The sequence below is a fragment of the Trichogramma pretiosum genome, unplaced genomic scaffold (genome assembly GCF_000599845.2).
Source record: "Trichogramma pretiosum strain Unisexual culture from Peru unplaced genomic scaffold, Tpre_2.0 scaffold17, whole genome shotgun sequence".
Taxonomy (NCBI): domain Eukaryota; kingdom Metazoa; phylum Arthropoda; class Insecta; order Hymenoptera; family Trichogrammatidae; genus Trichogramma; species Trichogramma pretiosum.
In genome coordinates this window covers 1,853,274-1,923,264 of record NW_019641225.1, presented here as the reverse complement: position 1 = coordinate 1,923,264, position 69,991 = coordinate 1,853,274, and the positions used below count along the sequence as shown (strand labels likewise).

At 39.5% G+C, this 69,991-nt stretch overlaps 9 protein-coding genes across 10 annotated transcripts in view; all 9 read right to left on the bottom strand.

Annotated features, from left to right (window-relative positions):
• Positions 1–2,070, bottom strand: part of LOC106649094 (homeobox protein slou) — a 14,238-nt gene extending 12,168 nt beyond the window's left edge. Inside the window, exon 1 of the mRNA XM_023458136.1 lies at positions 831–2,070. Coding sequence (XP_023313904.1) covers positions 831–2,070 — 1,240 coding nt within the window. The remainder of the gene's footprint in view (positions 1–830) is intronic.
• Positions 2,071–16,300: 14,230 nt separating this feature from the next.
• LOC106649093 (chymotrypsin-C-like) lies at positions 16,301–17,134 on the bottom strand. Its single transcript, XM_023458138.1, has 3 exons — positions 17,062–17,134; positions 16,640–16,974; positions 16,301–16,527 (listed from the first exon to the last, which is right to left on the bottom strand). Exons 1-3 carry the CDS (start codon positions 17,126–17,128, stop codon positions 16,465–16,467), a joined length of 465 nt encoding a protein of 154 aa, XP_023313906.1. The 5' UTR covers positions 17,129–17,134; the 3' UTR covers positions 16,301–16,464.
• Positions 17,135–17,881: 747 nt separating this feature from the next.
• On the bottom strand, positions 17,882–19,000 carry LOC106649092 (chymotrypsinogen A-like). The gene is made up of 4 exons (XM_014366364.1): positions 18,937–19,000; positions 18,533–18,870; positions 18,174–18,467; positions 17,882–18,112 (listed from the first exon to the last, which is right to left on the bottom strand). The coding sequence occupies exons 1-4, from the start codon at positions 18,998–19,000 to the stop codon at positions 17,882–17,884; spliced, it is 927 nt and encodes a 308-aa protein (XP_014221850.1).
• Positions 19,001–19,537: 537 nt separating this feature from the next.
• Positions 19,538–20,772, bottom strand: LOC111693486 (chymotrypsin-C-like). Its single transcript, XM_023458165.1, has 4 exons — positions 20,700–20,772; positions 20,281–20,600; positions 19,920–20,210; positions 19,538–19,854 (listed from the first exon to the last, which is right to left on the bottom strand). Exons 1-4 carry the CDS (start codon positions 20,770–20,772, stop codon positions 19,618–19,620), a joined length of 921 nt encoding a protein of 306 aa, XP_023313933.1. The 3' UTR covers positions 19,538–19,617.
• Positions 20,773–23,339: 2,567 nt separating this feature from the next.
• LOC111693485 (chymotrypsin-C-like) lies at positions 23,340–24,531 on the bottom strand. The gene is made up of 4 exons (XM_023458164.1): positions 24,459–24,531; positions 24,053–24,381; positions 23,689–23,982; positions 23,340–23,623 (listed from the first exon to the last, which is right to left on the bottom strand). The coding sequence occupies exons 1-4, from the start codon at positions 24,529–24,531 to the stop codon at positions 23,390–23,392; spliced, it is 930 nt and encodes a 309-aa protein (XP_023313932.1). The 3' UTR covers positions 23,340–23,389.
• Positions 24,532–29,273: 4,742 nt separating this feature from the next.
• Positions 29,274–30,960, bottom strand: LOC106649091. Its single transcript, XM_014366363.2, has 5 exons — positions 30,787–30,960; positions 30,061–30,353; positions 29,765–29,962; positions 29,566–29,659; positions 29,274–29,444 (listed from the first exon to the last, which is right to left on the bottom strand). Exons 1-5 carry the CDS (start codon positions 30,958–30,960, stop codon positions 29,274–29,276), a joined length of 930 nt encoding a protein of 309 aa, XP_014221849.2.
• A 285-nt stretch (positions 30,961–31,245) lies between these two features.
• LOC106649090 lies at positions 31,246–41,215 on the bottom strand. Its single transcript, XM_023458163.1, has 10 exons — positions 41,209–41,215; positions 39,699–39,794; positions 36,771–36,844; positions 33,760–34,167; positions 33,400–33,687; positions 33,084–33,317; positions 32,375–32,441; positions 31,966–32,291; positions 31,622–31,906; positions 31,246–31,549 (listed from the first exon to the last, which is right to left on the bottom strand). The coding sequence occupies exons 1-10, from the start codon at positions 41,213–41,215 to the stop codon at positions 31,286–31,288; spliced, it is 2,049 nt and encodes a 682-aa protein (XP_023313931.1). The 3' UTR covers positions 31,246–31,285.
• Positions 41,216–47,496: 6,281 nt separating this feature from the next.
• LOC106649222 (zinc finger protein 883-like) lies at positions 47,497–49,284 on the bottom strand. 2 transcript variants are annotated; one of them, XM_023458137.1, is made up of 2 exons: positions 48,880–49,284; positions 47,497–48,792 (listed from the first exon to the last, which is right to left on the bottom strand). In XM_023458137.1, the coding sequence occupies exons 1-2, from the start codon at positions 49,163–49,165 to the stop codon at positions 47,660–47,662; spliced, it is 1,419 nt and encodes a 472-aa protein (XP_023313905.1). In that variant the 5' UTR covers positions 49,166–49,284; the 3' UTR covers positions 47,497–47,659. The 2 variants fall into 2 exon arrangements, with proteins under 2 accessions (XP_023313905.1, XP_014222005.2); XM_014366519.2 differs by having other exon boundaries at positions 47,497–49,284.
• A 1,119-nt stretch (positions 49,285–50,403) lies between these two features.
• LOC106649186 (zinc finger protein 271-like) lies at positions 50,404–53,787 on the bottom strand. Its single transcript, XM_023458162.1, has 2 exons — positions 52,396–53,787; positions 50,404–51,647 (listed from the first exon to the last, which is right to left on the bottom strand). The coding sequence occupies exons 1-2, from the start codon at positions 53,656–53,658 to the stop codon at positions 50,472–50,474; spliced, it is 2,439 nt and encodes an 812-aa protein (XP_023313930.1). The 5' UTR covers positions 53,659–53,787; the 3' UTR covers positions 50,404–50,471.
• Between the last annotated feature and the right edge of the window lie 16,204 nt (positions 53,788–69,991).

The following is a 69,991-nucleotide window of genomic DNA, read 5'->3' as shown; positions in this document are numbered from 1 at the left end:
GCGCGGGCGCGAGAGCTTTTAGATATGTGCCGCCGAGCGATCAATTAAGGCCCTCATTTTCGGCCGAAAAAGATGGCATATTTTACGCTTGGCTCAAACACAGCACATGTTTGTTGTTTCCCTTATTATTTTACGTACATCCACTCTCTCGGAAGCTCGTGCTGCAAGCTCCAAAAAGACTCGAGAGCGACGCGCGCCGAGATCATCGATGCGAAACGACCGTTCGTATTTAAGCTGTTTAGAATGGTATATAATAAGCGGCTCGTTTCGAGCTCGATTTTTTTGCGGAATCGGTCACAAATTATTCAAACGAGTAGTCTACGAGCGGAATTATTACGAGTGAAAAAAACGTCGCGCGCTATGATATGTCCTTTTTGGCCCTGTGGCTGTACGGGCGGCTATTTTTAGAAACGAGGAAATGCGCCTGACAAAATCGCCGAGCGGTTTTTTGATGTGTATTTCAGCGCGTAAATAGGGAGCGAGAGAGAAGCGATGCGCGTGAAATACGAATGAAAAAGTCGACGCGAAGGAATTCATATACCGTGTGTAAGCTCTTCTTCGCCTTCTTCTTCTTCTTTTTTCTCGCTCTACAAACGCGTTAGCTAATTTTTTGCGAGTCGCTCTCGTGCTGTACATATAATATCCGCGATGAATGAGGCTTGTTTGTTTTCAATTCTTCTTCTCTCTGACTTTCAAAACGACCGACACTCGGATTGCACGCTTATATGTGATATGTGAACCCAAATGATATACAGATTTATCAAGTGTTTAATTAAATACGTACAAATTATACCGCCCTACCCTCGATGCACTAGAATGAAATAATTTACCTTCGTGAATGCTGCCGCTGCGCTTGCGTCTGCGATGATGCGACGGCCTGCCGCCACTGGCGTGCAACGACAGCCTGCCGCCGGTGAACTTGGTCGGGTCGAGGATGTTCTCCACGGAGAAGGCCAGGCACCTCTTCTGCTGCTGAGTCGTCGTCGTCTGACCAGTCTGAGCTGTTTGTTGTTGCTGCTGCTGTTGCTGCTGAGTCGACGTGGTCATCGTCGTGGTGCAGGTCGTGCTTTTGCCGGCGATCGAGGAGACTTGTTGTTGTTGTTCTTGTGGCTGATGGGGTGCGGTCGTGGCGGCCGCTGCTGCCGCCAAATGATAGACCGTCGGGAAGCCAAGCGGGTGCCCGTGATGATGATGATGATGATGATGCGGGTGGTGGTGGTGAGGGTGATGGGGATGATGATGGGGGTGTTGATGATGATGATGATTGTTGTTGACGAGGGGCGAGTGTCCCGGTACTATGGTGCCGGGCATGCCGTTGGCCAGACACGTGAACGCGTGCAGACCGGCGCGACTCGCCAAAGGATGCACGAATTGGGAAGCCGGGGCCAGCTGCTGATGCTGCGGCTGATCCTGGCTGCTGCTGCTCCTCGCCGTTAGATCGACGGGACTGCTGGGATTGCTCTCGGCGGCGCTGACGGCAGTGGGAGCCGCCGAAGCGTCGACTTCGACGTTTTCGTCGTCGTCGTCGTCGTCGCGGCACACGTCGACCTCGACATCGTCCGTTTCCACGTCGACGTCCCGTTGCTGCTGCTCACCCGCACTCTGCACATCGTTCCGATTAATGTTTCTTTTATTATCCACTTCGCGATCCACGTCATCCACTTCGTCTTGCTCGTCCTCGAGCCTCGCGAGCTTCGTCGTCGTCTTGGCTTCCTCGTCCTCGCTGAGCTCATCGTCCTCTGTGGTCTCGGCGGCGGCTCTGACGGAGTCTGCCTCGTCGAGTTTGCTGCTGCTCCGAGTCGAGTCCGACGACGACAAAGAGAGCAAACGACTCTGCAGATGCTCGTTGTAACGCGAGCCAACGACGAACGACGACGCGTTGTCCGTCATAGACCGTACCTGCAGCAGCTGCTGCATATGACGCTGCCTATCGCCGGGTCGCACGGGCCTGAGGGCCGATCCGTTATTATTCTCGACGTGGACCTCGTCGATTTGCTGCTGCTGCACGGGAGGCCCCAGGGGTGACATCGTCTCTGTGCTCGACACTCGAGACTCTTGCATTCTCCACATGACACCACTCGAGAGCACCTACGCACTCGCGCACACCCACGCACGCACGCAAGCACGCACACACACACAGGAGCGCACGTGACAGCGCCGAGGAGCAGCCCCTTAATGCCTTCCAGGCCGCTCCGTTGTTTTCGCAAGGAGCAGCAGCGAGTCCGACAACCACGTGACAATCGCTGTTGTTGGCCTCATCTTTGCTTCGTTTTTGTTGGGCGCCAACGTCTCGCTTTTTCACACGATGATTATATTTTCTCGTATCATTCTCGAAATGCTCAATGATGCATGCGTAGTCGTTACGTCGATCGATGGTAATAGAAAACTGTTACTATGGCATACTTGCAATTTCACTCGCAGATACACTTGTCCATCTGTCAAATCATATCACTCGCAAAATATTTTTCCCTTGCTTTCGGGGCACTCGCGCACGATGTTTCGTTCACCAGCTTTTTACACGGAAAATCAAATCGAAGTACTATGTTGTAACAAAGAAAACTTCGTTGCAGTCGACATCGACTGCAAGACAGTCTAGCAGTAGACAGTTGACTACCGCTGCGTGACGCGCGTGTGCGTGCTTTCGCTCGTCCGACGAAACAATGTCGGTGGTAGTGGCCGCGTGAGAGCTCAAGGGTGGTTCCCGGGAGCCGACGACGATACACGCAAAAACAGAAAAAGAGACAGAGAGAGAGAAACGGAGACAGAGATAGATAGACGGATAGATAGGTAGATAGAGAGCTTTGCGGACGCGCAACTAAAGATATCACTGCTGCTTCTCGCCGGCGGTCCGAAATCGCACTCGCAAAGAGCCTCGAAAAGCGAGAGATCTTGTCTGCAGCTGCTCCACGGATTGGGGCGGCCGGCATTGAATCAGTAGCAGTAGAAAATCTTCTCTCTTGCTCGCTCGCCTCACAGCAGCATCGTCGTACGTATGTACCAGCGCTCACAGAGAGAGAAGTAATGTAGAGGGGGATGTGTCGAGGCTAGCGCACCGCGCGCGAGCCAACGGGGAGCCGACGTCGACGCCTCGCTGCCGCTGCAGGGCGTGTCCGCAAGCTCGCGAGCGAAAGCTCCAATGGCGCGCCGCCCCACTACTACTAATTCGCAGCAGCAGCAGCTACCCTCGGCGGCAGCGGAGGAGGAGTGGGGGCGGACGTGGCAAGGATATAGCAGCGTAATATCCAAGCCGAGAAATTCGCGCGTTGTGCGACCCCTCCGCCTGCCTCGCGCCGTTATAATATAATACGCGCGCGGACTGCTATACTGCACACACATAGAGAGAGAGAGAGACGACCATGGTCGTGTGTGTATATGATGTAGCTCGAGAGTGAGCAGCAGCAGCGGCAGCTCGAGTCGTTATCGCTCTGGTCGCAACGGAGCGCGGAGAGCTTGATCTTGACGACGTGTATTAACCCGTGTCTATACTCGGCAGCGGGGGAGGTACTACCTACTACCTACCTACTACTACTAGTGCTGGGTACTTGAGATCGCTTAAATTTTGCTTGCCTGGATTAGAGTGGCCACCGCCTCGGTTACCAGCTATATATAGTATAGCTGGTACTGTGAGCTGCTGCTTCCGCCAACGCCGAAAGTTAAACGAGTTAAACGAGACGCGGCACTTTATGCTCCTGAAAATTTTAGAGGGTGTATATAGCACGACGTCGACGACGATGTAGCTTTGCGACTCACGCCGAGGAAAGCTCGAGCTGCGGAGCTGAGAAAAGAGGGAGATTGCCGCGCTCGCTGTATTATATACTCGCGCTAGCGAGCTCGATGAATTAACTTTGCGAGCGCGGCAGCGGCCGTGTATATAATACGATATGCATAAAGGAATGGGTACGCGAAAGAGAGATGGAGGATGAGAGAAGCTGCAAGACGAGGGAAGGGGAAATAATATTTCGTGGTACGATTGTTGCGTTTTCTAATCGTAACCCGATGCTCGCGCGCGATCTGATTTTGTAAATTTTATGAATTTTGTATAAGTTTTAAAAATAAATAAATTCGCGGATAATGAACATCGCAGTCGAACTTTTTTTTGAAATAAATCAGCATTGTATTGTTTATTTTTCGTACTTTTTCTGGTGCTATTACGTTACAAATGTCAAGCATGCTTTTAAAAGACCTTACCACTAGATGGCGAGTACTCATTGTGTGTTAATCCGCAAGTGGCAAAGTTAAAATAATTGGATAAGTTACACTGAACACCTTACACTTCAGTCGGTTAATTGTCACTCTGTTGTCAAGATTGTCTGTATTTTTCATGAATAAAATCAGCTCTATTCTTCTCGAATCGCTTAAAATCCATACTTCCTCGAGTTAACACTTTCATTTCTCACGTATCCTTTATTCTCTCGAGCTTGACAACGATGTCTCTCGGCATCGATATAAAGGCACCAGCACATGCACACGCAAACACTGCAGGCTCGCTCTTACGATACGTGATACATATTCACTCGTGCATCGAGGACACGTAAACGAGCGCGCAGCCCAAAGTGGTTTGTCTTTAATTTAGCTCGAGCTTGTAACGTCTTGAGCGCTGCGCGGACTATAGGTCTAGAGGGAGAGAGAGAGAGAGAGTCATTGTTACTGGCACGCACACGCGGGCCTATAAACAGACTGCGGCGAGCAGCGGAGCTTTATCTTGCTGCGAGCGACGTTCTCAAGTATGCTCAACGCCAGGCATATACATAGGAATTTGATGATGTTGACGCTTGACCCAGCCGTAGAGGCGAGTCTCTCGCTCGTAGCTCGATCGGCGCTTAAGTGCGTATGTAAGCACACAGGCTCGGGAGATAGCGAAGATGCGACGACGACGGCGATCGGGACTTGGACAACGACAGCCAAATCTGCAGCTTTAAAGCTCACGTGTACGCAAGCCGATAACAGGAATAGGTATTTTCTAAAATTTTGGTTGCGAGCAAAACAATCAAGTGGTACACCTATTTAACCGCTAGATGGCGCATGCCCAAAATCTCGACAGTCGCAAGAGAAAAAGCGAAGTTTCAGGATCAAGTAAGTCTGTATATAGTAGTACACAAATCATTGATGTAGTATTCGAATTTTGAAGATAGTAGTAGAAAAAAATATCTACTCGTCAAATACATACGCTCGCAGAGCAAAATCAACAATCTCTCCGCGATGGGTATATGTAATAAACCAGCAGCGGCCAATCGTTAAAATAATATCGTCATCATTATATTATCATCCCGCTAACCAATCGCATTAAGATCCATCCAGCGTGTACATAAAGCCCCGAATTTCCCTTCGCTTTATACTACCAGCAGCAGCGAGTATACACGTATAATAATCGTACCGACACATTAGCAGACAATTTTGGAATTTACAGTCTCTCTACGGCTTCGTGAGAGTGAGTGAGTGAGTGAGGTAGAGGAGGGAATATAAATGGCATCGAGTCGAGTGGAGCGAAGTAGTGGTGGTGGTGGCTGGCTGGCTGACTGGTGCTGATGGTGGTAGTAGTGGAATTGAAAGGGGTGGAAGCCGCTCACCGTGATATTGACGAGAGAGAGAGAGAGAGAGGCCCGAGCCGAAGCGAGAAAGAGGCAGCAAGAGAGATATATATACGTACGAGGCGTACTGCACTGTTTGCGAGTTCGTCAGTATGTATAGTGGAAGCCACACACACATACACACACACTTTGTTCGCGTATTATATATACGCTCTTAACTCTCGGTACTCGGGTGCGTTTGTGTGTGTGTGAGTGCGTGTCTGCATGTATGCGCTGCGCTTCGAATATTGTTTACCCGACCATTAAGGTAATTGCCGCCGCGGGTTACGATATAGTACACACTCACACACACATACACATATACACACGATATGTATACGCGCGTCGAGCTTTCTCTCTGTGTCTCGCGTCATGGACCACGCGCCGATCGAACGATCAGCATCCGGAACCGCGCGAATTCAATATAATGTCGGCTTTGCGCCTCTTTGTCTCTCTCCTAGCTATACGTATGCAGTATTTATATACACGTATAAAGTGTAACGCGCGCAGCGCGCAACTTTTTTGCCGCGGTTTTTGGCTTCGATGCGGCTGTCGAGTTACGGTTCGGTCCCGTAATATAGTTGATTAGGTATTGGGAGCATATCTCTTTTTTTATGACATTTCAAAGGTTAGAGCCCGCGATTAGAACTCTGAAATTATAAGATTATTTTTACTTTGGCACTTGTAGATTTACTGATGTTAAGATACTCGCCATCTGGTGGTAGAGATTCAAAGTGATTGTTATTTTTCGGTTATTCAAACACGTTTAATATTTTCAATATAACTGTATCCAAAAAATCGTCAGAAAATAGTTAGTTAATATTACTATTATTTAAAACATTTAAAATTGTCACGTTCAAAAATTTTCATCGGGGATCCAAAGAAAAAACTTTTGAATTGTACTCAGCTTTCGATTTAATACGCAATTCAAATGCCAAAAATGTATTTAAAAATCCGCCCTTTCTCCCACAACAATTTTTCTCCCTCGCCATAGCAATAATAGACTTTTCCTCGCGCGCATTCGCTTACAAAGCACAATGTGCAAGCTCGACGTCGCGCCGTCGGGTGGTACAGCAGCAGCAGCTTTACGCGCATCGTCGACGCGCATCGTGTATGCGCGGGGGTGGGTGGGTTCAACATTAGATACAGTCTAGGCGGCGTAATTGCGGTCACTGTCGCGAAGCCGCTAATGGGGTAATTATGATAACTGTATAATTCGCCCAAGAGAGAGAGACAGACAGACAGACTGACTGAGTAGACAGAGATGTAAACCTGTGCCGAGCGTGGCCCCTCCGGAAATATATATATATGTAGGTATACGAGTGCTGTGTCGCTGGGCTTTTGTCTTTTATGCCGTAGAAATATATATAATAACGTACGCATACGATTCTCGTTAAAACCCGAGCCGAGTTTACTCGAGTATTCGTTTTACCGCAATTAGCGATTTTACGTAATTAAAACTCAAATTGTTAAGGGCGTACTCGCGCGTATATACACGAAATGTAACGTAATATAGAATATAGACGTGTGCAGCTGCGCGCGAGCTTCGGAATATGATTCATTATTAAATGGACTCGCTTTGTAATACCAATATATGTGCGCGAGATTCATACAATGCATCAATTTTCGGACCGATGTTACACGCGTTTCGCGTAATATAATAATGTACAGCTCGGTGAACGATTTTATTGTATTGCGTATGTAGCACTCACGGTGGAGATCACGTGAATTCGAACTCGCATGATTCGAATTATCGCATTATTCGAGGTGATCGACTGGTCCCAGCCGAGTCACGATTAAAACGATATTTAAAAAAAGTCACGCAATTCAAAGGAAATGTCGCACAAGTCGTATTTGTGTATTAATTTTCCAAATTATGTGATCAGAAAACTTTCAGAAAGAAGGCCAGAAAGACTCCTCTGAGACATTAGTAAACCTTATCCATAACGAGCAGAACATTAAATGGTAGCTATTTTACCGCAAGGTGGCGCATGCCCGAATCCTCGGAAGTCACTAGAGAAAAGGCAAAGTAATAGGATTAAGTAAGTATCGTAACTATTCGAGTTACTTGACTGCTAAATAATTGGGAGTTCTAATTAAGTAAGTACACATTTTGCATGTTTATACAATAATAATGCTTGCTTTCTTCTGCTCGTATTTTTTTGAAGCCTTATTGATAGTCTTGTTGTATATCATGCGATAGATGCTCAACTTTCACAACGATCCGACATCAAAAAAGTACTTAAAAATGACAATGTTTTAAACTGCTTCAAATAGAATATTGGCTCTTTAAAGACTTTACCACTAGATGGCGAGTACGCGAATTCCGTAAACCCACGAGTGTAAAAGTAAAACTAATTTTATAAAACCCTGTTTCGGAAAAATTTCATGTGAGTCTTGCCTCTGAGAAGTTTCTCTTGACTCCGAAAAAACTTTTGTCCTTGCGGCTAAAAACAAGCCATGAAGTATCGATAATTTCTATCAGGAAATTGATCGACGATACCTGTACTCGCGCGGCCAATTCGATGATACCTATATAGTACAGCGACTGCGGGTGAGGAAATCATCGAGTTACGCACACGCATTTGCATATTTATATCTATACATCGCACACACACATACACGCGCGCAGATGAGAGAGAGAAAAGGAGAGGGGCAATATACAGGGAGTATAGTATACGTACTATATAGTACGGAGGGTGAGTTCGGGAGTTCTCTCTCTCTCTCTCTCTCTCTCTCTCTCTCTCTCGGGCGCGTCAATACAGATTTGCGCGATTGGTCGAATCAATCAATCGCGCGCGTCTGGCATGAGCTCTGCGGCTGCGTATCCAATTACACCGATTACTCAATGTTTACCTGGGCGCGCGCGCGAGCGGCGCTCTCGGCAGCTAGCTCTGTCTTTGTGTCTCTCTCTCTGTATACATGTACGTACATACACGCGAGTACGTCTGCGTGTACCGCGAGCTAGAGAGAGAATCGATATTTCGTCGGTTAAACAATCGCCCCTGTGAATCCGATTCAGCCGCTATTTATCTGCTTAATTTATTATAAAGCTTAACCACCACCGCCGACCGAATGCAGAGAGACATTATATCGATATAATTATTTATCATCGCGACTCGACTCTTTGAATCTTCTAAAAAGCTGTCGATGAAATTAAAAAAAAGAAAAAAGCTGCGCCCGCCGCACTCGATATCTCGACGCCGATATATACGCAGCTATATAGCTAGCTAGAGCCACTTGCCGTAGTCAATTATCCACCTGCCTAGTCACCAGCCTCTGGGGCTAATAGTTTGCCGCGCGCCGTAGTACACGTAGGCCCGTGTAAGCCTGGGCACTGAAAACCTAGTTATAGTACGTGCCGCGCGTCGCTGTGTCCGAAGAGAGATCGGAGCAGACCAGCCGTGACCAATTTGCGCCCTCGACGCCCAGCTAGCCTAGTCGTCGTCGTGCATCTCTACCCCTAGCCTATTATTCACGTATAGGGTCGTGCGTATAGATTTGAATTCGATGATGCCGAATTGCGTTTAGGTAACGCGTTTATAACGAGATACGTTCGTATATATACGTACGCAGTTCCATTTATTAATCACGTACATTGTCTCGTTTTCCTCGAGAAAGTCACGAGAAAGTTTTCCCTCTCTCGCAAATATCATCGTAAGGCATCGTGCGCTACATAACCGTTATATATAATATATATATAACCCTCTCACTCTCCACCAACGTTAATGTCATTACAAAAGCCTCGGCATACAAAGCCAACGGCATTAACACGTATTCAAAAGTTTTGGCCTCGGTTATACCGGCGCAGCTTGCTGCGACAAGTGTACGCGACTTCATTTTCTCTCCGCTCTCCTCTTGCAAAAGCGAGCGAGTCGAACGCGCACACCCCTTTATCGCTCTCCATTACACGCTCTACTTCATGGCTCTACTCGGCGGCGGCGGCATCGCTTATATATACTTCGCGATCGCAAAAGATAAAGACTCGGAGAGAGAACTTTTCCGAGCGCGCGAGTGGGTGGATGCGGATCACACACACAGCTCAGGCAGTTGGGAAAATAGGCAGAGAGCGTTTGTCATGATAGCTGACTGTGCGGTGCTCGCGCGGCGTTATTATAATTCGTTTTACGAGCGCGCGGTATATAGACGATGGTGTCGTAGCGTTGGCAAAAGAGTATTACAAAAAGTAAGGTACAGATCCGTATCACTATGAAAATATGCTGAGGCATTTGGATGGTATATATACCCGTGAAAAATAGTCTTGCCACTTGCGACTTTACGATACTCCATCTGTTGATGGGGTCGGAAAGCTCATGGTCAAATGTGCTTGATCAAATGATGGACTAATGAAAAAGAAGTAGAATTTTGTGCAGATTTGATGTTAAATTATGCGTTAAAATTAAAGAAACAAAAATACTTGATTTCATATCCCTGGTAAAAATATACTTCGACATTGATAATGTCCCGATAATCAAAAATTGACTTTTAAAATGTTACGTAATACATTTTCATTAATCGGCTTATTTTCCGTCTTAACAATTAATGCCACAAATATTAAGCGCTCTCTTCGTGGCCTGAAAACGATACATTAATCGTTTCAAAATAATTAGGCCATTTTTTGACCACTTTAAAAAACGACAATAGTCTTCACCACTAGATGGCGAATACTTATATCTACAAATCTGCAAGTAGTTAAGTAAAAATAATTGTATAAGTTATTGCTTATTATGTAGTTTGAACATAAGATCATTTAAAATATACATGTGCCCGAACATATGACTTTTCATTGGCCAAAACAATAGCCATAATATGTTGAGCATTTTTACAAAGGTTAAGGTACTCGTGTATTGACTGTTTTTTATGTGAAACACACTATAAATGCCTGAAAATACAATCACATACATTATTTTCGATGAAAAAATGAACAAACAAGATTTAATTACATTAAATTAAATTAATTTTACACTGATATTGGAATATTTTTATTGCAAATTGATTTCTTCATTATTGATTTACTTTCTGCGTCGATTGACAAAAATTCAATGATAATTAATGCCAGCCTTTACCACTAGATGTCGGGTACCCATTATTTGCCAATCTGCAAGTGACAAAGTTAAAATAATTGTATAAATCAAGGAGCAGTTTTGATAGTTCTTACCTACAGTGACTGTCTCGTCTTAATTACCCTTTGAGACAACTACGAACGCTCCCGTGATACGAAAACCCATATAAGATAATCGCGCTCGCTCCTTCAGTTTTTACCGCGACTACCCGCGTAACCAACGCGTTCGAAAAAGTTTCACTTCCGTACGAAACAAGACGAGGATAAAAAAAAGAGACGTAGAACAGGAAAAAAAGTGGCCTGGAAAATCGAGGGTACGATTACCCCATTGCCTCGCTTGCGCGAGCTCGAATTATGACGCACCTAGCGTAACGAAACGATCTGCGAGCCTCGGCACTTTATATTATACAATGCCGCTCGGCCTCGCTCGCTCGTTTTATATACGTACATAATATGGGAGCTCGTTTTCTGGTCAAACGCCTGGACCTAAGCTCCTGCCTCATACATTATAGAGTATATTATATACGAGGCAGTATCAGCTCTTTGTCCACCTTCGTCGTCGTCGTCCACTCCCGTTTTTTTTCAGTTTCGCTATTATACATTCGTGCGTGCTTGCAAGCTCAGCCTATCCGTTATACATAACCGATCGTACTCAATCGAGCGTTCGTACCTCGCGCAGCTCTCTAATACGCGGAATCGCTTATTGCGCGATGAAGATCTCTTCCCCTCCTTCTCCTCCGAGGAAAGAAAAAAAAGATTTTCTCCATATATTATAGGTGCTTTCCGCACGACTTGCTCTCGGATATATCGCCCATCGTCGTTTTGTACATAAATAAACGCGCGAAAACATCAAAAAGACGAGTACAGGGAGAGAGTAAGAGAAAAGAGAAAGAGAGACGATGCACCACACCGCAAAAAAGAAAACTCGAAGGAAGAAAGGGTCGGAGAATCGAGGGTTGAGGGAGAAAGAGATATCCAAAGGCATTATAAGCGTAACGACGCACGCGTATTTATTGAGCAGCCCGCGCGCTCGTACTCTGCTCCGTACTTTGGCTTTTGTATATCTCAGCGCGTTATGTATCGATGCCCGAGTATATGGGATATAATAATAATCGAACCGAGCTCACAGTGTCTCTCTAACGGCGTAGTTGTTGTATACGGACGAGCAGCAGCAGCAACAATAACAATGACAAGAGAACGACAACGATCACGACGAGGCCAAACGAGAGAGAGTTGCTGCTGGCGCGTTTTGTCACTCGGTGAGCCGAGACACCCCAAACTCGTTCACGCCTATCTAGAGCGAGCGAGCGAGCGGTATGCCAGCGGCAGCAATCCACGATAATTGGCCAATTAAAAGCGCCGTATAGCAGCCGAGTGAGAGAGAGAGAAGCGCGAACTATACAGCGCGTTATATACACCCGCGTAACGTCTCTCGGGTTACCTGCGCCACCGAGAACGGCGATACACACGTACGCGCCTACCCACGAAGCATCCGATAATTATTGCCGGATAGTGGCCACCGACGGGGTGTGAGCATGTATGTGGGGTATATGTGCGAACCCACCACCAAGTCGTATAGTTCGTATTTCGGATTATCGAGCACGTGTATGATCTTGAGTTTTTTTTCAGTGAATTTAGTAGAAAAAAATTGATATTTTGACACGTAGATAATATGGATTGAAACGACTTGAATGCAAAAGCATATACCTTAATTTTTAAATCGATAAGTGGCTATGTAAAAATTGTTGTTGAAGTACTAGCATATTATTACATTTAGTTAAAGTTGATTCTATTTGAATGATGCGATTCAATTATATCGTTTCTGTGGTGTTTTGAATATCTGGAGTATCCACAGGCACGGGACGGAAAACTTTCAAGTCATTTGAGTTTTTTAATTTGACTATAGGCTCCAATATTTGGAGGGATTTCGTAGGAACTTTACATCCGATAGCTGTTCTGACACAGCTGCTTATTATAATTGATATAAATTAGTTATATTTTCATAGGATAAGTGAGAGGTTAATACTTCAAAATTCGTTTTGTACGTAAACAAAATTAATCGTTATTGAAGGTGTCGTATATTTCGATGGCGAGCTTTTCGATTGCACCAACAGATGGAGTATTGAAAAGTCGCAAGCGGTAAAAACATTTCTGATTCGTATAAGTACGGCAACGGGGACTAAACTTTTCATTCAAATTCTTTCAAATTCATTCAAATTCTGTGCTGACTGGGAAATCAATCAATTAATTTCATTTCATTTCAGTGATAATATTTATACGATGATGTTATATCACACCGCGACAAAGAGTGCAATAACGGCAATTTAATTCACAAATTAAATTATTTCCTTTAAATTTCTACATATCCCTCGGACACACTTGATTTCCGTATTTCTCTCTCTCTTCACGGGCATCAAAGAAAACTTAGCGTCAATTTCGTACGCTATTACATACCTCACAGTTTGCGCGTGGGCGGGCGTGTGCATGCGAGCTCTGGCGTCGTCGTCGGCGATCTATTTCGCGCGTGTCGCCTACCCATATATACAACGACACAGAGAGCGAGAAAGAGAGAGAGAGAGAGAGAGAGGTATAAAGCAATTTGTCTCGCTAATGAGATGTCAAGAGAGTCGACCCCCGTATACGATACATACCGATTTCTCTCCTCGCCTCGCATAACACGTAGTGGTAGTAGTCGCAGTAGTGCACCCGAGAGCGCCTCTTCTCTTTATGTTTTTTTTTCTGGTGCGCTTCGCTCGACTCGAGCTTTCTCTCTCTCTCTCTCTTCTTTCTGATTGGCTTTTTTTCCGTATACCTACTACTGCCGTGCCTGATGTTGCTATACCACCACCACCATCACGGTATATACTATCAATTCGCGCTGACTGTGCTTTTGCAAGCTCTGCACACGCGTTTATTCGGGCGATTAAAATTTAGCTTCTTAATTATCAATTTATCCGGCACACCCACCGCCGACGCCTTTGTGATCGTCGACGTGTAATTGGCGATCGTATTGCGCAACCATCGCATAATCTCAGTCATCGAGAAACGAGAAAAGTGAATTTTCACCGAACGGAGATTTGCGTCTCTTTCTTCGAAAACGTTTATACCCATAAATATAATTGAAAAACGAAAATGTTTCGCGCATAATACACGACGTTATATACAACCCGCGTATACGATATATAATATGTAAACTCGCGCGCAATACATATATCCCCCGAAAACTAATTGGTTAAATCTGCGCCGGGGCCCGAGCAAGCGAGTAAGCTAGCTAGCTGGCGGCTCTCGCATAACTGCGAGGCTAATTGGGTGATTTCCTGACAAATTATATCCACCCGTGTATTATCATCATTATTATTATATGGCGTGCACGGTGTATACACAAGTCACAGGCACGCCGTATAGTTTGTCACTTGATGCCGCGCCGCTTCTCTCTCTCTTTCAGGCGTGAAAGAAAACGACCACTCGAGTCGAGGGTGTCTCGCATTCGCTCGTGCATACGTACGCACGCATATATAAGCAACAGCAGCAGCAAAAAAAAAAGGAGAAAAGTCGAAAATGATGATGTCTAGCTGTCGTATACGCGCGGCCAAGGACTAAGGTTAAATAGCCGCCTCGAGCTCGGCTCGCGTTTATACGGATGAGTAATTACGTATTCGACGCTTCGCGTGAACTGATTGATGACGATAAAGTTCGTTATATTGTGGCTTACTTCTTCTTCTTCTTCTTCTATCTGGCCATGGCGCGTGCAGCGAGAGACACACAAGAGGATTAAATTTTACTCAGGCGCGCAGCGCATTTTCGAGGAAAAACGTATATTAGCCCGAGTTTCGGCTAATTGACTGCTTTTACGCCCTCGAGTGGTTCTGGTCCGTTGTACACCCGCGTGCACGTGTTTGAATCTATAAAGCTCCTAAAATTATCGTTGTAATTATGATCGCAAACGTAAAAGTATCGTAGAAGTCATTATAAAAAAAATTTGACAGTTAGATTCTGTTTTCTTTTTGAAGAAAATCTGCATAATAAAAATAGAAATAACAACTGTGAGTAATAACGAAAATGAGTACAAATAGATGATATCTTCTCATCGTCAAGAATAATTTGGGAATTACAACATATATTTTTTTTATTCATTAAACTTTTAAGATAAAATTTACGATAAAATTTGTAACACTAAATGGCAAAAATGTTACTTTGCCTAAACCCATTTCAAAATACAAAATACAATAATCAATTTACTATCATAAAATTTGGCGTGGCTATTAAGAGTCAGATTAGTTCACGCACGTTATCGCTGGTTGAGAAATTTTGTACGATGTGCAGCTTGTCATTTTTGTCAATCCATAAGTACGATACATTTTATAGTTAGCTCATTGGCCACAGATGGCGCGTCATCAACTCGCGAGTGGTTGAATCTCGTTCGGATTGGTATAAATGAAATGAAAACTCGGCACTTGTAAAAAAACTTCTTGCCATTTTTTCCAAACCAAAGAATTAAATGTAGACACTTATTTACTGTAAAATCCATCAATATTCGTTGTACTGGCTTCTCCACGCGCGAGTCTCGAATAAACACCCGCGTCGCAAAAGCTCCAACATCGTACCGATTATACATATGAATATCGGTCTTGGACGTGGAGAAAGAGAGAGCGTAGCTGCCACCACCTCTGGGACATAATTTAGTCTCTCGAAAACTTTTTGAAAAATGATAACGTCTCTGCCACGGCTTGCGCTACGCGCAATATAATAAATGGTCATTTGGTACAGTGGCTCGGGATAATCAAGCCCGTCACACAGCAGCAAAGTATCAACGCCGCATGCCCATCAATTTTCATCGTCGAACGATTCGAGATAAGAAGGCTCTGTGTATATACACATCTCTCGGGTGAAATCTCCTTTCTCTCCCCCCCGCGCTCGTGCCTCAGCGGGCGAGCGAACCTGCTCATTTGATGCCGGTGACACAGTATAAATGTATATATGTGTACTCCCCAAAGGCCCCGTTATACACACGTAGTACACGTCGAAGCGCAAACTTAAAACCGACATCTGCGCGCGGTGGATCGGGCTCTCGAGCTTTTATTGTGTTGCTGCTGCTGCTACTACACAACGCAAGACTGGCAACTACGAGCAAAGTGTGCATTCGTTTCGGCAATTATGCGTGTCGGCCCAATGAAGTTACGCACTCGTGCAATTACGGTCGTACGATTTTATTTCAAATTATTCGCGTCTCGCTTCGTGAACATTGACACGATACGAGGCGCGCACGTCTTAAATCTTCTCGATCGCATAAATTGCAATAATACAGAGATACACTATATCAAATAGTTCGCGTGCTCGTAATAATAGGTGACGCAGTGAGGATAGAGATGCAGGTAGGGCTCCAAATTGTGACTCTGTCTGGTGTACGCGATGCTGCTGTCCATTTTGTTCTGCATAACTTTGTGAATGAAGTCCAAGTGCGACGAGACTCGGGTGAATCTTTCGCCGTTGCCGCAGTGCTGGTCGATCGAGTAGCTGTCCACGCCCACGATGACGTTCGTGCCCCAGATAACGAGAGAACCACCGCTGTCGCCCTGCACAAAAAAAAGCATCTCATTACGTGATACTTTTTTCTTTTTTTTTAATTACGTAGATGGACATCGATCCTCACGAAGCAGTTGCCTTCCAAATATCCTTTGTACTGGGCCAGCGCTTTGACGCACACCTCCGTGTTTTCGCAACCGGCTGCGTCGGGAACGTTGATGGTGCCCACGGCGTATTTGAGAAACGGACTCGTGTTGCTCGGCTCCAGATCGCCGATCATGTTTCTGACCTGTTGGTAAACGCCGAAGCCGTTCATGACCGCAACGTAGAGGGTCGGAGCCAAGTAATCCCTGGGCCCGGGTAACTTGACCGTTCCTAAGTAAGGATGATTACCGATTGGTAACGGATTCCTCAACTATCGGTATCGGTATCGGCGATTCAGTCGATGAGCACAAAATAATCGTGAAGATTTTTCAACTGCACCGACCTTCAGAATCGCTATGTCGTTCCAGTACGGATGCGAATTGTAGACGTCGTCGATCCAAGTTCTCGGCACGTACATGTACTCGACGTCCCGATACACGCCGATGGCTTTGTTGTTCAGATCGACCGTGCCGGCGATGATGCTCACCTCTCGGCTCTCGAACTGGTGAGTGACGTTGTTGGTGATGCAGTGGGCCGCCGTGACGATGTGACGAGCGTCGAGTATGCTGCCGCCGCAATAAGTCTCGGTGCAGGCGTAATTACTCAGGAATTGAAGCGAGACCGCGTACGGAAATTGGCCAGGTAGGGCGAACTCGCCTTGGACGATTCTCGCCCTCTCTGTGGGTGCGAATCATAAATGTTGCGTTAAGTGCTGCGTATGCGGATCGCGGGTGGATTTTGATAAACGATCGTGATCGAGCTTACTACAATCGACTGCAGTTTTGAGACACGGTACCAGGAGTATAGCGAAGAAAAATATCGCGCTGTCCATTTTTGACTGAATATTGAAAAATACTCGTAGTAAGTATCGTACTACGACTTTTCTTTTGTTGCATCGCTCGATATAACTCACGAAATGTGCATAAAAATGTTTTAATACTTCGCAGCGAAGTTTCGAGTCTTTGCGAAGCCAAGATACCGAAGAGAGCTTTAATGAATTTTTCGGCATTTGAAATTCTTTCAGGCTGATTGAGTAACATTTTTTGGATTGTATTGGGTAAAATATCAGCCGGTAGAGAAGCTCAACATTGATAATAATCTAATAGTCAAGACTTTTCTATTAAAATTATGTCACAATGACAATTTGATTATGTTAACAATTTAGACCAGTTTTTAACCATTTTAAATAAGATTATATGACTTGTTACACCTTTTTTCTATAAATTTTCTAGTGGCAAAGTCAAAGTAAAAATTGTTTATAAAGTCAATAATTGTATACATTCGGGTTATTCGTGCAAATTTTTCATGATCATTACCGTATGATTACAAACCTTCAAGTGATAACAAAAATAATCTCCCAACTGTATGGTGAATTTGCAAGGATTTTGCATGAGTGAAAAAATCATTCTCACAGATACTACTGAAAGTTTTTTGAGGACAATATGAATTTTGAAAATTTCCATCTATTTGAAATAATTATTCTTGGCAAAAATTGTAAACTCAGGAATTTGGTATTGCATTTTAATATAAACTGAAGAAATGAAGAATTTTCAATAATGGCGAATAACAAACTCATAAATTTTTATTAAAATTCACAAAGAGGAATGTTTGGATAATGATCTTCAGCATCTAAGGTTAGTTCTACAGGCACCACTGTTTCGTCGATATTACCATCGAGCACCATCTTAATAAAATCCAAGTACTCGGAGACCCTTGTAAATGTATTACGTATTCCACAAGTTACATTACGAGAGTAGCTATCAATTCCAACGAGAATATTCGATCCATGGATAACAAGTGGACCACCACTGTCACCCTGAATTATAAATTAGACGAATGAGAAAAATTAAAAATTTAATAATTTAAATTAAACTTACTTGACAGGGACCTTCCAAGTGTCCATTTGACAATCCGTAAGCTTCGAAACATATTTCTCCAGAATCACATTGGTAAGATTCATTTGGAGCATTGATGACACCACGAGCATACTTTAAATACGGAACCGGTGGTTCAGATTCTAATTCACCAGTGGTCGTATTTAAAATTTGGGTATTGGTGCCAAAACCCGCAACACTTCCGTCGAATGTATCAGGTGGTAGATACTCATCGGTATTAGGTAACTGAACCGCACCCAAAGTTTCATGATCACCAAGAGGCAACGGATGTTTCAACTGTCAATCGATTGTTCGAAAAATTAAAAATATTCAAAAAGTAAAAATATCATTAAAATTCTCACCCTCAAAATTGCTATATCATCGTATATCTCGCCTTCTTCGTATCCGTACGAACTTGGTATGAATATTTTCTGAACAGCGCGATAAATACCACTCGTTTTATTCGACAAATCCGTTGTACCTGCCACTATTGTAATTTCATTCCTCAGATCATAAGTACTGTTTAGAGCAGAATCAGTCGCAAAAGCGCAATGAGCAGCTGTGATGATGTGATATTCATCAAGTATACTTCCACCGCAAAACGGATAAGTGCAATAGAACTCCGTTATGAATTGGAGTGAAACTACGTAAGGAAATTCACCAGGTAAGGCAAATTCACCTCTAATTATTCTCGGTCTTGCTATTGAACACAATTGAATATTACATCGTATTTTTTATTGATTGTATTGATTTTATGTATGCATACCACTAGTTACAATGTAGATAAGACATGGATTAAGAAGCACAGACAACAGTAAGTTGGTTTTCATTGTCAATTTTAATAATCATCTATTCCAGGTGCTATTTTGAAGATTAATTAGATAAAGTATTTGTGAATTTCTTTTTTGAATATTCTTTAAAAAGCTTGAAAAAATAATACACTGAATAACTTACTAAATTTTACTAGAAACCTTGCTATTAAGAAATCGTTAAGAGGGGTTTTATGAGGAAACAGCTTAAAATTATACGTGGAATGCATGCTAAAAAGCACGACGTTTAGAAACGAAGTAGCCTGGACATTAATTTCATTATTTTTTTTTTACGACCGATGATCGGAAATCATTTTCAAACACCTTCAAACTTACGAACAAATTCTTATCAAGCGCTTAAGACCAATTTTTCCGGTTCAAATGCACTTTAAATTGCAAATGTAATTTACATGTGAAAATCATACATGATGAATTAAAAAAAATCTGATATATTTAGACCTTAAGTATTCAATGGAACGATTTAAGTTTACATGAGTGAAATGTTTATTTATTCACTAATTATTGTATGAAATGTAGAATACATTTTGTTTTGGACTAATATTTATAATATTTATTGACTTTAAATAATGAATAGGGCTTTATAGCCATTTTTGCATTGAAAAATTGGAATTACGATGTCATGTATCGTGTCCGCATAAAGGAATGTATGGATAAGCATCTTCAAATTCTAAAGTTAGTTTTACAGATGAAATCGTTTCATCGATCTCATTATCGCGTACCTTCTTAATGAAATCCAAGTACGAACTTACCCTTGTAAATTTTGTATATTGCCCACAATATTTGTCGTTAGAATAGCTAGTGATTCCAATGAGAATATTGGTATTCTCGATTACAAGAGGACCGCCACTGTCGCCCTGAACAATACATTCAGCATATAAGAAAAAGAAATATTAAATTAAAGGATAAAAGGTAAACCTACATTACAGGCTCCTTTCAATTGTCCACTTAAAAATCCAAAACTCTTGAAGCACACCTCTGTAGGTTTACATCCGTGAAAAACATCAATAATGTTTACGAAACCGCTAGCGTATTTCAGATACGGATCTGATAAGCCATATACTTTGCCAGTATTCAACTGTAAAAATTGTGAATTATCACCGAAACCTGCAGTTGTGGCGTTGAATGTATCAGGTGGAAGATACTCATCAGCTTTGGGTAATTGAACCAAACCCAAGGTTTCATAATCAGCAAGAGGTAGTGGATGTCTCAACTGCCAATTGAAAATTGTTTTTTGGAATATTACGAATATTCAAAAGAGTCAACATAGTCAATGTTCTTACCCTCAAAATTGCTATATCATCATGACTTTTTTTATTGCTTGTATACGAAAGTGGTATGAATACTTCCTCGACGTCGCGATAAACACCAACTTTTTTATCTGTCAAATCCGTTATACCTGCTCCTAACGTAATTTGTTCGTTTTTTAATTTATTAGTAACATTATTAGTCACACAATGGGCAGCTGTGATGATATGATACTCGTCGAGTATACTGCCACCGCAAATATGGTAAGTGCAACCTTCCGTAAGACGCTGGAGTGTAACGATATAGGGAAATTCGCCAAACCCGGCTAATTCACCTTCAACTATTCTCGGTCTTGCTATCAAAAATCGATTATTACACAATTATTATATTATTTTTACCGAATGTGTTTTTAAATATAGTTCATAATAAAATTAATGATTTTATGTATGCATACCACCAGTGACATAGCAGATAAGAGATGGACTAAGAAAAAGGAGCAAGAGGAAATTTATTTTTATCGTTAACATAATTGAAACGCTTGAAAATGCAATACATCTAATAACTCACTAAGTTTGACTAGAAACCTGATAATTTATAAATTGATTTGCTAGTATGAGGAAATAGTTCACGTTCAACAAATTATCTGCCAATGGCACGACTTTTTCTACACGTAGTCGTAAAAAGTATAAAGTCAAAAGAGTTTTATAGGTTGTTTTAATCTTAAAAGTATTAGTAGTGGTAAAATTAGACAAAATTATTGAATATTTTCTTTTTCATGTCGTTCGCGCGTATCTGAGCTATTCTAGAATTTAGTTCCGAATTTTTGTCTATAACCGGAAAAATTTTTTCCGCTGAACGCATATTTTGAACATGAGGTATTGTTGTTGAAGGTCTTAAAAAGTTAAAAAATGGCGTGATAATTATAGATTTTTTTTAATGCAAATATTTTATTAAAAACACATTGGTAAAATAAAGCGACTTTATTAACGTTGAATTATCTTTCGCTTCACGGTCTGAAATCATATCCTTCAATCATATTTTACAATCATCAGCTTCTCCCGAATTGACAGAATTGCTCTATCCACATACATTTTTGAACACAATGTTATTTTCTTTATTCTTTGTCTCAAATTAAAATTGCTAACAGCGTCAATTTTTGAATAAATTTTTTGTTGTTTTTAACATCTTTTTTAACTTTAGCTATAGTTTCTGCTTTTTTCCAAACTGAAGGGTTTATACTTTGTCATTGGGACAGAGTATTAATCGATTGGAAAACTTGACCAATATGTATAAGAAACTTGAAATTATATCCGTTAACAATATAATGACAAATGAAACATCTGCTGTTGAGTAAACACTCATCAATACATTCGTATCAAACGTATTTCGAGGACTTTATTTATGTTTATCAAAAATTTGAATTTTTTTATCGCATAATTCGAAATGAGTGTTAAATTTGAAGAAAAATCTCATAATTCGAAAAATTTTGAAAAGAAAATTCGATTTATATGATACTTCCTTCGAATTATGTGACATTTTTTGCATGGTTTTGTATAAAACAGTACCGTGTAATATTGCCTACACATAGGCTACGAAAAACTCAAAATTTCAATTTTAGATAGGCTACAAAAAAATCAAAATTTTAAAAACCTTCAAAGCGCCTACGCCTAAGCAACCCACCAACACACACAGCCAGTTGCTCCAATTTTGAGTGAGCTTATTGAACAGTTCGGTCCATAGACCAGAATTTCACTTCATTTTATGAACTCTATAATAATTAGAAGGTTATTTCTGCAATTCCAAGAATTCTAATCAGCTACTTCTCCAATATTCGAGAATGTAGTAGATGGACAAGTGTAGAAATATTCATAATTTACACAAACAAATAATCCAGAATAAAACAATAACTATGCCTCAGGCCCGACTCGACAAGCAAGAATCGATATGGAACGATCCTCTCAATACTCACTTCTCTTCCAAACCGCCTTCCCTTTAATAAATTATAAATGAATAAATAACTTGTATGTAATAAAAGGTCGACGTGTGTATGAAGTGTAAGGAGTTGCCCGAAACAGCAACGGAAAGCTGAGTATAATATCTACGTTATAATTCAATAAATTCCAACAACAATAATAATAATTAACGATTAATAATAATATTCATATACAGCATTCTAGAATATTCGAACATCGGCTAGAGGAACAAAGAGACAAAGAGAAATAGATCTTGCCACTAACCGGAGAAGTGGTCCAATCCAAACTCGCAAAAAGCAATAAAAATCTAAGCGCTGAAACCCAATCAAGCAGATGTCTCCTCAAGACACGGTTTTCTCGATCTGCCTGTGCTCCAGCAGCCAAACGACGAGGTTCTCTGTTTTTAACTATGTAAGTTCAAGTGTTCTCTCCTTCACTCACATTGCCTTTGGCCGATGTTCACTAGGACACAGTACTAATCCATGACAATGAATGTAACTTTCATTATGTTCGATAATAAAAAAGCTTATAAGTCTAGTTTCTGTTCTATATTACTTATTTTAATACAAATCCATCACACGTCGTTCGATCGTGCGCTAACCTCACTTCGCATACCAGAAAGTGCAACTCATGACTCGGAAAAGGGGGCATAAATGTGAACTTAGCACAGTGCTATAAAATTGAGTACGATATTCGAGCCAGAGATGTGGAACTAAGAATCACAGACAACAGTTGCTTGGTTTTCATCGTCAATGTAACTAATCAGCTATTCCAGTTGCTGTTTTGAAGATTATCTTTTTCGAAAATTCTTCAAAACCCTTAAAAAAAGAATACACTCAATAACTTACTAAGTTTTACTAGAAACCTCGCTATTAAGACATAGTTAAGCTAGTTGAGAGGGTTTATAAAGGAACTGCTTAAAATTATATGCAGACTAAAAGTTGAAAAGCCCACCTTTTCACCATATAGCCTGGACAATAATTTATTGGTGTTTATTTTCTTTTTGACCACCGAATAGAAATCATTTGCAAGCAACTTAAAAATTAAGCACGAAATTCAGAATATATTTTGTTTTGGATAAACGTTAATAATATTTATTGACTTTAAATATTGAATGGGGTTCTATAGGCATTATTTGCATTGGAAAATTGCGATTACGGTGATATATATTTTAGTGGCAATGAGGAATATATGGAAACGCATCTTCATGGTGTAAAGTTAGTTTCACAGACGAAATCGTTTCATCGATCTCATTATCGAGCACCTTCTTGATGAAATCCAAGTACGAGCTGACCCTTGTAAATTTTCCATAGTGCCCACAATAATTATTATCGCCTTCATAAAAGCTAGTGATTCCAACGAGAATATTAGTATTCTCGATTACAAGAGGACCGCCACTGTCGCCCTGAACAATAAATTCGACGTATAAGATAAAAAAATATTGAATTAAACGATAAAAGGTGAACATACGTCACAGATTCCTTCCAAGTGTCCGTTTAAAAATCCGAAACTCTTGAAGCACACCTCTGTAGGTTTACATCCGTAAAAATCATCAATAGCGTTTATGACACCGCTAGCGTATTTCAAAGACTGATCTGATGGGCCTGCTTCTAATTCGTTAGTGTCCAAATGTAAAATTTGTGAATGATCACCGAAACCTGCAGTTATGCCGTTGAATGTATCAGGTGGTAGATACTCATTAGCTTTGGGTAATTGAACTACACCCAAGGTTTCATAATCAGCCAGAGGTAATGGATGTCTCAACTGTCGAGCGAAAATTGTTTTTTGGAAAATTACGAATGTTTAAAACAGTCAACATAGCCAATTTTCTCACCTTCAAAATTGCTATATTATCATCAAGCGTCTGATTTTCTCTATTGTGTGTAAACGAAAGTGGTATAAATACTTCCTCGACGTCGCGATAAACACCAATTTTTTTATCTCTCAAAGACGTTGTACCTGCTCCTATTGTGATTTGCAGATTGTCTAATCCCCATGTTTCTTCATCGATCACACATAAAGCAGCTGTGATGATATGATACTCGTCCAGTATACTACCAGCACAATTAGCGTAAGTGCAACCGTCCCCAAGAAATTGGATTGCAGCTACATAGGGAAATTCACCAGGATCAGCAAATTCACCTCCAACTATTCTCGGCCTTGCTATTAAAAAATCGATTATCATATAATTATTATATTATTTTTTACATAGTGAAACGTTTGATTTTATGTATACATACCACCAGTGACACAGTAGATAAGAGATGGACTAAGAAACAGGAGCAAGAGGAAATTTATTTTTATCGTCAACATAATTGAAACGCTTGAAAAAATAATACATTACATAACTCACTAAGTTTGACTAGAAACCTAAGAATTTATAAATTGATTTGCTAGTATGAGGAAATAGTTCACTTTCAACAAATTATCTGCTAATGGCACGATTTTTTGCTACACGTAGTCGTAAAAAGCATAAAGTCAAAAGAACTTTATCGGTTGCATGATTGAATATATTTTATTTTTAATGTCGTTTGCAAGTATCAGCATGATTGCGGGACGTCACTCATCAGAGTTTCTATAATTTCTGCATACGGTCGTAAACCATGAAATTCAAGAAAACATAAACAAACGAATGAATACAAACATTTTTATTTTTGTATATAATCAAAATTGTACAACAGTAGGCGAACCCTGAATCAGATCGATGTGCGCGATACTATCGTCGATCCTATTTTTGAGCACCTTCTGAATGAATTCCAGGTACGCCGATACTCTCATAAATTTTTGATGCGTCGCGCAATGCTCTTCCTCGGAATAGCTGATAATTCCAACCAGAATACTCGTTCCGTCGACCACGAGCGGCCCACCACTGTCTCCCTGCGAATCGGTTCGAATCGATCAAATAACGAATGAAACGTGAAAAAATCGTAGTCTCGCAATCGGAGGAGATACTCACGACGCAGACTCCTTCCAGACCACCTTGGATGTACCCGTGAGCCTTGAAGCAGACCTCGCGCGCCGAGCACGAGTAATAGTTGTCGCGCGCGTTGATGATACCTCGGGCGTACTTCAGATACGGCAGCCACGGGGCTGGATTCGCCTCGTCCTCGCTCTCCTCTTGGTCGCCGAAGCCCGCGACGACTCCGTTGAGCCGGTTGGGCCACAGATACTCGTTAAACGCCGGCAACTCGACCGCGCCTATGCTCTCGTAATCGCGCAGAGGCAGCGGGAACTGCAGCTATACATCGAAAATCGCACGATTATATACTTGAGAAAATCGACTCGTGTACTCACCCTCAGAATCGCCAAATCGTCGAAGATCCTCTCCGGGGTTCGGTGCGTGTACGACTCGGGCACGAAGACCTGGCGGACGAAGCGATAGAAGCCGATCGTCAGGTTGGACAGGTCCGTGGTGCCGGCCGCCACGAGGATCGGCTGGTCCGCCAATCGATAGGTGTCGTTGTAGGTCACGCAGTGGGCGGCCGTGATGACGTGCAGCTCGTCGAGTAACGCGCCGCCGCAGAACGGCTCGGGACCGAAGTCCGGCCCGCTCGGCTCGGGATGCTGCAGCGAGACCACGTAGGGAAATTGACCGAGCTTGGCGAATGCGCCGTTGATTATTCTCGGTCTAGCTAAATTGTTTACAAAACGATCGATCGATGAGCGTAAGTGTATCGACGAAAAGACATCATCGACGGATTTATATACGTACCACCTGTAACGATTTGTATCGCGCACAGTGCCAGAAACGACAACGAGAGTAATTTTTCTTCCATCGTCGATGCGAGTAATAAGCTAATAACGATTTTTCATTTAATGTTTGAGTTTAAGCTCTGCAACAAAAAATTTTTTTAATGTATCATCGCGAGACGAGAAAAAACTCCAGGACAGAGCCACTCGTAATAATTCGAAATAGAAATTGATGATAAAAGGTTAATATCAAGGATATCACACCTGTACGCGACAGTACGTCCACAAACAAACGTGATAAATGAATATTATTAGATACTCCCACTACTTCGCGAGCATTAAAATTTAAGTTTGCAATTGTTCCACGCCGTTTAACGAGCAAGGTTTATTATCGTTTCAATTCTTACATTACGCGAGTTCGATGCGATGAAAATAAAAACGCGATCGATATTTTCGCTTATCAATATGGGCTTTCGTTGACGTTTCTCATAATTCTTATCACTCCTTAAATACAGGCCGTGACCCACCCATCTAGTAAACTGTCCGACGATGGCTATGTAAGTTATGAATTCATTTGTAGTAAAATTTTCATGCTTTCACTTCGCATTTGTGCAGATCATGCATGCACGACATAGTAGCGAATTTCAAATATCGTTCGAATTTTCAAACCTCCATCACTAGATACCCGATATACTCTGAATCAGGTGGACTGAAGAGTCACTACAAACAAATTGAATACATATTAGTCATTTTTTTACATATTCGATTAAAACATTTCCAAAATTGCATAGCAATTTTTGTGAGTGTAGAAGTTTTTATTATGCCAACGTCTATCAGAACGAATTTCGACTTTTTATTTTGTTCAAATAATTTTTAATAAATGTCACAATCGAAGGCTTTGCTACGAGTATGTACTGCAGCTATGCCAGTTTTGAGGATTTTTCTAATCAAACTCGCTTCACTTGCACAAATTTTTCAATGCAAATTACTTTCATAAAATAATTTCGTTTATCATTGTGATGTTCAATTTCGCAGATAGTTGTCGATAAAGACTTCAGTTTAGCTTCAATATTATCGTATTAAAAATCAAAGGTGATACATTCAATTATGTTATTGGTCTGATTTTTGTTCCCTAATTTCATACTAAATATTCAACTTTGATGTTTATTTATGCAGATTGATGTCGAAAAATTCAAGTTTAACGTCAATGCACTCAAAATCTATGAATATTTTTTTTTCAATTCTTCCTGCAATAGCATAACCTCGTTCATGTGTAAGCATAAAAAAATCGTGTAATAATTTTAGACGATCGAATAATGGAAAATAATTTGAAAAACTGATTAGTTGCTTTATTAAATAGTCCAACCCAATAATAAATTAAAACTCTGTAGTCTTACATAATATTATTCATTTATTAAATTACAATTGTTATTAATATTATTTTCCGAAACCTGGAACCTCTCTCATCATAAAACTGGGATCTCGTGAACATTTTGGTACTGGGTCCTCAACCACAGTACCATTTGGCAAAGTCATATTTACGTATTTACATGGATCGAGATGAGGAGCAAACATATAGACGAGATTACCCCAACTTATCTGAAAAATTGTGTGAAATTATAAGTATTATAAATATAAATGAGATTTCGTTTAATGATATTAAATTTAATTTTAAAATAAAATTACTTGACGACTTTTCCTTATTCCGATACTTTCGTTGAAAGTAATAACCAGTACAGCTGACAGAAATATCAGGTTAATGCAACGAAGGCCCATGATTTTTTGATATGCGATTCGATCGACTGCGTTAATAATGCGTAGCGCAGGTTGCCTTTATATTCAAAAAAACGCGTAACCGATTGATATAATTTTTATTGCTAATACGATTGTGTGCAATGAGCAATAAAAAGCGATTAATGTTGTAATAACGACGTGGGACCCAGTAGTCTAGGCAATGCTCAATAACGATTGGCCTGTCACACACTTAAGAGGACACACCTATGTTTATGCCTACAAATGAAAAACATGTTTTTATAGGTCCGTTACTCTTAAGCGGAAAAGAATTTTATTACAAAACTTTTGAGACCACACGGATCAGGATTGGTGAAAAATTGCATTCAAAATCATGCGGTCGATGACTTAGAAATTACAAGTCAATATTCATGTTCGATGGATGATTTTAAATAATAAGAGGAACTAGAGACATATTTTTTGTTGTAAAAGGACCTATAAAAACATATTTTTACATCAGAAACAAAAAATTTTAATAGTAATCCTTAATTTTCATGTTTTTCATTTATAGGCATAAACACAGGTGTGTCCCCTTAAGGGGAGGCTCTCATGAGACCCGATCAAAAAATAGATTTTTTTGCTCACTTAGTTAGCAAATGTCCCGTAAAATACACCCCCGAAATTCTTTTTACTAAAATCCATTTGGTTAAAAAGTTATAGGCAAAAAACCGAAGCTGTAAATTCGCTTACAAAAACTTTAAACGCATTTTTCTCGAAACCACGTTTTCTAAATCTGGTGGCACGATATCTCAAAAAGTACTGCATTTAAAGATACACATTTTTTTTATTTTGAAGCTTATTAAATTGTCTGGATCTTAAACCTACACAATTTAAAATTTTTTCATTATTATTATTTTTTAGAGCCCATAAAAGAGCCAAAAAAGGGTAAAAAAATTTTTTTTCCGAAGTTCGACATTTTATCAATTTTTTTGTAATTCTTTAGGTACAACCTCCAGCAAATGTCATCTAGTTGAAGAGGAACTTCGAATTTTTGGTTTCGGGCAAAAACTGAAGACGCTAACTTGCCGCCCGTTGAGGTACCTTATTTTTACACGACCTCTATCAAAGGCTGCTAGGCAATACATAATACATACGTACCATTTAAATACATACTACATAAGTACCAACAAATTTTACGGCATTATTCACTTCCTTCCACGAAAAAAAATCACGAAAAACACGTCACTTTTGAGGCACTAGATGAGAGCCTCCCCTTAAGCTAGTTTTAGAGAAAAGTCATATAGACTTCAAATTTACAGTGATTTTAAAAATCTAACATCTCGTCTAAGCATCTTTCAATTACTCAATTAATTATTGGTCACTAATTATTGGTTTTCTTAGATATGGTGGAAAAGGAAATATCAGAAAATTCTAATTATTTAAAAAAAAAATTTATTATTATGCACAAAAGTAACAGATTAATATTAATTGAAATACAATACTTAAATTGAATTGTCTTGTTATTCTTACTTTTCTATCGTCATAATTAGAAACAATTTAAAAATGTGTACATAATATACATTCAGTTAAAAGTCAGCTTTATATGAAATAAGTATTAATGTATATTATTATTGTTATTTATACTCATTTGTTATTAGACTTGTCCAGTAGTATATTGCAGGAAAAATCATAATTAAAATCGTCAAGAACTGTTGCAATTCAAAATGCATAGAGACGTCACAAATTTCCAACAAAAAAACCGTCGAATCTATTATCATCCAAGTCAAAATTATGCACGTCGTGACCTATATTAGAGACAAGCATTTTCATTCGAATTTTTTTACAGATCCTTCTTTTTTGCTGTCATTTTCACACCGCAATATGATTATATTTTTCATGAAGAATGATAAACGAATAATAACTAACCTTTTTCCAATCGCCTTGGTAACAGGTGAACCCCCACGAGACCAAAAAAATTAGAACGATCACGATATTAATTATCGAATTCCAAATTTGGAACCTGCAAATAGAAATTCGAATTAAAAATAACCATTTATTGCATGACAACTTTTCTAATTGGTAATACATGTATGTTTACACTATAAATCTATTTATTTTAACTTACTCATAGTCCTTCATTTTTTTAATATCAAAGTAGCACTTCATTTCAGATTCACCTTTAACTTCAAATTTAATCCATCTTACGAATCTGTACTGTAAAAATGATGAACCCATTCCAATAATCCAAATCGACAAAATAATTGTTATCATTGACCATTTATTACACCACCGTGATTGAGTTTGATTTTTGCTTTGTTGATACCTGAAAACATTTTTATTACAGTTTTTATTACGAGATTTAGTACACTGCGCTCTTGTTAAAAGTATTTTTGAAAATAATCTTTTGTTAAAACAACCTACCTGATAATTATGATAAACATTTTTGTGCAGAGCAAACAAGTATTACATAATTTTTGTTCCGCATAGTGGATTTTACATGATTCGGCCATTTCAAAGTGGCCAGACATATGAAACACTGTTCTTATGTACTGTATAATGCTAATATTAATGATTAAAGAACTAGTAGGTAACTTCCTACTGACTTTATCGCCTATTAGCCAGCTGGATGCGAAGAAATTAATTATGGTAGGAAGAAGAATTGCAATCCATCCGTCCCGTTGAAGCATATCCACTGCTTTGCTTGACACGGCTATCTGCAAAATTTCAAAGCTGCGTCAATATCTCTGCAGCATCTCCAAAAATAAAGAAAACTTTACATTCTACAAGTATTAAGGACTCAAAAACGGCTCAAAATTTAACTTAATTTTTGGAAAGTATTTTTGATTCTGTTCGAGTTTGTTAAATTCGAGAATGTTTATTTTTTACTGAGATACAAATATTTTCGTATACTTTGAGTGCTAAATTTTTTTCTTCTATTGCGTTTTCTGGCGAGTCGTGTTTTTGATCACTTCTTGCACGATTCAGAGCGAATCACCCTTTGAGCTACGGTACCAGGGTACCGTACACTTCTCCAGAACATCAATGGTCACGAACGTAAACTTGGACAAGATGATTTGAATAAGGCCCCAACACTTAACCATAATTTTTTTTTATTTTACGTTTTTGTAATATTATAGAGTCACAAACGTTTAGAAAGACCGGTGTCTTGGACGTTTTGAGATACACTGTTCCTGCGTTCGAGGAAAAAATAAAAAATTTTGGGTGGCGTATTAGAATGTTCTTCAATGCCGTCAAAAAATCGACTGTCACCTGTCCATGAAAGCAGCACAAAATATGTATAATCTTACGCTTCCGCTTCATATTTCCGCGCATAATAAAAATTGACACTGACCCCTGACACTGCTTAGTCGTGTCGCGTAGCTTAATATCGTTAAGAATAGTAATGATGAAATATAAAATGCAAAACAATGTTGTGAATCTGTTGATGAGACATTTCTATGAAAGACAACAAAGAATTATAATACAAAAAATGATTAGAATTACTCGGAGAATATATAGGGTTTTCTTTCATACCAATTCAAGATTTTTATAATGTTATATGTGTTTACACAATTGATCTGATAATGTAATTCACTACTTGCGGTTCAATCAACATGTTAATTTTTCTTTCAAAAATATACAAATTTTACAACTCTAACGAGTCATGCGATTTAATATATTCCTGATCGCAGTGTGGATAGTGACGGAAATTTTCTTCAAAATTATGGGATTGTTGAGTCGAGGCCACAGTCTCATCGATCTCGCTGAGTCTCACTTTATCAATAAAATTCAAGTACGACGAAACTCTAGTAAATCTTTCGTACGCTCCACAAAACATAAGGGACGAAGCACTGGTTATTCCAATAAGAATATTCGTATTATTAACAACGAGTGAGCCACCACTATCAGCCTGAGTGGGTTAAATATAAATAATTAAAAAAATCGTTTAAAAACTAATTGTAATACCTAAATTTGAACTTACGTCGCAAGCTCCTTCCAATTCTTCATCGAAGAAAGCACGACTCTCAAGGCAAATTTTCGTTTCGTCGCAACCGATAGGATCGGGAACATTTATAAAACCATAGGAATATTTTAGAAACGGGCTCGCTGGTCCTGATTTTATTCTACCTTCATTCTCGTATTGGTAATAAACACCGAAACCTGTGACGATGGCAGTTTGATTATTCGGTGGTAAATATTCATCGCGTGCGGGCAATTGAACCGAGTCTATGTATGGATGTTCATGAATTGGCAATGGACGTCGTAACTGCAGATTTTAGAAGTTTTTAATAATCTACCGTTACTAATAGATTTCGAATTTCCCACCTTTAAAATCGCTATATCATCATCGACCTGGCCTTGTTTATTAAGTGTATACGAAGTTGGCACGAATATTTCTTTGACGTCGTGATACACACCCAGGCTTTTATTGGCCAAGTCTACAGTACCAGCAACTACGGTAATTGGAGGACCATCAAATTTATAGGAACCATCAGTTACACAATGAGCTGCTGTTAAGATGTGATATTCATCTAGAATACTGCCACCACAAAAATGGTAGGTGCAATTCTTTTCAAAAATAAATTGTAGCGAAACTGCGTAAGGAAATTGGCCTGGCAGAGCAAAGTTGCCTTCGATGATTCGTGCTCTCTCTGTAACAGATATTATTAAGTAAATAAGGTATTCATTAACTTTAAATCACATGCTCGATATTTTTTATTGCTCGTGTTTGTACCGTTCTTAACAATATTTACGAGGCCCAGTCCAAAAATAAAAAAGATTGATATCTTTTCTTTCATCTTTAAAAAAGTTTATTTACAGAAATAAAATGTTAAAATGTTTCTTCGGCACTTTTTACATACAAACGCTAAAAACTTCTGACCGAACGTACAACCATTATTTCAAATTCATTTGAAAATTTTACCTTGTATGCCTCACGATTAGCAGTTTAGACGATAATAATACAATTATTTTAGCGTGCTCTATAAAATTTTATAATTTTGTAGAAAATGTAGGTTTTGATTTTTCATGAGCCACAGTACGGAAGTTTTGTTACATTTCTGGTAGAAAAATTGAATAAATTATAATATTTTATAAAGAATTTGAAATGCGTGAAAAGTTTAATATTATTTGATTATAATTACATTATAAGTAAAGAATTGATTGATTTTCCTATGATTTTTGGTCAATTATCATATTTGAACGTTGAAAATTTAATTCTGCAATTTTTCCACCATTTAATTTTTGAGAGAATGTGTGCGGTCAAGACGAAAATTCTTTGAACATAGTTGGTTTATTTATTGAAAATGTTAGCACTTGATTAGTTTCGACAAAAGAAGATTCCTAATTAACTATTCATCATTCTATAAATAATTGACTATGTTTAAAACAAAAAGTTGAATAAACACATTCCCTATCCCTTATTCTGTCCAATGATTTTCAACGTGCTGGAAGCAATGCGGATAATCGTTAAATGATCCTTTCAGATCCTCTTGTTTGGCTTCTTGACTCGAAATCGTATCATCAACCCCGCCGCTGGTTACTTTTTCGATGAATCCCAAGTACGGCGCGACATCGACAAATCGTTGATAAATTCCACAGATTGGATAATGCTCCGAAGTAGCTATTCCAATGAGAATGCTGTCATAATATTTTACGAGGGGGCCACCTTCGTCCCCCTCCACCAATGAAACACAGATACGTCGTTAGAAATTCTTCATTCGAGATCGATAACGCATTGATATCCAAAACTACACTTACATCGCAAATTCCTTCCAATTTGTTTTCAGTATCGAAACCATCACTTGTCACACATATTCGTCCATCTTGGCATTTACTAACGTCACGATCTTTCACGATGCCGCGAGCTGCTTTTAAAAAAGGACTCATTGGCCCGGACACGAGCTGCCCCACCTCATTGTGGAATTGTTGGTAAACGCCAAAGCCCTGCATCAAAACATTCGTGCCATATGTAAACGACGAATTCCCGGCTGGTGGCAATGTAACTGCTTCAAGATAGTACTTACGAAGTGGCAGCGGCCTCTTCAGCTGCAAATGGATCGAAGGTAATCAAAATCACACTTTCCCGATGAATTTACGAAAATTACGAAAATTGATCACCCTCAGGATCGCCACGTTGTCGTCGCTGAAATTGCTCCCTTTGACAACGAATATAGTTTCGACCTCGCGATCGACCGCACCTTCGTTCCTGTTCGCCAAATCGTCCGTACCAGCCACGACGGTGATCGGTCTGTCGAGGATCGTACGGTTATCCCGAGACAAGCACTTGGCAGCTGTCAAGACGTGTCTGTCGTCCAATATACTGCCGCCGCAAAAATGCCTCGAGCAGCCTTTCTTCGTGATGTATTGAAGCGAAACTGCGAATGGATGGAATAACCTGCGGCCGTTGATAATTCCGATGCTGTTTTCGATAGTGTAAAATAGATACAGTCCGAGAAGCAGGACCCAAGGTTTCATGTTGAAATAGTGCCAAATAAGTCGAGCGTATTTTTCACTTTGGCTTTTGCGCTGTACGTTCAATCAGTTGTCAGAGATATTTAAAAAATTTTACTATACTCAACTCACGAATATTTAATAAATGATAATAAGATAGTAATTTCCACGCATTCTTGATAAAAAAAAAATTATTTCGCTTGCATTCGTGTTTTTCGACGGTATTCGCGAACAAAAAAAATATGACTCGTTATATTGTCAAATCGTCTCGATGTTTGACGCGAAGTAAATGACGCGAGTAGTAAAGGTTATATTATAACGAAATAAACATGCATTCACTCTCTGTCCGGCGGATGCATCGATCGATTCATCGATCTATAGCTGCATAGAAATTCGAAAAAATATCCGCTAAGTGAATCGTCTCGCTCGTTCGAAGCGCGCACGTGCGCTGCACACGTATTATATTGACATCAAAGGGTGCCGCGCCGTGGCCAGCTGCAGCGATCGTTGATCGGATATATATATATATCTCTAGGCAAGTGCTGGAGAGAACTGCGTAATGCATAATTAAGCAAGCCGGTGACACAGAAAAAAAGAAACTTAGAGACAATTACGCTGTAGCAGTAGCAGTGCAAGGGAGTGCGGAGGGGAGTCGCGCGCAAGGCCATTATAAAGCTGCTGCTGCTGCTCAGAAAGTGTCGAGAAAAAAATGCGTCGCGCGCCTATATATATCTGCGCCCAACGCAGGGGGAAGGGCGAATCTTTTAGTTTGACGCACCATAAAGCACCGCGCTTATATATAAGTGTGTAGCGGCCCAAGGGCTACGGGCACTTACGTATTTTGCTCCGGGCTGCAAATATGTCAGCTCGATCATGAGGTCGGACGATTGCTCCGAACGAAATATCGACGCGACGATCGCGGGTAATGCTTTTTTAAATATCGATGCTGTATGCTCGAAGAGCGGAAAACTCGAGTGAACGTTTGATACTCAAAAAATCTCGTAATCGAAAGAATACCTCGAGGTTCAATCCATTTAAATTGAAGAATCAAATAATTTTTATTTTAAATTTAATGTACAATGTACGTTGCTACAGGCAACTACATATTTCGCCCTGCAATGAGGTGCTGTCGTCATTACTTGATTGCAGCCAATCCACCTGTAGTACTTAAAAATTAATCTTCTCTGTTTGACGCCTCGCTATATGCTTGTCCTCGTTGACGGAGCCGTCTTTCCTTGGGCCCGAATCTTGGTCGAAACTTTCAGCCGACTACTAACACCGTCGTGGCTGCGTAACTTGGCTAGCGTAAAATTCTCCGAACTAATTCTCGCGAGCTCTTTACCATTATATACGGCTCGAATCGATCCGGCCGCGCTAGTCGGTCTCGCTGCTGTTTTTCTACATCGTGTCAGCCGGATTTCCACTGGCCCACATAATTGCTTCGCAGCTTCGATAATGACCTGGAAACTCGTGCACTCACACATGTCCCTATATCGACGTTCCAGCAATACGACTTCGATATTTTGAATTTGAATAATAGTGTGCTCATCGACAAAAAAAAACGAAATTTAAAATCAGTTAAATTTAACAGCACCAGACGCTTGCTAAACAAATTGTCGAAATCGTTAAACAATCGAGAACTCGCGAAATAAACTCGGAAACGCAAAAATTCGCGTATATACCATGCTTCCGCCATGAAATCCTTTTTCTACGTTAATTACGACACAGATCCTATCCCGACAACGACATTCGAAGTCATTGTCACGTCTCTCTGTCGAATTAATCAGCTCAACAAACGTATAATGACGCGAAATCTCGACGCGTCTGTCGGACGATATTATAACGCTTGCATAGTATACAGGACTAGGTGTATACCCGTATTATATCCTATATATATGGGATATTAATCGAGCTTCGGTCCGGCACCATTACGCGCGACGTGTACACATGTGTTTATGTGTCTCTCTCTCTCTCTGCTCCGCAGGGCCGATACATATTACAGTATTCAGCGTATCTCTCTCTCTCTCTCACTTTCGCTCCATTATGCCGAGACGTACACATGGTGTGAATCGGGCCCCAAGGAGGTGATTATGATACCCCGAGCTACGCAGAGAGAGTCGCGTCGGGGGCCGGCTATATCGCTTACGCGTTTATTATTGCAGCGAATGGTAGTAGTATAGTAGTAGCTGCTGCTGCGACAACAACGACGATGATTGTAGCTGCAACGTCCTTGATTCCCTTGGGACGTCTCGGCCCTGATGCGGGTATGCAACGAACGTACGTATTAGCTACACCGTCGACGACGACGATGACCAACTGGCATTTCGGGGCTGTTATTCATATTTCGTTATTATGTATATAAATGCTCGGGTGCGCGAGCAAATAATTTATGACGTTCTTCGAGCGCGACTTTGACGTACGCCAGGGTACCGAGGAGAGGGGTGGGCCTTTATAATTAGCTTCATTAGCCGCGTCGACGAGAGATCGAGTGTCGACTTGTACCGGCTGGAGAATCGAGATTTTTCTTCGTTTGCTCGTCGAGAGAGCTGGCCAAAGTTCCATCAGGTTTTACGTAGGAGCATCGTCGTGTAGGAGCTGCTCAATTATCTAGCTGATAGTGATTTCTTTTACTTAGAGCAAGAGAGAGAGATAGGAGCGATTATTATTATTTACTATACATCCTTGGAGCTCGTATCTATCACGCAGCTGGGGGTTAAGGGGCAAGCAGCATCAAGAGCCAAAAGAGCTACTACTACTAGTACGTACGACGTGTATAAAAAGAATCACGAAGCCAGCGGCGGTGGTGGACAACGGAGGACCGACAAGGTGATCCTGAAACCGCTCGACATTCGTTCCTATCGCTAGCCCAAGACGACGACGATAATTCGTCTTTGTCTCTCGGAGAAACTTTAGCCGCACACCCTCTTGATCTTCTCTCTCTCGGTTTTCTACTTCTTCTTCTATTTCTTCTTCTTCTTTTTTTTTCCTCCAGGCTATCCGACGTATATGTAAGCTAGCGAAATAACGGATCGCTCGGTCGAGCAGATACACGCGCAACCCACGATAAGGGGCACTCGCACGGCGATATCAATTTGTCGTTAAATGATTTTTCGCTTCTCGAATTACTCGAACTAACGCACGTGTTGCGTATCGTGCGAAAGGTATATTACATGTAACAATGTAATCGAATCGGAGGGTGTTACAACGCGACGATTGCTTATTGGATAAAATTCGAAAATTTGCGTAACTCCATTATACGCTCGATGAATTAAAGTATATTCCGTCCATCTCCTCGATCTAAAGCTTTTTCTTACTCGAGAATGTGCGTGCGTTTGTGTATCATAGATACACAGAAGCTCACAGTGCACGGACTATCGAGCCTAGCAGCTGTATAGGAAATCCTCGAGATAGATATAAAGCTCCGACTGAGAGAGAGAGAGAGAGAAGGAAATCGCTCGATCGCACGACTACTATCTGGTCCTACACACACAGAGACGTTCCGGAACGCTGGCCGGAGTTTCGGAGAAAAAGGAAAGAGTAAAGCAGTAGCGATGTTATATAGCACATGTATATAGCCCATTGCCCATCAAGTGCTCGCCTATATATATAGGCTTGGGGGGTGGATTCACAGGCGCTTGCTCGCATGCCCTGTGCGGAGAGAGAGAGAGCAAACGAAAGAGACAGAGAGAGCGACCATTCAATTAGGATCGAGCCAAGTAATCCCTGATGTGCCCCGACTGGTTTCACTTCGTCTGATGTGTATACATACACACACACATTTGCAACAAGGACGCTAAGCGCGTACATATATATACAGCAGTGACAAGTAATAGATGTATCCTCGTCTGTGTATATATATGTGTCCTTTCCAAACTAAAATACGTATCTCTATAGATATATAAATCGTGTACAAGGCTTACGTATGTGTGTGTGTGTGTGTGTGTGTGTATGCGCTGCAGAACTATATCCTAGACGACGGCAAAGTGGAGAACGTTCGATGCTGCCTATATTGTACGCGAATTAATGCTATGTGTGTATCATACGAAGCGCAGCAGCCGCAGCCTTAATCGACGCGCGAGGACCTTCAGGATAAACCTTTTGCCGCATCTCGTCTCTCTCCTTCGCACCACCCCTCGCGAATTATGTATTAAAAGCACTTTCTGTCTCGTGCCTCGTGGAACTACAGCTAGATGTTCTATTTATAATACGTATAATCTTCGCGTTGACATTATTCGCAACGAAAAAAATCTCGCTTAACTTTGCTGTTCTCATCCCCCCCCCCCCCCCNCCCCCCCCCCCCCGGTCGACATATAGCGAGTTAAACGCTCAAAACGATTCTGGCAATATATATTTTATATGCTCATTCGAATGAATTCGTGCATCAGCGACGAATCCATCCAAATTAAGCCTTCATCAATCTCGAATGTATATCTTTCGGTCCGGGTCCGCGGCCCTACATATAATATAGCCACGAGCGCGCCGCACTCGAAATAAACACGATACGCAAACATATCCATGCCGTGCAGTTTTATTATTATATTATATGTGCTGATGCCGACCGCCGCCGCACTGCTGTTTGCCGAGCAATCGTGTTTTAATGTATGTACAAAGCGCGCAGGCAAAGAAAAAAAAATACAAACGTATCGCTTGCGTACACGCGCTCGCGTGGCAGCAAGTGTGTGTACACACACGCAGTGGCATTATACAAAAGCCACGCAGACTCGACACTTGATCAAATCTCGGCCGTTTCTAGGCCTCTCGGGACGATATTCTCCGCGTGTATACATCTTGGTCTCTCTCTCTCTCTCTCTCTCTCTCTCTCTCTCTCTCTCTGCGTGTTTATATCGGCCGCGAGCGATATAGATCGAATTATAATACGACAGTAGGTGGTAGTCGATTAAACAAAGGGTGAAAATTGGACGGGCGAGATTATAAAGCGCATACCCATAAAGTTGCTTTAGTACAGTCAAGTTCTCGTTTCTTTGATTAGTTCGCTTCTTTTTTTCGGTGTATAATATTCCTGAAGAACAATAAGTCTATTCATACCTCGTGAGCACTTGTGTGTGTATCATACTGTTAAAAATATAGTCGAGGGCCATTTTGTTAATTGATCGAGTGTTTTTTTTCTTACCAAACCAAATTCAAATTTTTAACAGTCCTCTACTTCTATATACTCGATAAATATCCAACACCGGTCGTGTATCTACTTATAACGCTTTATACACACGTTCAGAGAAAAAAAACCAGCTCCAGCCTTATAAATAAACGATGCAGCAGCCTAGCCTCGTAAACTCATGGAGAGATCGGTATTATAAAAATCCGCCGTGCGTATACGTACGAAAAAAAGTCGATTTACCCGATATATGCAGGGGGTGAAGGCAGCAGGGGTTAAAGGAGATATAAAAAAAAAAATATATACACTGTTTTTTGCTGCCGCGCGATATCGCGCGTATACGCTTTATTTTTTATATATACGATTCTCATCTGTAGATCGGTATTGGCATATTTCATGACTATCGTACGCGCTCTCTCGTACTATATAAAATGACAATTTTCTCTCTCTCCCTTACGGAAGAGAATCGCAGTCGTCGGCATCGTCGCGACGCGCGAAACAGCCACAAATTTTTTCCCTCTCAATTGCCAACACCTGCGACGCACCACCACTACCAACGTCGACGCGGCTTCTACTCTATTTTCTTTTTCTTTTTTTTTTCATCGTACGTGTATTTTACGTGCCAGCACGTAGCATCTTTTAAAATACGTGTCCTCTCTCTCTTCCTGTTTCGGCTCAAATTTACGCAAATACGTTATACGTGCACAGAGCAGCAGCGGGCGGCGCGTAATATGCAAATCTTTTTTGATAACGAAAATTAATGCAGATAAAAAATGCGCCTCGCCTGCAAAAAAGAAATACATACGTATCTCGAGCGAACGAGCTTTTTTAATCCCAGCATATTCAAGCTCATCTCTCTGCCAGTACTGTGCGCGCGAGTCCTTTTTCGGTTGTTATACGCGCGGTTTATATTTCCACGGCCCGAAACAAAGAACAACAACAACGACGCGACGACGCGGGACTATGAAAAAAAAGGGGCAGAGAGAGAGAGCGTAACCCCGCCAACGAAAAATAATGAGCGAAAAACAGCGAACCGCGCGCGTTTCGACAAAGATAACGCTGCTATGCACATCTCACGTACACACGCCGACACACACACACACACACACACACACTCATACGTGTAAACGAGTAGAGAGAAAGAGTGAGGGCAGAAGAGAGAGAGAGAGAGAGAGTGAGGGAAAGGGTCGTTGAATGCGGTTTAATATTAATGGGAACTGATGATAAGCAGGGCAAACAAGCGCGTCGAGTCTCTCCCGTGGGAGAGATCTGCCGCTGCTGCTGCCTTCTGTTTTCCCCCCGCTTCGACTGCTGCCAGTTCGCGAGCTTCGGATCTCGGCGGGGGGTCTCTCGAAACCACCTCCTACTATTCCAGCTCGTGTGCCCCCCTCCTCTACTACTCCGCAACGTTATATTGCCATTTAACAGAACTACACACACACTTCCCCTGCCTGCTAGTATCTCGCCGTGCCGAGACTGTATATATACTCTGTATTGCTGCGGGGTAATACCGTCACTACAATATATATATATAAATGTTGTTGTCTCCCTTGTTTTCTTGCACCCCTCCTATTATACATTATGCCGAGCGCTCTATAATATCGGCATATTTATACGCGTGTAACTGCGAATTAATATTTAATTTTGCCACGCACTATTAGTTATAGATATATATTATGCGGGTGTGTGCGTGTGTGTGTTGGGGTGATGCGCGCCCAACGAGCTGCGACGTCGATTACCGTGTAATAAGGCTGCATTATGCGCCGATGTTCACGCTATAATTCGATAGATCAATTTTGCTCGGATTCGATATGCGACTCGAACACGCGTTATAATGCCAAATCGATTCACGCGATTATTATCCATTGATAACGTCGATTTAGACACCGGAAAATGGCAATTTTGGTAAAACGATAAAGAAGTAGTTTTAATGAAATAACGTTGTATCGCACATGGGTGGTGAAAAGAAGTATCGATGCACTAATATCGACTGTATACATTACCTGTCATTTTATTCATTTGGAGCTCGAACGACTTGAACTTAAATGCTTATACAGCGTGTGAATTGGTTTACACCATTGTGTATACTGCATTGACGCCATTTCAAAAATATATTTTTCCGATTTGCGAATATTTCTTCGCAAGTATTGCACGAGCGACTAAGCTAATTGTGTCAATTAATGATATATTCATTAGCAGTTCCGGTCTAGTTTAAGATAACTTTATTTATCGAAGTATAAAACTGCGTTTAGCGAGTAGACTGTGGAGGGGAAATAAGCTCTATGAAAATCGCGGACTCGATTTACAAATATCCGAGCATTAGTGTTCAGTCGCTACGAAGAGCTTCATTTGTTCAGTAAGCGAGTGATTACAAATCAATGCAGATTCGAAGTATAGTTTGACTTATTCGAACTCGAGCATCGACGTAATAGGACCCCACTAAGACAACGTCGTCGGCCACTAGCACCTCCACCAGTTGCATTCGAAGAGGTTACTTGATAATATAATTTTACAATTCAAAATTCACAGATAGTAGGCCAATAATTAAAATTTCTTGTTATTTTTTTAGAGACCGGTAGCAGTTGACCCTTCGGATGACTGTAGAAGAGCAGGAAATGGAAAAGTTCGACTGTGCAAAGTCTACAATGTTTGGATTGATAAGGCCGCTTTAACCTATTTTCAACGTTGGCGTAATAATCCAAGGGAACTCACTAGGCGTTTGATGAAAAAACTAGTGGACGAACATAATTTGTTCGATATGTGCTCTCAAGGACGATCTCTTAAAAACGATGGAATACCCTTGGACATTTTTAGTACCGTTGAATGTAAGTATCAATACCACAAACGTATCATTCAATCATTTTAATAAAATATTATACTTTCCAGACTACGTCAACTCCAATTGTACATATCCATTGGACATTGTCGATTTTACCAACGTCGTCAACAATATGTGCACATCATCCCTGCAGATGAATTTTTCCTTGTTTCTCGTTTTATTTAACTTTCTATTGATCAAACTTTGATATTCAATTGAAATACTTTAATTTCTTAACGATTACCAATTTTTTTCGTTTATGAATAAAACTTAGATTTAATAAATAAATGGTTTAAATTCTAAATTTCAATTTTTAAATTCATTCCTGCTTTCAAATTACTTTTTTTTGATAAAAAATCGAAATAATAATAATTTCAAATAATTTTTTTGATAATTTAAAAATTTTATTGGCAATATATGGGCAATGAATTTGCGATATATGCGCGGGTGTCCGTACGCCTATATAGTTGCAATATATCTTGGCGAGTCATTGCCGATATATTGCAAATATTAATCGCCAATATATTGCACATATATTGCCGATTGTTTAGATTTATACGTGGAAGGTTTATAAATCCCCAGTGATAAAGCATAATCCAACGTTTCTTGAAATTTTCTGTCTCAAAAATCTGGCGAGCGTCACCGGGCTAGATATTTCGCTAGTAATATGTAATCAAGCAAGTGATAAATAGTAGAAAGGACACATTCAGGTACATGTATTACTTTTTTTATGCATTATACTTTTTTTAAGCGATCGGTTGATCAAATATCATTGAACTTTATCAAAATATATTTCAAGAATACAAAAAGTTTTACAAATTGGAACTTCTATTTTCAATTCTTTTAAAATCATATAACACGATATAATTATTATAAACGTTGTAAAAAAAACGAAAATTGATTCTTTGGTTCATTCTGTTATCATTACACATAATATCAATCACATCAAGATCACCGATCCTCTGCCGTTATAGTTTGTAAGCTTTGTTCAAATAGTATTGAAGTCTTTATGTTTATAATAAAGTCTTGTGTGTGAACCAGACTCGAGCATTATACACTTATTTCATGTTCCTACCCTCAGAAATCAACAGTAACAATTAATTCAAAATAATAAAGTTATTACCCACATGCTAAAAGGCATATAACACCAACATCGTTGTTTTATTCTACCTATTGCCTAAGCCGATCGAAAGGAGAATTTCCGTAGTTTATTATATTCTATCTCTCTCGTACAAGCTTTCTTTCGAACGAATAATCGCAATACGTCTATTTCGACGACGAGATCAACTCTTCACCCTTTTAAGAGAAAAAAAATAGTACAGTAGAGAATAGTTGTCTAGCACGCATCAGTGTCGCTTCGTAGGAAGTGCGGGCGCTGACTGATCTTTCGAGACGATGTATCATTAGAAAGAAAAAAAATATCTTCGCCGCATCGAGCGGACAGCGGAATCGGTCAAAGGGCGATTTGCGTACATTTAAATACTCCATCTCTGTAGCTCTCGTATCTGCATACGCACCTCTTTGTCTTCGCGACTCGCACTCATTTCGCTCTGTTAGACCCCCCACACACACGCGCGCGCGCGCACACACAAAGTCGAGTAGTCCGAGCTGCCGCTACTTATGTTTGCGCTTTATCAATATTGGACGCGATACATGCCAAATTAACGAGAGCAGCAGGCCGCGTATACGTAGCAGTAGTATTATATAGTATCGCGGCGAGCGAACGAGAGCGAGAGACAGAGAGAAAAAGGTATATATGTATGTACGGCAGTTTATACTTGGCATGCGCGCAGCAGCGGCAGGCGGAGGCGATCGAGGGAGGCGGGGGTGGACTCATATAACCGCTCGATTGCCCAACGAATTATTAATCGTATATATGGGCGCATGGCGGAGAGCAGAGCAGCAGCGGCAGCAGCAGTAAAGCAGTGGTAGTAGCGCGCTTTTCGCTCTCCACTACGGAGAAGCGCAAATATTGGCGAACTCGCGGACCGCGCCGACGTGTATTTTAAGGAGAAATATTATTGACGACGACGACGACGATCAATTTTCTCTGGTCGAGATCCTTTTCTAATGCTCCAGGGCACTTTTGTGCCTACAATATTTGTGAGGAATGTGGCGTACGATCAATTGACGATATATTATTGTTTTGGTTCTGTCGTTCTCAATGTATGTTTCTATTGCCTATACTGTGTTCATCGTATAACTTGTAAATATTGTGACTTAGGGCAATGTCTAGACGATACAAAATCATAAAAACTATAAAACTGAAAAAATAATTCATATCTCACAAAAAATCAAATATAAGATTTACACATTGTACACACGAGCACAAAGTAAGAAAAGTAAAAAATGATCATTACTCCTAACTTTATACTTTCAAGTACGCTGATAAAAGAGAGAAACAGAGGCAGAGTCAGAGAGAGAGAGAGGAGGTCTCGGACTATGGGGCACAGAGGGCAAAGAAAAGTTTGTTAAAGCAATGAGCGTAAAATAACGTAATTAAAAGTAGGTAAGTCTGGTAGTTTAAGTAATATTCATCCTATTACGTAATTAGTCGAGAAGTCAATATTAGCGGAGTGGAGCAGCAGCAGCAGCGCCGCGTGCACCGCCACACCACCGTCGCCGCCGCAGCAGCAGCAGCACCGCCGCCGCCGCTTCTACCGTCAAGCGCCGCTCTACTGTGTTGCTGTAAATGAGCAGTAAAGTAATTGGAAGACTAATTAAAGGAGCGAGAAAGAAGGATGTTCTTCGCTGCGGACTTCGTTCGTACGGCCATGGAGCTAAGATAAAAAGTTACATCTTTCTCGAGTGTTGGACTTTTAGAAATCGCGTATAATATACATAATGTATATCGTTTCTTCTGCGCAAGCTCCTCTTCGTCCAATCTCTTTTCTTTTTTTATATTTTATTTTTATGTTTTATTCTACGCGTATCGTAAAGTAACGTTAACAGTCCCCGCGTTCAAATTGCGATAAAATTTTCACACGCGCGTATAACACCCAGGCCGCCACGCAAGATGCGTTAAGGAAAAATGCGTTCACGGTTGAATAATGTAGCAGCAATCACCGAGACACGCACACACGTGCGCCTCGTATACGCGAGCTTTTTCTCTTTATATTATATATATCTCGCTGCTTCTCGTACAATTAGTTTTGCCCGCACCGATCATACACACACGTATACGCGCACACTGATTGTCGAGGCAAAAGTTAAGGTATACATAAGTATAATACGAGTATATAGGGAAGGGATAGTGTAGATAAGTGCGTGTACGAGTGTGCGCGCCTACCCCTCCGCGCTTATAATTAGTTAAGCGCTCGCATACACGCGCCCATATTATGATACTCGGGACGGATTTTATACATTGAGCTTGCGCACTCGAGTGTTCGTGTGTATATATATATATATATAGCAGAGCTTGCAGTGTGTGTATGCGCAATGTAACGTCTATCGCAGCGCGAGAGGTAAGGGGAGGTAAGAGGGAGAGAGAGAGTAGATTCCATTATTTAACCGAACGGTAGTTTAGGCGGGTATTAAGGGTTTGAGTTTATGACACCCCCCCGCCTCCCCAAGTACCGCTGCTGCTACTGCTGCTGGGCCCCGGATTGCCTATTAATACGATATGAGCTTTATCCCGCGCGCTTCTTATTCTTCTTCCTCGCTCGCTTCTTCTTCTTTTTTTTTTACTTACCCCCCCACGCTGGTACAGCTATCTACCTCTGCCGCTACTGCGCTCGCTTTATTTTCACCTTTTTCTTGTTTCTAGCTTTCTCTCTCTCTCTCTCTCTCTCTCTCTCTTTTCTCGTTTCACCTTATCAAAGGCATGTGTGCTGCAGCAGCAGCGTCATCGGTACTTTTCTTGCACTCGCTACCGCAATATCGCTTCCTTTTTTTTATTATAGTTTCGCTCGAGCTTTTATTCTTTCTCTCTTCTTTTTCCTTTTTTTTTCTACCTCTCTTGTCTCGACGCACCACCGTGTATAGCGTATCCCTCCTTGCGCTCGCGCGAGAGTCTCCGTTCTCTCTCTCTCGTCTTCAATTTGCATACACTTTGCGTTACCGGCGCGCGCGAGAATTTTCCTTCCCATCGGAGAGAGAGAGAGAGAGAGAGAGAGAGAGAGATAGAGTCGCGTTATTTTGCTCCGTTGTCCTCTTGAATNGGGGGGGACGCGGTTATTCTGTCGCGCTAGTAAAATTTTCCTCTTCCTCTATCCCTCTCGGAGTTTATATTATTATTATTGCAGCAGTGGTATATAAGCATGAATGCTCGGAGAAATTATATTCCACGCGCGTTATATACTGGCTCGAGTTCGCGGAGGCGTACCGAGAGAAGCTTTTCGTATATAATATATATGGCATATATATAAAGAGACTACAAATTTGTTAATGGTGCGCGGCGCGAGCCGAGGCCTCTAAAGTTTATAAATGGAACAATGAGCGCCACTGAGATATATATCTAGACGACACTGAGAATTTTTGCGAGACGCGAGTGAGAAAAATAACGGACGAAAGTTGCAAAGTAAGAAGAAGAAACCTGTATTGCGTTGGATAAATAAGCTATCGACACCTTTCCCCTTTGTTTTATATACGACGATGATGGTTCGAGAATACAACTCGAGTGCGAGAAAGAGAGCGACGGCCCGACAAAATGTGTTGCATTATGCAAGAAGAAAACATCGCGTCGATTCGTAGAAAAGTAAAAGAGCCTCTTTACTTATACACTTCAGGTACTGCGGGAAAGAGACTCCAGAACGAGTCAAGGCTTTGAAATCTCCCATCCGTAGGGCACTTAAAGTATTTATTAAAATACTCGCGCACCAGCAACAGCAGTAGCAGCAGCAGCAGTACAATATATATAGGCGAGAGAGTAACGAGATTTTCTCGTTTATATCTCGGAAAGTGCACGATGAGTTAAGATGTGTATACGTCTCTGTGCTGCTCTTATATACACATACACTTTGACTGCTCGATGTTTTGGTATGCTATATGGGTGATGTCGTGGCTGAAATGGTGGATTTTCGAGTCACAAGGTTTTTGGCATCTATGGCGATAGTGTCACCTAAAAAATCAAGACAAACAGTGAGATTGATTTTTAAAACCTTTAAAATCTTACCTAGTACAGGTCATTTAAACATCATTGTATTATTGAAATGTATAAAAAATTTACTCGCTTCTCTGCAAGCAGATAATATGATAATTACCAAACTCTCTATCAACTTTTCCATTGATAGGGCATGCGTTCGAACATAGGTAAACCGCTCTGTCCGGTTTCGATCGAATTCTTTTTACAGCTCTAAGTAAATAGTTCATGAAAATGTATACCTATACGTTTGCAAACTAAGTTAATTGAGAAATTTGTTCAAGCTGGATTTTTTGAATTAAGAAATCTTGAATTACGTGAAATAAAATAATTGAAGGAGAAGATTAGATTAAAAAATTAAAGAAATAAAACGAACAGTGTAGGGTTTAAAAAAATCTTCTAAATAGTTCTATTTATACGTGAGTTTTAGTTGCTCGAGGCAAGTTAATTTCGTTTTTACCTTCGATGACTGCACAATACCATGGGACTGTTCGAACTTTGTCTCAGTTAAGATGACTTTTGACATTTAGCACATTCATACAAATCGTGCCTCAAATTAGGATTTGTTGCTATTCAACACGAAAAAATCACTGACATAGCCCTTTTGACTTTTATAAAATTTTTTTCGAAATACATTATGTAGTTCAAAGTATCTTTGTTCGTCGTGATCAGTTGTTTTGTGGTTAGTCAAGTTATCTTTTGTCATACATACTTCTGGAACATACTTTATTTGCTCTTCATGTACTAATTTTTGGGGTTCCTCTCCATTAACTGGGTCTGAAAATTTCTGACTCACGTTGCATTCCAAGTCTTTTCGTCCTGGGTGGACTGTTCTCTGGTATCTTATCAAGTGGATCTTCTGCGTAAACGCTTTTGGACACAATTTGCAATAGTAGTCTCTTCGTCCTTCATGAACTGATTTTTGGTGTTCCTTCAAATTGTCCGAACAAGAAAATACTTTTTGACACAAATTGCATACGTAGTCTTTTAGTCGTTCATGAACTGATTTAAGGTGTTGTTTTAAAATTGATTTTCTTGTAAATGCTTTTTGACACACGTCACATTTATAATCTCTTAGTCTTTCGTGAATTGTTCTGTAATGTCTAATCAAGTTGATCTTCTGAGTAAATGCTCGTTGGCACTCATTGCAAACGTAATCTCTTCGTCCTTCATGAACTGATCTTTGATGTTTCTTCAAATTGCTCGACTGATAAAATACTTTTTGACACACGTCGCACTCGTAATTTTTTTGTCTTCCATGAACAGTTTTGTAGTGTCTCATCATATTGCACCGGGTTGAAAATGCTTTTTGACAAGCGTTGCATTTGTAGCATTTTCGTCCTTCGTGAACTGTTTCTTTATGTTCCTTCATATGGTTCTGCTGCGCAAATCTTTGCTGGCACACGTCACATTCGTAGTCCCTTCGTCCTTCATGAACTGATCTTTGATGTTGCTTCAAATTGCTCGACTGATAAAATACTTTGTGGCACACGTCGCACTCGTAGTGCCATCGTCCTTCGTGAACAATTCTGTGGTGTCTTATCAAGTTCATCTTCTGAGTAAATGCTCGTTGGCACTCATTGCAAACGTAATCTCTTCGTCCTTCATGAACTCCTCTAAGATGAAGTTCCAAGTGCTGTTTTGATTTAAACGTTTTTTTGCACACGTCGCACTCGTAGTCCCTTCGACCTTCATGAACTACTCTAAGATGAAGTTCCAAGTACTGTTTTGATTTAAACGTTTTTTTGCACACGTCGCACTCGTAGTCTCTTCGTCCTTCGTGAACTGTTTTTTTGTGTACAGTCAAATTGTTCTTTTTTGAAAACGTTTTTTGACAAACGTCACACTCGTAGTCCACTCGTCGTTCCTGAACTACTTTTTTTCCTTCGTGAATAGTTTTGTTTTCATGTATCATGACTAATGCTCTTGTCTTTTTGCTGACATCGCTGAAATAATTTTTACGCCCTTGGTGGACCGATTTTATTTGTGTAGCCGAATGATCTCTCTCAAATTTTTCTGGTTGCAAGTCGAAAGCATAGTCGTTTTCTTTGACCTTATTCATTATTGTAATTCTTCAATCTCCATTAAAGTATTCAATAATTTTAACTTTCGTAACTGACAATTCCGAAAAAGGTCGTGGCTGGTCGGTATAAAGATAAAATTATCAATTTCAAATGTACATCCATCAACGGACAATTAATAACTAATTTAAAAATTTCATTCTCATGTTTTCGTAAATAAAATCTGTCTGCGTTTGTTTATATTTAAAGTCAAAATCAATCGAATTTTCAATTGTGCTGTTTGCTATTGGCTATTAGTTGTACACAATACTAATGTCGCAGACTAAATTGTGTCTTTGCTATAGAAATTAAAACAGCTCAATGAATATTGAGAAAAAGTTTTTTTGATTGATCTGTTTAGTTTTAAGATTATAGTTTAAAAAATGATTACGATTTTCTTGTCATTATTAAAAAATTTTTTCCCTTTCTTTTTTCCTGATTTTTTTAGGATTGAAACGCATGTCTAACATTTTAACGAATAATTTTTTAAAATGGACAGTCTAGCTTTAAATAAAAAGTTACACCGTGAAGAAGAAAAATGCTTTTATCTTCATTTCTTTCTTGTAAATTTGCTGCAGCTGGGTCGCTTTGGCTACCATCGTTTGAAAATTCAAATAATTTAAAAATTTTTTCGAACTTAGGTTTTCTGGGCTGAACGATCTTGAAAAAAAAGATAAAAGGAAAAGATCAGATTAAAAAATTAGAGCAATAAGAAGAACAGTGTGGTATGTAATAAATAATAAATAGTTTTATTTATTATAATACATTTTTAACACTCCATACGTGGTTTTTCTAACTTTTCACAAAAACCACGTTTATGCACGAAATATTAAATAATATGGTAAGTCACTAGTGCGCGAGGAGTTGACTCACCCATCATCATCTTACGTCTTTTTTCACGCATATACTATCGTACATGAATTTTATTTGCGCGAGACAAGTTTGCACATTTTGAGGTGCAGCATATAGCCTATTAGCGAGTTAAAAATCTGATTTACACTGACATTTCCGCCGAGTTTACATACATATTTACATGATCAATTTCATGAAGTCAATTCTAAACCTAAATCCATGATTTTTTAATAACGAGTTCCTCGTTTTTTAAATAATACTTAAAATTGACTACGTTAATTATTGAGAATACAATATAATAATTGAATCATAAAATAAAGTGTACGTGCTTTAAAAATATGAATTCGTTTTTACATTCGATGACAGCACAATAACATGTGAATGTTCGTACTTAGTCTCTATTTAAATATCTTTTGAGATTCAGCACATTTATTTAAATCATGCCTCGAATTAAGACTAGTTGTTCATTGACATAATATCGCTGACATAGCCTTTTTGGCCTTTATAAAATTTTTTTCGAAATACATTATGTACTTCGAAATATCGTTGTTCGTTGTGATTAGTTATTTTTTGGTTGGTTGAGTTATCTTTTGCCGTACATACTTCTGGAACATATTTTTTATGTTCTTCAAGAACTAGTTCTTCGTGTTTCTTTTCATTATCCTGCCCAAAAAATAATTTCTGGCTCGGGTTGCACTCAAAGTCGTTTCGTTCTTCGTGAATTTTTCGGTGTCTCGTCAAGTTATTCTGATATGCAAATGCTTCTTGACACACGTCGCACTTGTAGTTCTTTTCTTCATCATGATCTGTTCTACGGTGATGCTTCAAACTGTGCCATTGAGAAAACGTTTTCTGACACTCGTTGCCTACGCAGTCTTTTCGTCCTGCGTGGACTGCTCTCTGGTGTCTAATCAAGTGGATCTTCTGCGTAAACGCTTTTGGACACAATTTGCAATAGTAGTCTCTTCGTACTTCATGAACTGACCTTTGATGTTCCTTTAAATTGTCCAGACGAGAAAATACTTTTTGACACACATTGCATACGTAGTCTTTTAGTCGTTCGTGAACTGATTTAAGGTGTCGTTTTAAAATTGATTTTGTTGAAAATGCTTTTTGGCATATGTAGCATTCGTAGTCCTTTCGTCCTTCGTGCAATATTTTGTGGTGTCGTTTTAACATGAATATTGTTGAAAATGCTTTTTGGCATATGTAGCATTCGTAGTCCTTTCGTCCTTCGTGAATTGTTATTTGATGTCTTTTCAAGCTGTTCTGCTTCGTAAATGTTTGCTGACACACGGCGCATTCGTAATCCTTTCTTCCTTCGTGAATTGTTTTTTTGTGTTCCGTCATATTAATTTTTCGTGAAAACGTTTTTTGACAAACGTCACACTCGTAGTCCACTCGTCTTGCCTGAATTACTTTTTTTCCTTCGTCAATAACTAACGCTCTTGTCTTTTTGCTGACATCTATGAAATAATTTTTTCGTCCTCGGTGGACCGATTTTATTTTTGTAGACGAAGGACTTTCTCTTTCAAATGTTCCTGCCCACAAGTCGCAAGTGTAGTCATTTTCTTTAATCTTATCCATTAGTGTTGTTTTTCGATCTCTATTAAAATGTAAATACTGAAGATTTCAAACAAATTCTAATCTGGTCTGTATCGAGACAAAATTACTAATTTTAAATGTACATTTAACAATGGACTTTTAATAACTGATTTAAAAATATTATACTCGTGTTTCCGTTTGTAAAATCTGTCTATGTTTGTTTATATTTAAAGTCAGAAACAATCGAATTTACAATTGTGCTGTTTGCTAATCGCTATTAGTTGTACACAATACTAATGTCGCACACTAAATTGTGTCTTTGCTATAGAATTTAAAACAGCTCAACAAATATTGAGAAAAAGTTTTGTATTGATCTGTTTAGTTTTGAGATTATATTGAAAAAAAATGATAACGATTTTCTTGTTTTTATTCAAAATTTTTTCCTTTCTTTTTTCCTGTTTTTTTTAAGAATTGTTATTTAGTTAATTATAAAGATAGAAAAAAGCGTCACTGTGAAGAAAAAAATGGTTTTTATCTTAAAATTAAAATTCGCTAAGTCTGGGTCGCTCTGACTACCTACGTTTCGCGAGACAAGTATGCACATTTTCTTGTGCACTATTGTGTATTAGTGATTTAAAAATCCGATTTACAATTACATTCCTCGGCCAGTTTATATATTAACATGATAACGTTCATGTAGTCAATTCTAAACCAAATAACATCATAATAACGAGTTCTTCGTTTTTTAAATGACTGCATAACATCATGATCACTGTGCCTCTGCTTTTTTGACTTTTGACATTTAGTTAATTTATAAAACTCTTGCCTCGTATTAGGATTCATCGCTTTTTAACACAACGTCGCTGACATAGCCTTTTTGACTTTTATAAAATTTTTTTCGAAATACATTATGCAATTCAAAGTATCTTTGTTCGTCGTGATCAGTTGTTTTGTGGTTAGTCAAGTTATCTTTTGTCATACATACTTCTGGAACATACTTTATTTGCTCTTCATGTACTACTTTTTGGGGTTCCTCTCCATTAACTGGGTTTGAAAATTTCTGATTCACGTTGCATTCCAAGTCTTTTCGTCCTGGGTGGACTGTTCTCTGGTGTCTTATCAAGTGGATCTTCTGCGTAAACGCTTTTGGACACAATTTGCAATAGTAGTCTCTTCGTCCTTCATGAACTGATTTTTGGTGTTCCTTCAAATTGTCCGAACAAGAAAATACTATTTGACACAAATTGCATACGTAGTCTTTTAGTCGTTCATGAACTGATTTAAGGTGTCGTTTTAAAATTGATTTTCTTGTAAATGCTTTTTGACACACGTCATCTTCATAATCTCTTAGTCCTTCGTGAATTGTTCTGTAATGTCTAATCAAGTTGATCTTCTGAGTAAATGCTCGTTGGCACTCATTGCAAACGTAATCTCTTCGTCCTTCATGAACTGATCTTTGATGTTGCTTCAAATTGCTCGACTGATGAAATACTTTGTGGCACACTTCGCACTCGTAGTGCCGTCGTCCTTCGTGAACAATTCTGTGGTGTCTTATCAAGTTTATGTTCTGAGTAAATGCTCGTTGGCACTCATTGCAAACGTAATCTCTTCGTCCTTCATGAACTGATCTTTGATGTTGCTTCAAATTGCTCGACTGATAAAATACTTTGTGGCACACGTCGCATTCGGAGTCTCTTAGTCCTTTGTGAATTATTTTCTTGTGTATATTCAGATTGCTTCGCGCTGAAAATTTTTTACGGCACATGTCGCACTCGTAGTCCTTTCGTCCTTCGTGAACTGATTTTTGATGATTTCTCAAGTTCTGATTTGTTGCAAACTTTTTTTGGCACACTTCGCATTCGTAGTCTTTTCGTCCTGCGTGAACTGATTTTTGATGATTTCTCAAGCTCTGATTTGAGGCAAACTTTTTTTGGCACACTTCGCATTCGTAGTCTTTTCGTCCTGCGTGGACTGCTCTCTGGTGTCTAATCAAGTTGGTCTTCTGAGTAAATGCTCGATGGCACTCATTGCAAACGTAGTCTTTTAGTCGTTCATGAACTGATCTTTGATGTTGCTTCAAATTTTTTATCTTATTCATTATTGTTGTTCTTCGTTCTCTATTAAAATATTTCACAGATTTAACTGCAGTAACTGAAAATTCCGAAAAATTTCGCGACAAAGTTACTTATTTAAACGTACATCTAACAACGGACTTTTAATCACTGATTTAAAGATATCATACTCATGTTTTCATTAATAAAATCTCTCTGTGTTTGTTTATATTTAATGTCAAAATCAATCGAATGTACAGTTGTACTGTTTGCTAACGGATTTTAATTATACACATAATATTAATGCCGTATACTAAATTGTATCTTTGCTACAGACAAAGAAATCGAAACCCATGTGAATTTCACGAACTCAGTAATAAATTATTTGGAAATTTTTCACATTAATAAGATGATCTATAATCCAAGGGCTTTCCTAATGTTTTTGAACTGTGGTTTGAAAAATGGACAACCGAGGTTTAATTTAAAAATAAACATGTTAGGATTTATTTATTATTTTACTGTTTACAATCGTGAAAAAAAATATTTATCTTCTTTTTTGGTAAAATTAAATTTTTTTTCAAAGGGTTACATATTGTTTCATTTATTGTTTTTTATACCAGCAGCCTGAAAGTGACCACTTCTCTGCCGTTGCGCAAAGTGGAAAGAGCGATTTTCGGGCCACTGGGTAGAAAAAAACAGTATATTGGCCTAAGCAGCGAAAAAAAAGCCCCAGAGCACGTGTTTATCGCTAAATACAAGTACCCTGGGACTTTTCTATTTTTCGTGGCCTATGATAGTAATATACTATTTTAATTAATGACATGAATTTTAAAGATTCAGCTAAGCTTGAATTAGAGATCTAAAACGTTAAGATTTATCGATTACTCAGAAAATTACATCGTGAAAATGAAAAAAATATTTTTTTTTATATTTTTCGGAAATTTTAATTCTCTCCATAATAGGGCTCAAGTTTGAAAAATTGCTGCTTTGCCGATGAAATGCTGGGAAAATGGAAAATTTTCGAAAATCTGACCCCACCATCGACTAACTAAGGTAATTTTCCATCGAAATGATAAGTCAACTTTTTCTTCTAGGTTCATTTAGGTACTTGTACAGCGAGTTAGAAATTGCGAAATTTCGCCAAATAATGCCGCGCGAGCGAGCCATTGGCGATTCGGCGCGAAATGGATCGATCAGTCGCCAAGCAGTCGCCGTACAGGTCACAACGTCGCAGCTTAAACAACTCAAGAAGACTATCTACATCGATTGCCGCGAGTGCATTAAAACTAAAAAAAAAAAAAAAAATAGAAAAGAAATTGTTATTTCGTCAGCGTCCGAGTTACGTGCGCGTGAACGATGTCCGACATAAAAGCATTACGCGTGCTACGCAAAAAATTCGATTTCGATAACGAAGAAGATAGACGAAAATTTGTTAAACGGTTGGAGAGCTGCATTGAAAATTGGACCGTTTCGATTGAACCAATCTCTAGTTTGAATCTTACTTCGGAAGATGTAGATAACGACTGTCTTTTCGCGAGAGTTACCAGGAACAGTCAACTTCCTGACTTGAAGCTTATATTGGAAAAAGAAGAGATCGACCGTCTTCTCACGGACGCTTTGTACGGAAAAACCAGATTTATGTGGTTGGCGATCAAGACCTTCTTCAGGGACGAGCCCGACCTCGATGGCGACGGCCAACCAGTGACGCGTCGAACCACCGCGCTGCATCGCGCGGCCAAACTCCATCGCCGACTCATCCGCCAAGAACCACCGAGGATCGTTGATCACGATGATATCCTCGACCAACTCATCCGTCGAGGATCATCGACGATCGTCAACGATCTCTTTCTGGTGTACAACAACTACGAGGCCAACTACGTCGACGAGGACGGACTGACGCATCTACACGTGGCCTGCCTGTTCGGCTGCGAGGACGTCGCGAGGATGATCTTGAAGCACGGCGCGGATCCCAATTGCCGAGTGACCAGTACGGGCTGCACGACGCTGCACCTGGCCTTGCGGATGCCCGGCCAGGGCAACGTTCATCGCCACCGCCGAGGCGACATGGTCAGGCTACTGCTGCAACACGGCGCGGATCCCAATCTGGCCGACGAGCGGGGCAGGACGGCGCTGCACTGGATCTGCGAGGAGCTGGGCGACGATTGGTACTTGGCGCTGACGATGCTGGAGCTCTGCGACAAAAGATTCAGGCCGGTGAAGCTGGACGCGAAGGACAAGCGGGGCGACACGCCGTTGGGCTTGGCCATGGAGAGCGAGAACGAGTTGATGGTACGGCTGCTGCTGAAGAACGGCGCCGATCGAACGTTGATCGATAGCAAGGAGGATGTCATAAGCCGCGAATTGGCCAAGTGCGATCGTTTTGCAATGGTCTCGGACTCGGACGAATAGATCGAAAAAATGTTAACGTCCAGCAGCTGCTTCATGTGTAATTGTTCATAATTAATTTTAAAAATTAGCGATATATATTAAATTTCGGTTTGTAGATGACATACTCGAGGCGAAAAACTTACGATCGAGCTGCTCTCGTGTCAGTTGTAATATATTGTAAACAAAAACAAAGATCCCCGCTCGGCATAGCTCGTACAACGTGACGATCCGTTGAGTTCAGTTAGCTCCCGACCGGCACGCAGATCGATTCCAGCAGTTTTACGCGATTTATCTCGTAAAGTTTTATGTAAGCAAGTTGTCGTCGGGCGCGATCGATTTCGAAAGAGAAAAATTAACCGGGCCACAATCGAATCCACGATGAATAGCTTCTACGAAAACGATGAAGAGTCCTACTTCGAAGAGTTTCCCCTCCCAGGCCAACCGAAGCGCCGACGAGCTAGACCACCGCCGGCGGACTTCGTCATGGCCACCGTCATCCGCAGGGCGAGAATCGCCGAGCTGCTGCGCCACTGGAATCTGTCGTTCAGCGGCGATCACGAGACCGACCAAGCCACCTGGGAGTTCCTCGTGCGACTCGGGCAATTCTTTCGCTACTACGCGGGAGACTACGACTTCGGCCACCAGCACGAGATATTGATCGCGCTGCCCTGCGTCTTCGACGGTCCTGCCTTGGAGTGGTACACGGCCTGGAGGCCGATGCTTCGCACCTGGCGAGACTTTCGCGAGGCGTTCGAGGCGCGATTCTGCGATCACTATCGCGAGATCGTCTACGACTGCAGGCAGAGGCCGGGCGAGAGGATGTCGGAGTTCGTGGCCAGACTGCGCGACGTCGTCTCGAGGGTCCGTCACCCGTGGTGGCGCAGCGACAAGGAGCTGGTCGAGCTGGCCTTCAACAACGTCCTGCCCGAGTACCAGGACTGGATGAAGCGCTTCGTGTACAAGATCGACAGCCTCTCGACGCTCGAGGATTACGGCCGTCGGTTCGAGCTTTTGGAAAAAGAGGATGATGAGGAGAAACTGGAAAGTCCACCTGACTTGAAAAGTAAGGTAAACCTCGATGATGACGCGACGACGACAACTTCGCCTGGAAATAACGAAAAATAATTGGACAATAAGTATCGCTTATTATTATCGCGCGTCGCGTAGACCGTCCGTTCCGGCTCGATATACAAAAATATATTTGTAAACATTGAACGATTGGAGCTAACGAGTGTGTATTCTTAGAATATTTATTTTAAACTTTTGATCGTATTTAACTGAACGAATGAGATAAACAATTAATGTAAATACATGTACGTGTGAATGTAAATTTAAAAAAATTTTAAATTTTTAATCGTAATTAACTGATCGAATGAGATGAACAATGAATATACATGTATACGTGAATGTAAATGGGTCAAAATAATACTTTTTTACAAAACCGTGCGCACGTATATCACCGATCTTGACGCGCTTTTGGTATGTTATAGTACATGGTAAAAAGGTCCCAAAAAAAAATTTTTAGACCCCCTCCCCCCTCCTACCCCCCACTTCCGGTATAAACGTCCATTTTCGATCTATATTTTTTCTGAGGACATGAAGCAAGTAAAAAATCTGAAAAAATTCATAAAAATACTTTTCCACAATCCAAACAACCTTGAATTTTTTCAGATTTTTTGAGTGCTTCAGGCCTTCAGATAAAATCATTGAAAATTTCAAAAATCGAGATACGGCGGTATGAGCCGATGTAGTACTCGGAAATTTTTTCAGTTATTTTTCGCATTAAAAAACATAACCTCAATTTTTTTCAGATTTTTTCAGATTACCTAACGCACCTTTTGAAGCCAAAAACCGATTTTTTTGACGAAAATAATTTTTTTAGGACAGTACGGAGCCTCGAAAAATCTGAAAAAAATTTTTTCTTGTTTTTTTCATCAAAATACGTAATCTCAAATTTTTTCAGATTTTTTAATTGAAGGCGATAGCTTCTAGGGCCGAAAAATGCTATTTTTAACAAAAAATGGTTCCTAGAACCCGATGGTTCCGGTGAAAAAATTTGAAAATATTTTTTTTGAATTCCTTGTCAAATTTTAATAAATTTTGACCGTTTCAAAAGTTCGATTGAAGCTTCCTAGCTCATTTTAGAGCAGGACAAAGATTAGTGCAAAATATCTGAAGACGTTTCTGAAGACATTAAGGAATGATAAAACTCGTTTGATGCTCTAAAATGAGCTAGGAAGCTTCAATCGAACTTTTGAAACGGTCAAAATTTATTAAAATTTGACAAGGAATTCAAAAAAAATATTTTCAAATTTTTTCACCGGAACCATCGGGTTCTAGGAACCATTTTTTGTTAAAAATAGCATTTTTCGGCCCTAGAAGCTATCGCCTTCAATTAAAAAATCTGAAAAAATTTGAGATTACGTATTTTGATGAAAAAAACAAGAAAAAATTTTTTTCAGATTTTTCGAGGCTCCGTACTGTCCTAAAAAAATTATTTTCGTCAAAAAAATCGGTTTTTGGCTTCAAAAGGTGCGTTAGGTAATCTGAAAAAATCTGAAAAAAATTGAGGTTATGTTTTTTAATGCGAAAAATAACTGAAAAAATTTCCGAGTACTACATCGGCTCATACCGCCGTATCTCGATTTTTGAAATTTTCAATAATTTTTTCTGAAGGCCTGAAGCACTCAAAAAATCTGAAAAAATTCAAGGTTGTTTGGATTGTGGAAAAGTATTTTTATGAATTTTTTCAGATTTTTTACTTGCTTCATGTCCTCAGAAAAAATATAGATCGAAAATGGACGTTTATTCCGGAAGTGGGGGGTAGGAGGGGGGAGGGGGTCTAAAATTTTCTTTTTGAGACCTTTTTACCATGTACTATAACATACCAAAAGCGCGTCAAGATCGGTGACATACGTGCGCACGGTTTTGTAAAAAAGTATTATTTTGACCCAAATATATGAATAACATATATGAATATAAGAATACCATAGAAGAATGTGAACTTGTAACTGCTGGAACAAATTAATCAAATAGAACAAGTGATTTTTTTATTAAATAGTGTGTCAGTTAAACTTATTTCTGTAGTTTGCTACACTTCTTCACTTTCTTAAATTTTCAGAGGAATTCAATAAAGGACTAACCAAACCGAATAGCCACGGCGAATAGGCCAGCAGTAGGTATATCCTTACAGGACGAGCAAAATTTATTATCTTACTAGGTAACGAAACGACGTGATATATTTGAAACGATTTTATCGTGAAAAAATTGTATCGTAAATTGTATACATAAATTAATATGCAACAAACATTGCCGCCTAAACGAATTTTTATTCTTTTCTCTACTCGTTGACTCGTTGAACGTGTTCAAAAAAACGTTTTTTCAGCTCTAAGCTTTAGCATCATGACTGATTCTGAAAAAATTGAAGGTGGTTGGTTTCGTTCAAATTTACCTCCATGAATTTCTTAAGTTTTAATAGCTTAGGAATGTATAAAAATAGAAAAAAGACGTTTATATGAAATCTGCAGGCTACGGGCGATATCGGAGTCTAGAATCTCTGCTTCAGGACTATTTTGCACATACCGAAATTTCAGAAAAATCTATGAATCACACCCATCGTTATCCCATTTTAATACGTCAACGATCGGGAGAAACTGAACTAATTGCAGTTCTGACTTGAAATTCCTTGTATTTTTACTACGGGCGTAATTTTGTATTTATCGAGGAGTTTAAGGAAGTGAATCGAGTCAATACCGATATATATTAGCCAATCGCATAGACCGAAAAATCCATTTTCTCATTCGATTGTCAAAGAGCCCTTCATCTCTCTCATCTGTATAGATTGTTATATAATAAACAGATCGCGAGGCTGCTGCTGTAATCGTTACGATGTACACCGTGGACAGATAAGAAAAAGAAACTTCTTTTTAGCTTCTTCTCCCGCTCTCCTTTTTTCCTACCCTCTTTGGAACGAGAGAAATCCTCCGGAGGATTTTTTCTCCGACTCTATCTTCTTCTTCTTCTTCTTTTTTTATTCTTTCTCTTTTTCTCTCTCTTGAGCTCGCGACGACGAATCCCAGAGCAAATTGGCGGCTGAACTCCGATGAAGCGAAACGATTCGGGGGCACTTTTTTCCGATTAAGGTCTCGGGGCTCGGCCGTGCGCCGTGCTCGCTCCACTTTGCTTTGCGTATTTTTTTTTTCTTTCTCCATCTTACCCTCTCTCTCACTCTGTCTCGCTCTCACCCACTCCACCCTTTTATTACTCATACCTTTTTTCTTATAATATTTTTTTGATTTTATTTTATTCTTCGCGGAAGTCTCGAGGCGAACTGCGCAGAGCTCGATATATATAGTTTTCTAGAAGCCTCGAAGCTCTCTCGCACTCGAAAGGACTTTATTAAAGCGATGATTTCTTCGTGCATTTAAGAGTGCGCGCGCGGCAATTTCACTAAAGACATTATATACGTATATCGTCGACGGATGTCGGAAGAGCTGCGCAATTATTTCGATTTGGGTAAATAGCCGCGCTGCTGCTGCCGTTGAGCTGCTACGCTAATTTCGCCTCGAAAAATAAACACTCGCGAGAAGTAGATTTTATTGTTTCAACGAAATTTTCATAAATTCACGCGCGGAGTAAAATATCGCAGTGTGCGATTGTTTACCATCGGAGGCGCGCGATGGGCAGAGAGAGAGAGAGAGAGAGAGAAATAGAGACACTAATGTTTCTCGATATTTCCAACTTATTAACGATGGAAAAATATTTATACAACGCCGACTGTATACGCAAAAAAGCTCTAATACATTTTTCAGCGCGCAGCTTTTATTCGCCAAGGGAAAAAAATGAAATTTCGAAATCCGTGCAACAAAACCAATTTAAAGTCGCGTATGTATTTACACATGAACGAGCGAGCGCCTCTCGTCGTACAGCACGAGCATATATAACATTATAAATAGAAAATCACAGCCTACGACAAAACGTCGCAACGCAAAAATGAACGAAAAAACAAAACGAACAAAAAATATGCTTAAAAAAAAAAAAAAACGAAGAGAGACGCGGCACGCGGAGGAGCAAACGAGATGAATTCGTCGCGCGTCGAGTTATACCGTATACATACATCGCCGCGCGATGCGTGACAGTTGCCGCTCTAAATAATAATTCTCACTTAAGCAAGTCGGTTAACTAGAGAGTGCAGCTCTCGCGCGCGGCTAATAATAAAGGTGTCGTCGTCGTCGGGCGTGTGCTGCTGCTGCCCACTGTATATGCTAGGCTGCTGCTATCGTGACACTCGAGGCCCGAAGTCAATTTGTCGGGGAATGTGCGCGCAGAGAGCGACAAACACGTGTGCCGCATATCTGCGCGCCTATGGCACACGTGATCTCTTCTTTCATCCGTATGCGCTTGTGTGTATACGTATTATTTATTTTTCTCTTTCGTTCGTCTTCTTTTGACACCGCGTAACGCGACGGCTACGGTACTACATGCGCGCGGCACGACAGTCATTAAGCGAAATATGAATGTTTTTTAATGCTCCATTTGTCTTTATTATACGCGTACAGTTCGAGTGAGTGCGGGGGTGCACACGTTATATATAATATATTGCATTCGCGAGACTGCGGCATGTTTGACAAACAATTCGGTAATTTCGCCGAAACTCTCAGCGCGCGCAAAAACATAAAAGTCTCCTCGTTCATCCTCGCCGTGTATACTGCATTCGTTATAGTGTACGCGCCTCGCGCGTCGACGAAATCAATTCGTTTACTTCCTCGAAATTACAGCGCGCGTAGCGAGCCACGCGATCGAGCTTTCGTGGTCTCTCTTTCTTTCTCCGCTATAGGCACAAAAGTTCTCTGTATAATACGTATACGCGCGGCGTACTCGTGATAATAATCTTTTCTCTAGTGTAAATTGGATCGCGCGGGGGCGATGAAAGCCTATGTACGTACGCGTTTTAGAAAAGCTCGAGCAAGCGAGAGAGGCGCGGTTAATATACTTTTTTTCGAAAAAACACGCGAGCGATAGCTCGCTCTTCTTTTCAGTGCCGATCATTCGACGCATACGCGCGTCGTCCCATTATATCGTAGAATTTCCCATCCAATCGCGGGACCGATCGTCAAAAACGATGAGCGCGCGGAAAAGTAGATTTCCGCAGGCTCGCGCGCTGATCGCGACCGAGCGTGAAAAAAGAAACGGACAAAAAAATCGACTTGTCTTTTATAGCGGCGCGAAGCTGCGACGAGTGTATATGCGGTGCAGATGCGACTGCATGTTTGGTCGACGTGTTTGCGTACGCACGGGGCTTTACGTATTCAATGCTGATGTATACATGTCGTACGTACATGAGATGCGAACGGATAGGTACTCGGAAAGTATCGATTTCGAAATTTTATAAAAATAAAAAATTTATCAGAAGCGAAACTTACAATTTCGATTGAATATTTTTCTGCGATTTTTTTAATAGCGTATTTGAAGTTTTCATTTTTTTTTGAATTTTGCTTTAACATTTTTGAGTAGAAATAAGGATTTGTTAGATAAGAAATTAAAACCAAAAAATACCACGAGTATTAAGTCTATTACTCATTAGTAAACATTACGATGATTAACGATTTCGATATATTCCCTGGACACACTGATCGTGTTTACAGTGAGAACTAATTAGTTTAAATTTTATCTTTCCAGATGAAACTGGCCTTAATACCAGAAGATACATTTTACGTATTAATTTTCCTTGGCACTAAGTTGACGGATCCATCGATTACTTTAGAAGCCGAAATGGATAAAAGAGAGAAGAAATCCGAAAAAGTTGTCACAAAAAATGATTCTAGTGAACATGACATAGTTGTTTCAGACGACAAAAAAAATATTGGTGATATTTGTCAGGAGGCATTTACCCTAGAATCAAGCTTGATAACACACCGAGACACGATTCACAATGAACGAAAAGATTTTGCATGCGACAAGTGCGAAAAGAAATTTGAGTTCCGAAGTCATTTGAGTAGACATCAAAAATTAGTACACAAAAATCGCGAAGTTTTAAAATGCAACAAATGCGAGAGGAAATTTGAAGATAAATCAACTTTACTCAAGCACAAAAAAATATTCCACGAGGTTTTCAAGGATTATTTATGTGAAATTTGCGCGAAAAAATTTGTGAATAAACGGAGTTTGCTTATTCATATAAAGATATCACATGACAGTCGCAAAGATTACGCATGCGACAACTGCGAGAAGGTATTTAGCGAAAAAAGGCATTTGTTACATCACCAAAAAACAGTCCATGAGGGTCGGAAAGATTACACATGCGATAAGTGCGAGAAAAAATTTGGAAAAAAATCAAGTTTGATAAAGCACCAAAAGACAGTCCACGAAGATTGCGCAGATTTTGCATGTCACAAGTGCGAGAAAAAATTTGGATGCAAATCAGATTTTTTGAGGCACGACAGGACAGTACACGAAGGTTTGAAGGACTATACATGCAACGGTTGCGAAAGGAATTTTGGGTACAAATCGCATTTGCTACTTCACCAAAAAAATGTACACGAAGGTCGGAGGGATTTTGCATGCAATAACTGCGAGAGAAAATTTGGAACAAAATCAGATTTGTTGAAGCACCAAAGAATAGTTCACGATGGTCGTAAAGATTTTGCATGTGACAGGTGCGAAAAGAATTTTGGAACTAAATCAGATTTGTTGAGACACGAGAGGACAGTTCACGAGGGTCAAAAAAATTATGCATGCGACAAATGCGAGCGGAAATTTGGACAAAAGTCGACCTTGTTGATGCACATAAAAGCAGCCCACCAAGGTCGCAAAGATTACTCATGTGACGAGTGTGAGAAGAAATATCGGGATAAGGGCAATTTAAATAGACATAAAAAAATAATCCATGAAGGTCGCAAAGATTACCCATGCGACAGATGTGAGAAAAAATTTGGACTAAAAATCGATTTATTTCGGCACCAAAAGACAGTACACGACAGACGCAAAGATTTCGCGTGTGATGATTGTGAGAAGAAATTTTCGCAAAAGCAGAGTTTGCTCTACCACCAGAAGTCAGCCCACGAATATTACACAGATTTTGCATGTCACAAGTGCGAGAAGAAATTTGGACAAAAACATCATTTGCTTAGACACCAACAAACAGTTCACGAAGGTCGCCATGATTACGCATGTGACAAGTGTGAGAAGAAATTTTCACAAAAATGTCATTTGCTCACCCATTTAAAGACAATACACGATGGCCGTAAAGATTTTCCATGTGACAAGTGTGAGAAAAAATTTGGAAAAAAATCAGATTTGATGAAGCACCAAAGAACAGTCCACGAAGGTCGTAAAGATTTTCCGTGTGACAAGTGTGAGAAAAAATTTGGAAAAAAATCAGATTTGATGACGCACCAAAGAACAGTCCACGAAGGTCGTAAAGATTTCGCATGTGACAGGTGCGAGAAAAAGTTCGGACAAAAAGCGCATTTGCAGTACCACCAAAAATCAGTCCACGATAGTCGCAAGGAATACCCACGAGACGAATGCAAGAAAAATGATAATTGACAATTCTAAATATGTATAGATACTTTTCCTTTGAACATCTAGTACCCAAACCATTTATGCTTGTTTTTCTAAAATTAAAAAAAAATTTTTCAAGATGAATTGTGTCTTACGTGAATTTCTAGAATTTATAATTTTGATCGCTCATTTTCTAAGAAAGGCATATTTAATAGCACGAAAATTAACCGAAAAATAATCAAATAATTTTAATAATTTACCGAAAAAATGAACGCGGAATTGACGTTTAATAATGTTATTTTAACCCATTAACGCGCAAAAGTGCAATTTTGTGCATGAATTTTCCGTTGTAAAAAAATTATAGATAAACTTAAAATATTTTCTTGAAAATCCATACCCAGGGGTTTTTCGGTATGCTCTTTCAGTATCCGGTGTTATTTTTGCGATAAATAAACATTATCATCGTTTATTTTGCCATTAAAAACAAAAAACGTGATTTTTTGACTCAAAATTTTTTTTCAAAGTCGATTTTCTACCTTGCCTTGCCTTCGGAGGGTTCCCATAACACCAGAAATCGTGCACTTTTTCTCTGAACCTTCAAAAAATGCGCTGCCGCGATTTTCATCTTGCCCCTATATTTCTAAAATGGCGAATTTATACCGAGCAGCGGTATAAAAATTCACTCATTTTTTACTCAGAACCTATTTTACATGCGCTAAATATGAACTCAAAAGTACAATTTGGAGTGTAAAAACTGATTTGAAATCGTTTAGAGAATACGTGTGAATTTTTTCAGAATTTTTCAGACCACTTTGAAAATTTTGCAAAATACGACCATTTCCCGGCCTGTCGAAAAAATCCAAAATGTTCCAAAAAAAATCTGAAAAATTTTGAAAAAATTATTAAAAAATTCTAAAAAAAATTCACATGTATTCTTTGAACAAATTTGAACACTTTTCATTGAATGGCTTTCTTTTATAAAGTCAATAATTTACAAATAAAAAATAAGGCAATTTTCATATCGCTGCTCGGTATAAATTCGCCATTTTAGAAATTATAGGGGCTAGATAAAAATCGCGGAAGCGCATTTTTTGAAGGTTCAGAGAAAAAGTGCACGATTTCTGGTGTTATGGGAACCCTCCGAAGGCAGGGCAAGGTAGAAAATCGACTTTGAAAAAAAATTTTGAGTCAAAAAATCACGTTTTTTGTTTTTAATGGCAAAATAAACGATGATAATGTTTATTTATCGCAAAAATAACACCGGATACTGAAAGAGCATACCGCAAAACCCCTGGGTATGGATTTTCAAGAAAATATTTTAAGTTTATCTATAATTTTTTTACAACGGAAAATTCATGCACAAAATTGCACTTTTGCGCGTTAATGGGTTAATCGAAAAATGATCTTCAATATTTTTGATCCTTTTTCAATACTTCCATCACTCCAAAATATTATATATTGAAGCTCTTCCATGTGCAAAGTTTCACTGGACTCGAACCCATAAATTACTAAAGTTTTTTCGAGTATATGAATATTTTGTGTGGTGTGTAAGTGTATGTTTAGTTGACGATAATTCGAAACTTATTTGTAAAATATATCTATTGAAAATTTTAATTTAAATGGATTATACGTTACGTTGAATAACACTTAACATGTAAAAGAGATACCGCAAAAATTTTCTTATTGCTATGTTTAGCGTTGGCACACAATCGCTCAGCATTAACAAGCCAAAAATCATTATGACTTTCGTTCCTTACTGTTAAATTATAACAAAGATTAACAAAAGATCCCTCGTTTCTTTCGGCGCGTGCATAATAACTTATTTGTGTAATAAGTCACTACGGTCTGCAGTCGCCAAACGAATTTTGTACAAATCGCGATTCATAAAATCTTATCTTCATCGATCATCATTACGCGGCAATCTCGTACCACGTCAGCTTCATGAAGAAATTCAGTGCCCAGTTGCAGAAAAATCCTCTGAAAAGCATCTCAAGTATTTTCAGATTAACATAGAGATGGTACAGGTAATAATAATTGCGTCATTTTAAATCCATATCGTGAAAGTTCTATTGTAAATATTGTATTATAAAAAACGTTTTCAAAAAGTATAAACAATATATGGCGAAAAAAGACTTTTAATATATAAGCACATTTTGAAATGAATTTAAGAACATTTTTATTATACAAGTGTATTAGGATCTATTTACTCAATATTTTTTTGTAAACTTGATTCCTGTGGAAAGTATTTTGAGAAGTAGTTAGTTTTAGAAAGTCAAAAAATTCCTTGAAGGAATTTTCACCAATATTAATATTTTAATTTGTATTAAATTTTGTAACATGGTATGAACAGATTGTTCTGTAAATTAATTGTAAACATTATGATCATAAACGACTTTGGCATTATTCTCGAACACTGATCATGTTTATAATAAAAACAAATTAGTTTAAATTTTGTTTTTCCCGATGGAATAATCTATAACATAATACAGATAAATTTTATTCAATAAGTCCTATAGTACTTAATAGATGGATACATCTTTTAATCAAGGCATCAAAATGGACGAAAATAAAAAAAAATCCGAGAAAATTGTGTCGAAAAATAGTTCAAGTGAACACGACATTGTAGTTTCAGACACTAGTGACAGTAGTCAAAAGGCATTTGCACTAAAATCACACATAATAACTCAACTAGAAACAAGTCATAATGAAGAAAAAGATTTTGCATGCGACAAATGCGAGGAGAAATTTGAGTTCCGAAGTCATTTGAGTAGACATCAAATATCAGAACGCAAAACCCGCGTAGATTTTGCATGCGACATGTGCGAAAAAAAATTTGTGAAAAAATCAAGTTTGTTCACTCACCGAAAATTAGTTCACAAAGATCGCGAAGATTTAACTTGCAACAAGTGCGAGAAAAAATTTGAAAATAAATCAGCTTTACTCAAGCATAAGAAGATATTCCACGAAGTGTTCAAAGATTACTTATGCGAAAAGTGCGCGAAAAGATTTGTAAACAAAAAGAGTTTGCTCTTGCATATAAAGACAGTACACGATAAGAGCGTAAAGAAATTTGGACAAAAGCATCAATTGCTCAATCACCAAAAGACTGTTCATGAAGGTCCCAAAGACTACGCTTGTGACAAGTGCGGAAATAAATTTATACAAAAAAAAAATTTACTTTTACACCAAAAGTTAATACACGAAGGTCAGAAAGATTACGTATGTGATAAATGCGATAAAAAATTTGGACGAAAACGGGCTTTGCTTGATCATCAAAAGACGATACATGAGGGTCGCAAAGATTTCACGTGCCATAATTGCGAAAAAAAATTTGGACACAAATCGAGTTTGCTTATGCACCGTAAGACAGTACACGAAGGTTTCAAAGATTTTGCATGTGACAAATGCGAGCAGAAATTTGGGAAAAAATCGAATTTGCTTATCCACCATAAAACAGTTCACGAGGGTCGCAAAGATTACGCATGTGTCAAGTGTGAGAAGAAATTTGGAAGAAATTCAGATTTGTTGAGACACGAGAGCACAGTTCATGAGGGTCACAAAGATTACGAATGCGCCAAGTGCGAGCGGAAATTCGGACGAAAATCGATCTTGTTTATGCATATAAAAACGGCCCACGAAGGTCACAAAGATTATACATGCGACAAGTGCGAACGAAAATTTGGACAAAAAACACAACTAATCTTTCACCGAAGGAGATTTCACGAAGATTACAAAGATTTCGCATGTGAAAAATGCGAGAGTAAATTTGGATCTAAACAGCATTTGCTCAGGCACCAAAGGACAATTCACGAAGGTCGCAAAGATTATGCATGCGACAAGTGCGAACGAAAATTTGGACAAAAAACGCATCTAATCCTTCACCAAAGAAGATTATTACACGAAGATTACAAAGAATTCGCATGTGATAAATGCGAGAGTAAATTTGGATGTAAACAGCATTTGCTCAGGCACCAAAAGACAATTCACGAAGGTCGCAAAGACTACGCGTGCGAGAAATGTGAGAAGAAATTTGGACAAAAAACGCATTTGCTCAAACACAAAAAAACAGTCCATGCCGGTCGTAAAGATATTATTTACGACAAAAGCTAGAAGAAATGATGATTGCCAATAATAAATGTATGGATACTTATACGAATTTTTTTCAATAAAAATTATGCCAATTTTGTCTTACCTGAATTCGTAGCATTTTGTAAATTTAATTACACATTTTTTGACTGTCCTGGTAGTGCTTAATTTATTTAAAATTGAATGAAATTACGTGAACTGATAATCTCTCTACTCTTCTTAAATTTGTTTGTTCTTGCAATGAGTAGTCGAAAGTTATTTACTCGTTTTGTTAGCTAAGAAAGTTATTCACATAATTTTTTTGAGTATATGCTGAAAAAATTAAATATGCCCTGGTGAAAGGTTTTGATGAACTTGCTAAAATACCGATCATTTATACAAATATAGGCATGGTCGACACGAACAAAACTCTCTTAATTATTTCATCCTATTTTGAGTACTCTTCTCAATCCAAAACATTACATATTTAAGCTCTTCAAATTGTGTGAGAGGCAAATGAGAGTCATGCGTTTTTGAATATTTTCAATTGTGTCTTGATATTTACATCTTATTCGTTTGTTTATAACTTATTGTTAATTTTATAACAAAGATTATTAAATTCCCACCCATCATACATGTCTAGTTAAGTATCTCGAAAAACTCGGTATGGAAAATGACATTTTTCTTTGTAATGATTAAAATTATCGATAAATCTGAGAAAATTTCCTATAGAAACCATGTGTTTATTTATTTTTTCATTTCTTCTCTAAAGAATAGCTCATATAAGGTAATGGGCCCAATTGCTCATATTAGGTTATGGGGTAATGGGTGTAATGGGTAGTAGGGTAATGATTATACAATTTGAGTTCTCTCATTTCAAATGATCGTGTGTTTGTCAATAAAAAAATTTTTTATTATTTTTGCTTAGGCTACTTTATTTTTTCGAGTATTTGCGTATTGTGCAACAGGACAGTGTCGTGTGTAAGTGTATGTTTTATTGAAAACAAATCGAAACTTATTTGTTAAATTTATTTATTGGAAATTTTAATTTTAATGAATAATATGCTACGTTGAATAGCATTTAACATGAAAAAGAAATACTGCAAAAATATTTTTATCGTTGCGTTGAGCTTTGGCGTTCAACCGCCAAGTAAACACACATATAATCACCAGCGTACATAACAGAAATTTATTTCATCCGTCATTGCATCGATTTCACCGTTCTGTCTGTCACTTTCATTTGCAGCCGCCAAGCAGATTTTGTACAAATCATTGTTCGTAAAGTCCTCGTCGATGATCTTATGGCAACACTCATGTGGCAGTCGGTGGCCCGTCATCTCCTTGAAGTAATTCACTGCATAGCGTAGGAAAAATCCTCTCAACATTATTTCACATGTCTTCAGTTTGACATATCTGTGGTGCACG

What these genes read in the sequence shown, in the direction of transcription:
- LOC106649091 (XM_014366363.2), bottom strand. Translation starts at nt 30,960, where the DNA reads ATGAAGCGGAAGCGTAAGATTATACATATTTTGTGCTGCTTTCATGGA. An exon ending in AGACACCGGTCTTTCTAAAC is followed by an intron (nt 30,354 to 30,786) that starts GTTTGTGACTCT and finishes GAAATTTTGCAG; the next exon opens with ATAGCCGTGTCAAGCAAAGC. An exon ending in ATGTTTATCATAATTATCAG is followed by an intron (nt 29,963 to 30,060) that starts GTAGGTTGTTTT and finishes AAATGTTTTCAG; the next exon opens with GTATCAACAAAGCAAAAATC.
- LOC106649222 (XM_014366519.2), bottom strand. Translation starts at nt 49,165, where the DNA reads ATGAATAAGGTCAAAGAAAACGACTATGCTTTCGACTTGCAACCAGAA.
- LOC106649090 (XM_023458163.1), bottom strand. An exon ending in ACAACGTGGCGATCCTGAGG is followed by an intron (nt 33,688 to 33,759) that starts GTGATCAATTTT and finishes ATCCATTTGCAG; the next exon opens with CTGAAGAGGCCGCTGCCACT. An exon ending in ATGATATAGCGATTTTAAAG is followed by an intron (nt 31,907 to 31,965) that starts GTGGGAAATTCG and finishes TAAAATCTGCAG; the next exon opens with TTACGACGTCCATTGCCAAT.
- LOC106649092 (XM_014366364.1), bottom strand. Translation starts at nt 19,000, where the DNA reads ATGAAAACCAACTTACTGTTGTCTGTGCTTCTTAATCCATGTCTTATC. An exon ending in TATCTACATTGTAACTAGTG is followed by an intron (nt 18,871 to 18,936) that starts GTATGCATACAT and finishes TGTGTTCAATAG; the next exon opens with CAAGACCGAGAATAATTAGA. An exon ending in ATGATATAGCAATTTTGAGG is followed by an intron (nt 18,468 to 18,532) that starts GTGAGAATTTTA and finishes ATCGATTGACAG; the next exon opens with TTGAAACATCCGTTGCCTCT.
- LOC106649186 (XM_023458162.1), bottom strand. Translation starts at nt 53,658, where the DNA reads ATGAATAAGATAAAAAATTTGAAGCAACATCAAAGATCAGTTCATGAA. An exon ending in TGTTAAAAAGCGATGAATCC is followed by an intron (nt 51,648 to 52,395) that starts TAATACGAGGCA and finishes GAATTTGTTTGA; the next exon opens with AATCTTCAGTATTTACATTT.
- LOC106649093 (XM_023458138.1), bottom strand. Translation starts at nt 17,128, where the DNA reads ATGGACAGCGCGATATTTTTCTTCGCTATACTCCTGGTACCGTGTCTC. An exon ending in CAAAACTGCAGTCGATTGTA is followed by an intron (nt 16,975 to 17,061) that starts GTAAGCTCGATC and finishes TCGCACCCACAG; the next exon opens with AGAGGGCGAGAATCGTCCAA. An exon ending in ACGACATAGCGATTCTGAAG is followed by an intron (nt 16,528 to 16,639) that starts GTCGGTGCAGTT and finishes ATCCTTACTTAG; the next exon opens with GAACGGTCAAGTTACCCGGG.
- LOC111693486 (XM_023458165.1), bottom strand. Translation starts at nt 20,772, where the DNA reads ATGTTAACGATAAAAATAAATTTCCTCTTGCTCCTTTTTCTTAGTCCA. An exon ending in ATGATATAGCAATTTTGAGG is followed by an intron (nt 20,211 to 20,280) that starts GTAAGAACATTG and finishes TTCAATTGGCAG; the next exon opens with TTGAGACATCCACTACCTCT. An exon ending in AATTGAAAGGAGCCTGTAAT is followed by an intron (nt 19,855 to 19,919) that starts GTAGGTTTACCT and finishes TGTATTGTTCAG; the next exon opens with GGCGACAGTGGCGGTCCTCT.
- LOC111693485 (XM_023458164.1), bottom strand. Translation starts at nt 24,531, where the DNA reads ATGTTGACGATAAAAATAAATTTCCTCTTGCTCCTGTTTCTTAGTCCA. An exon ending in TATCTACTGTGTCACTGGTG is followed by an intron (nt 24,382 to 24,458) that starts GTATGTATACAT and finishes ATTTTTTAATAG; the next exon opens with CAAGGCCGAGAATAGTTGGA. An exon ending in ATAATATAGCAATTTTGAAG is followed by an intron (nt 23,983 to 24,052) that starts GTGAGAAAATTG and finishes TTCGCTCGACAG; the next exon opens with TTGAGACATCCATTACCTCT.